The sequence below is a fragment of the Mustela erminea genome, chromosome 1 (assembly GCF_009829155.1).
Source record: "Mustela erminea isolate mMusErm1 chromosome 1, mMusErm1.Pri, whole genome shotgun sequence".
Classification (NCBI taxonomy): Eukaryota; Metazoa; Chordata; class Mammalia; order Carnivora; family Mustelidae; genus Mustela; species Mustela erminea.
Window position 1 is genome coordinate 3,841,536 of NC_045614.1, and position 60,948 is coordinate 3,902,483.

A 60,948-nucleotide genomic window follows, 5' to 3' on the forward strand; every position below is an offset into this window, starting at 1 on the left:
CTCACAAGCTGTGTGACACCAGGTAAATCACTCGACCTCTCTGGGCTCCAGACTCCGGATCTGTAAAATGGGCACAATGATGAGGAACCAGTCTTATAAGATGGGTGGGGAGAGAGAGATGTGAATGAGACAACACAGGATTGGTGCTCAGCGGGGAGTCTGACCACCTCCCTCTCACGGACCAGACCCCACGGACCAGACCCCACCTCCGCTTTGAAATCTTTCTGGTCAGGGATTTTTTTTTTTTTTTAAGATTTTATTTATTTTACTTGACAGAGAGAGATCACAAGTAGGCAGAGAAGCAGGCAGAGACAGAGGGGGAAGCAGGCTCCCTGCTGAGCAGAGAGCCCGATGTTGCGGGGCTCGATCCCAGGACACTGGGATCATGACCCAGGACACTGAGATCATGACCCGAGCCAAAGGCAGCGGCTTAATCCACTGAGCCACCCAGGCGCCCCCTGGTCAGGGATTTTTCTAAAACCCCGGTCCTCTGTCCTCCGCATTGCCCTCCAGATGCAGTCCACACTCTCCTGTGTGGCCTGCAAGCCCCCCACGTCCCCATGATGGTCAAGACCCTGCTGGTTTCTGAAGGACGAGGCTTCTCAATGCTGCGAATGCATCACGAGTCCTTGACCTCCAGACCTTTCAAAGGCGGCCTCCAGTGCCAGGAACAAGCATTCTGTCTCCTCAGTGGCACTTGGCCAGGCTGACCACCTGCTCCTTGGGTTTTCTGGGAGGCCCGATGCCTCCCAGGGCAGCCCGCAGCCCGCAGCAGAGAAGAGACAGAGACCCACGGGGGAGAGGGCCGGGTGGTACCAAGGAGGGCCGGGTGGTACCAAGGCAGTCGTCGGAGGGATGCGTCCCGGAGCGGGAGCGCCTGGGGTGGGGGGGCAGGACATGGGGCAGGTTCTCCCTCTGAGCCTCCGGGAGCAACCAACCCTGCCAACACCTTGATTGTGGACTCCTGGCCTCCAGAGGTGGGAGAGGATACATTTCTGTCCTTTCGTGCCCCGCCTCCGACCCCGCTTGGAAACAAGGATCGGTCCCTGAAACCCTTGTCCCAGGTGGGCGACCAGGTGAGGCCCCAGGGTAAGGTGAGTAAGATGAACCTGGTGCAGGATGGCAGAGAGCAGCGTGCTCGGACAGTGAACAGAGCCCGAGGAGGGCCTGAAGAGAGGGGGTGGGGAGAGGGAGGGGGAGGGGAGGGGGAGGAGGAGGCAGGAGGGGAGGGAGGGGGAGGGGGAGGAGGCAGGAGGGGGAGGAGAGGGAGGGGGAGGGGGAGGAGGGGGAGGAGGCAGGAGGGGAGGGAGGGTTAGGGTGAAGGGAGAGGGAGCGGGGGAGGGGGCAGGGGGAGGGGGGAGGGGCGGAGGGAAGGTGAGCTGAGTGTCTGGAAAGAGGGTCTGACTCAAGGACAGGAGCAGGTGGGCAAGGCCGCAGAGGACTTGGGGAGCCACAGGAAAGAGGAGAAGCAGGACGAGGTCAGTTTTCTCCCCTTCTCCACCCTACATTTGTGCACTATTGCCTCTCTCGCGATGGGAACGAATTCACTTATTACTCCTGAACTAAACAGCAATTAGTGTTTCTGAAAGAGGCCTCTGGTTCCTGTGGCTGCAGGGCAGGGACTGGAGAGGAAGAGGGAGGCCTGGAAGCCATGGAGGTGACAGCGACTCAGGGAAGGGACTGAGAGGGGACCGGAGGGGACAGCAGCCCTGAATGAGTGCGTGAAGGAGAGAGGAGGTGCGTGGGGCAGCGCGGTGGTCCCCCTGCCCGTGCTGTCGCTCTGAGGTGGCCCCCCTGCCCGTGCTGTCCCTCTGAGGTGGCCCCCCTGCCCGTGCTGTCCCTCTGAGGTGGCCCCCTGCCCGTGCTGTCCCTCTGAGGTTTACCCCCGGAAGTCACTGGTGTTTCCAAACAACTGCAAATTTTCCTAAGGGACCATCCTTGGTCCCACTGGAATTTTAAAACATGGGAGTCTTTGTATTTTGCAAGTCTCATCTCTTGGTGGCAAGTGATTTGGGGTTTTTCTTTTATGACTCTCATAGAATTTTGAACGAAGGACAATAGGAGAGTCGATATTTAGGGATTGTTTGGTAACTGAAGGAGTGATGGATGGTGGTAGTGGAGAAAGAGGTTCTCCAATGATGGCAGTTGTCAACAGGGTGTCTTGGTCTCCTCGGGCTACTGTAACAAAGTACCACAAACTGAGTGGCTGAGAAGGTCAGAAATTTCTTTTTTCGAAGTTCTGGAGACCAGAAGTCCAAGACCAAAGTGTTGGCAGTCTGGCCCTCCTTCTGAGGGCTCCTCGGGCTACCAGAAGCTTCTTGGCCCATGTGCAGGTAACCTGGGCGAGCCAGCCCTGGAAGCGGCCCAGGACCCACGACCAGTGGGACAGTCTATCTCACTCCTCCAATGAAATGACTCGGGAGCGTGTCCTCACCACCTCCCAGAGGACCCCAGTGGGACTGAGCTCCTGCTGCCCCCATGACAACGTGCTTGACAGTGCTGCTTCTAAGTTGCCCTCCCTTTCCTGCCTCTGACCAACCCCCACTCCCCTCCCAGCGTCTTCTGAAATCACTGCCAAAATAACTAATCTCGACGCAAATTCTTGTCTCAGGGTCAGCTTCTGGAGGAGCCAAAACTAAGATGCTGCCTGAAAATAGAGGCAATGTATAAGAAAGCAGAACAAAGCGACGGAGAGAGACCCAGGTCCTAAAAACATCATCCGAGCACCTGGATCAAACTGAGCCTGAAGGCCACCCATCTGTAAACTGTTAGATGAACCAATACGTTCCTTTTTTGCTTAAGAGGGGGTTTCTGGGTCCACACAACTAACCTCATGGGGAGGGGTGAGGCTTCCAGAACTTCATAGGAGAAGGAACACTGGGCATGATTGTAAGCATGATTTCCTTTTCCTGCCTCACCCACATTCCCCCACCCCACCCAGGGTATGTGTGGCGGGGAGAGCCTCCTTCAGTGGTGCTGGGGGCTAGGATACACTGAAGATGCCTGGCTCCTCAGGCTGTTGGACATAAAACACATGCCAGATGGGATGTCCTGTGGCCATAACTTCCCGGAGCTCCAAGACACACCATCTCCACCCCTCCTTCCCCGCATGCATGTCGGGCTGGAGTCAGTGTTCAACTTGCCCATACTTGTGGGGCTATGCAGCCACTCCTACCCTGGACTGGCTGCGGTGCAGGAGACCCTGCGGCCCCTGGGGGTGGGGCTGGGGCAGGGGCTGGGACGGGGAGGAGACGGAGGTACCTAAGGCGTCAGTGAGAAGTTGCCAGTGAATGGCCCACCAGCAGCCCCACCTGGGCCCCTCTGTCTCTGTGCCTCTCCTCTGTGTGCATCTCTATGCCTGTTTCTTTCTGCATCTCTGTTTCTCTCCCTCCTCTATCATTCTGCTTCTGGGTGAGCATCTCTTTTTGTCTTTGCCCTTATCCCTCTTCCCTGACCCTGCCTCTGTCTGTCCCTGTCCCTCTGTGTCCGTGTCACTGCTTCCCTATCTCCTTTTGTGTTTCTCTTGGACTTACCCTCTCTTGCCTGTCACGTTTCTTTCCGTGGCCTCCGTGTCTGTCCCTGAGGCCTGTGTCTATCTGTGTTGGCCTCTGTTTCCCTCTCTCTCTCTCTCTCTCTCTCTACCCGCCCCCCTCAGCCCTACACCTGGCCCACAGTAAACACATAGCGGCTTTGGTCGGCTTCAAGACCCAAGATGCCCCTCTGGGCACCCGGACAAGCCTGACATGGTGAGGGACGAGCTGGGCTTGGAGCCCAACACGGCCCTCGCCGAAGGAGCCTGTCCTTCCCCATCGGTAACATGAGGGTCAGCAGAGGCTTTCTGAACTCCATCACCCGGGGACCTCCCGCTGCCCTTTGAGCTTGGGACAGTGCATTCCCCATTTCTCCCAGGAGGAAGCCAGCAGCATCCAGAGAGGGGACAATCCCTCCTGAGTGCCACAGCCAAGAAGGGGCTGAGCCCCTTTCTCCGCCCCGGATTCCCCAGATCTCCTGCCCCAGTGGCCCAGCCGCAGCTGCAAAGGAACAGGTTTACTGTCCGAGGCCGGACTCCTTCATTTGTCTTCCTACCTCTCCTGCTCCGAGGTCCCGGCTCTCGGGCGGCGTAGCTGAGCTCGTGCAGACGAGACTGAAGAGGGCTCGGGGAGAGGGAGCTGTCCGCACGGGACAGTGTGCCAGGCGCTGCACGGACCGCCGTGAAGCCAGACAAAACCCCTGACCTTACAGACGTTCTGGTCTAGCTGAGAAAAGGGAAGGCAGCCAGACAGCGAATTAGCTAAATGAATAAACGGCATCAGACAGAATAATTTCAGGGCGTGAAGTGCAGGAGAGGAACTTGAGCAGGGACGGCATTGGGTGGGACGCACATTGGAACAGAGGCCCGGATGGAGGGAAGGACTTTGCTTCTAGAACATTCTTGGGTTGCCACCAAATCACACTCCCCCAAATCGACCTGGGGTTTTCTGGCTGCATCATTTCATATTGTTTATTTGTCCAGCAACTATGTGCTGGGTGCGTACTGTGTGTGAGGCCCCCGGCAGGACACAGGGGACACAGAAGTGACCAAGACAGACCCAGTCCCTACCCTCCGAGGGCTCCGTCCAATGGAGGAGGAAAGTTCCCAAACAAAGGACAAGCATTTCCCACAGTGATAGGTGCCGTGACAGAAGACCACGACGAGGAGACAAGTCTGAGTATCTGAGAGGCAAGAGGAATCCAAGACGGCAAGGTAGACTCTGTGGGCGACAGTGTGAGGACAGGCAGGGTATTGGCACGGTGCCAAGCAGGGCTCCTGAGATACTTAGTCATTCAAAAAGTAAAACTGTAACTTTTCAGGGGGGAACACGGTGGTCGCTGTGGAATCAAGGTTAACATCGCCAGCGATGGGACGATCAGCTTTACCTGACTTCTCATCTCCTGCCCTGGGGATGCACTGTCACTCCCCGTGTCACTCCCACGTCACCCCCTGTGACTCCCCTGTGTCACACTCCCACGTGACTCCCGCAGGACCTGGTGGAGATGAACAATCCAGGCTCATAGTGAGCCGATAACCAGACAGACCCAAACTGAGGAACGTCCCACAAAATCCCCAGCCAGCGCTCTTCCTAAACGTCAAGGTCATGGACAATGAGAGACTGAGGAACTGCCGTCCCAGAGGGCAGGGCACCGGGAAGACGTGGCAGCAACGCCTATGAGCGGCTCTGGGTGGGATCCTGGGCCAGGAAGAGGACGGTCCGTGGGAAAACTGATCAAACCCAAGCAAGGTCTGTAGGTTTGCTGGCACTGTTGAGCCCACACTGATTTCCTGGTTTGGATTGTCATGCTGGGTTATGTAAAATGTCATCAAGGAGAGGTGTATACAGCATCTCTGGACTTTTGGCCATGGGGATGGGTACAGCTCTTCTGGAAATCTGAAATTATTTCCAAACAAAACATTTAAAATACCCAAACAGCCTTAAGGAAAAGAAGAAGTAGAGGGAGAGGGAGAAGGAGGAAGAAAAAACAACCATTTGGGGTTAACCCTGGAATCTGGGTGCCTAGGGAGGAAGCAGGGGCAAGCATCCAGGCTGGAGGTAGCAGAGGCTCGGACCAGTGCAGTAGCTGGCAGGAGTGGAGCAAAGCCCTCTGCAAGTAGCATCACCAGGGAGTCCTGACCATTTTTTAACAAGACGGGGAAGAGGAGGTGCATCTGGACTCCCCTGAGAGCCCCAGGCGGAGGGAGGAGGGGCTGGGTCCCGGGAGAAGAAGAAGCCACCAGCTCAGGCACAAACACTGAGTCCTGTCTGGACCCTGCAGGACCTGAGGGGTCAGGGAGACATCCAGGCGAACACCCCACTGCCAAGTGAACAATCATGGCAGCAGCCTTGGCCGGCCCAGGAATGGGGGCCTGCAGGGCTCTCTGGCCGCGGGCCCAGCCAGCAACCACTGGGCCGTGATGTAACTTGTCAGACAGACACAGAGCTGCGTCCCCAGGCGCCCAGGCGCGGCTTGCCTAAATGCTAACAAGTTTTGCCTCCAAATGGTGGCGGGGTGTGTGTGTGTGTGTGTATGTGTGTATTTAATTCTGGAATGAATTTAATTCTAATTCCGCCGACTTTGGGGATGGGAAACAGCTGTCTTAATGAGTTAAACAGTGGGTTTAAAATAGCGAGCATCTGTTCGCCGTCTGAGCCAGCACCCGCCGAGGCCACTCCAAGGCTCTGAGCTCACGGTTTGGGGGCCCTGGTGGCGGCTCTGGGGGACGGTGGGGAGCATGGCCCCGGATGTGGGTTCGGATCCAACCTGGCCACCAGGCAGGTCACCCGCACACCAGCACCCCCCCACCCCCAGGATTTCTGCTGCTCTCTCCGCACAGAGGGGGCTCTTTGCCCATCGCACCGAGCAGCCCGCCCGTGCTGGGATCGCAGCTGTCAGGCGGGTCCCACGGGGGTGACAGACCGTGAGCACAGACCTACCCCACCGGGATTCGCACGCTTCCTGGCTGTTTGGTCTGAATCACTCTGTGCCTCAGTGTCCTCGTCTGTAAAGGGAGAGGAGGGTAGTACCTTGTGCAGGGAGTTGGAGAAAAGTTTAGATGCGTTACCGCTCATTAAATGAATGCCTGCCGCAGTGCCTGGTAGACAGTAAGCACTATGTAAAGCGTGATTGGGGTTTTTTTAAAAAGTAAGTATATATATATAAGAGAATTTCAAAAAGCAAAGAGGGCTAGTGAGAGGAGATAAAAGGTGATGGATGCCACAGAGGGGACTGGGTGGGGCTGCCGTGGATGGGGAAGTCAGGGAGGTGAGCCTTCCAGGCAGGGGGAATGGCAGGTGCAAAGGTCCTGAGGCAGGACTGTCCACAAAGACCGAAGAGGCCAGTGTGGCGGGAACAAAAGGAGCAGTTCCAGAATTCAGATCGGTCTTCAATTGCTTTAAAGGGGTTTAAGCTTTATCCCAAAGCACTAAGAAGCCACTGCAGGTTTTGGGTGGGTGGGGAGTGAGAGCTGCTTGGCAGCCACACTTAGGGCTCTTATCTGGGCTTCTGTGCACATTTATTGAGCCTCTACTAGATATCAGGCTGTCAGGACAATACCATGCAGAATTAGACTTGCTCACTGCCACGCTGAGAGAAAGGAAGACGCTGGATATGCCCACACGCTTCCGTCCCAGCTCAACATAGTACAGCTCACGGGTGATGCTGTGGGCACAGACAGCCCTGGGGCTGAGCCCCAGCTCTGCCACTCCCCACCGTATGATCGTTCCTCAGTTTCCCCTTCTTGTCACTGAGTCGTCTCGTGGACGGAACAAGATTCACTCCTAGAACTTCCCATGCACTGGCAACGTGTTTCAAATTCTTACCCCTGATCTCTCAAAAAGCGAACCACAGGGGCTCCTGGGTGACTCAGCGGGTTAAAGCCTCTGCCTTCGGCTCAGGTCATGATCCCAGGGTCCTGGGATCGAGCCCCGCATCGGGCTCTCTGCTCAGCAGGAAGCCTGCTTCCGCCCGCCCCCTGCCTGCCTCTCTGACTACTTGTGATCTCTGTCTGTCAAATAAATAAATATTTTTTTAAAAAGTGAACCTCTCAGCGACCGAATGACCCAACCATTCCACCCCTTGGGATTTACGTAGGAGAAACCAGAGCCCCCCATGCACCCAAAAACTGTAGTTTCGTGTTCAGGGCAGCGGGATCCCTACCAGCCCAAACTGGAGGCCACCCAAGTGTCCATCAGCAGGTGGCTGAATAAATAAGCAGGGATTCCGGCAGGCCATGGACCATTCCTTTGTCATAGAAAGACACACGACAACACGGGCAAACCTCAAAATCGCTATGCTGGACCCAAGAAGCCAGGTGCAGAAGATGCACATTTTGGGACAGCTGGAAAATGCAAGCAGATGGGTGGTTGCCTGGGAAGGGGGAGGAGGGGGGGCTGGGGAGGGGGCAGAGAGCAGGGAGGAGCTACGGGGGCAGCCAAGGGAACTCTGGGGTGATAGAGGCGTCCACTGTCCTGATGGACTGACAGGCGTGGTTGTGGGTGGGGGTGGGGGGAGAGAGAGGAGAGACAACGCGTCCAGTCGCACACCTCCAGTATTTGCAGTTTACCGCATACCAACCGACCTCCATAAAGCCATAAAAACAAAATGAAATAACCAGAGAGCATTCACTTAGCTCGGCGCCCAGGGCACAGGGGGGTTCCGGTTGGGTTGGGGACATCGCAGCCATCATGGGGAATGGACACATGGCGGGGGGGAAGGGGCATCTCCAAAGGAGCTGGCCCAGGGCCAGCAGCTTGCCCCGCAGTCCTCCTCTGCACACACAGCACCCCCCGACCCCCACCGCCCGGGGAAAGAGCCTGGGCCTCGCCAGCCTGCACTTTACCCGGGGCCGCGGAAAGTAATTTCTTAACGCACTGCTCTCTGCCAACAAGACACAAGATTAATTACAGCCACAAACACACTGGGCACCACCTAAATATTTCATAGATCTGTGTGTGTGCTCACACACAGGCACACACACGCAGCCGGTGGGCTGACTCTTGGTGTTTTGTTTTGTTTTGTTTTTATCCTGCCTTTCTTTAAGGGAGGCTGCAGGGGACAAATCAAGGCCTCCCCCACAACTGCCCTTTGCTCTCCTGTGTGTTTTTCAGTCCTGTCCCTGCCACCGGGGTTTTGAGGTGATGGGGAGCCTTTGGCTCAGGGTTCAGTGAAGGGATCCTTTCCCCTGGCTGTCTCCTTGCGGGACAGCAGCCGTGCTGGGAGGCTGGAAGAGCGGGCGGGGGAGGTCTTGGTCATGACCTTGCTCTTGGGGAAAACTGGAGGCCCCTGTGTCATTAGGGAACGTGGCCAAGAGCCCAATCCCCCTTCCCAAAGGACCAGGCAATATGCATTTCTTGGTTGACAGAAGGTCAAGGTCCCTGGGGCTCAGAGGGTGGCAAGTCAGGGTGCAGACAGATCAGAGACCAGCGCGAGCGCAGCTCCTTATCCTTGGCTGTGTGACCTCGGGTGAGTGTCTTCCCCTCTCTGGGTCTCGGCCTTGGAATCTGCAAAATGGGGATAATGGCGGTTCCCTACGTCACAGGGCTGCTGTGAGGCCTGAATGAGATCTGAAAACCCTTCTAAAGTTCTCAGTGTGCGTCCAAAGACCCCCAGCTGAGACTCAGTCAGCGTCGCTATTACTGTTTGTTGAGCTCCGGGCCCTATGCTGGGAGCTGGGGGAGGAACAGCAAAGGAGACGGTCTCTGCTTCTATGCCCAGCCCCATGCTGCGAATTTATTTCTTCTTCTTCCATCCATGCACTTTATATATGGAGGTTCACAGGAGCTAGTGCAGAATGTGGACAAAGGAACTCGAAGATGCCTCAACGTTCCCAATGGCCCTTCTTTTTGCTGATAGGGAAAGTGAGGCCCAGTGAGGGGCAGGAAGAGCTCCCAGGCCCCCACCTCCGAGCTCAGCCCTCCAGCCTCAAGAGGGCTCCACATTCTCCCATTCACGGCCCCGCCTGTCTTCAGCACTGCAGCCGCGGGAGCTGCCTGCCTGCAATTTACTAAATGTGACAGTGTCTTGGCCCCAATGGCACAGCCTGAGCCAGTGGCATCTGCAGGCCTGTCACCTCCCACTCCGGGTCTGAGGGATGGACCGAGGGAGTGAGAGTCGGGCATTTACTGTGTGCCGGAGCCCAGCTGGCCAGGAACTTCTAAAGCAGACTTAGGGGACAGCTGGGGACTCTCACTGACCCCAAGGATGGACATATCAGGACCCCACTAGACAGACTGGGAAACTGAGGCTCCAGAACAGAAAGTAAGTCATCCTGGATCACACGGGAACTTGTCTGGGTCCCCCCAGTTGCTGGCCCTGGACTGGGGTCTGGGCCTGCCCTCTTGGGGTTCATGTCCAGCGGGAGGATGGGCAGTGAGCAATAAACATTATACATAATCGTGTGGCATGTTGGTGATAAATACTACAGGGAAGAGAGAGGCAGGAAGAGGGGTACGGGAAGCCAGAGATGGAGGAAAGTGAGCGTTATAAATGGGGCAGGAGGCCTCACTGACATCGGAGCAGACACCTGAGGAAGGTCAAGAAAGGAGTCACGTGGATATCTGGAGGAAGGGCATTGTTGGCAGAGGGTCTGCCTATGCAAAGGTCCTGGGGTAGCACTGGGCATAGTGTGTTCCAAAAACAGCCTGGAGGCTGGTGTGGCTGGAACAGAGTGAGCAAGGAGGGGAGAGGGGGGAGGGGAGGGCAGAGAGGGGACAGGGCAGGTCATGTGGGGTCTTGGGGACCCCAGGGAGGATTTGGGTTTTTCCCCAAAGGAGATGGGAGCCTGGGAGGGCTGTGGACAGAGGACAGGGCCTGACTGGTGCTCACAGGTGCCCTCTGGTGGCCATTTCGTGGGGTGTCAGGGCAGGTGCCCCCATGGGCGACAGAGTCACATTAGTCACTGAAAGTGGAGGAAGGGAAGGATTTAGCACAGGTGGTCTGGGAAGAAATCTAAAGAGGTGAGCTTTGAGTTCTAGGTGAGAGAGAAGCCGCCGTGGAAAAGGGGTAAGAAAGGGCGCTCCAGGCAGAGGGCACAGCCAGGACAAAGGCCCTGAGGCAGGAACAAGCTTGGACCATGTAAGGAGGAGGTTGGAGATGGAGTAAGCCGGTGGGGGGGGATGGGGGGGATGGGGGAGGCAGAGATGGAGAGACCAGCTGGGCCCCCAGGAGCTGGAGGAGGCAGGAAGGACCCTCCCCGAGAGCCTGCGGAGGGAGCACAGCCCTGCTCCCACCTTGATCTGACTCATGGGCTCCAGGACAGAGAGAATAAATCTCTGTTGTCTTAAGCTCCCCCAGTGTGCTGCTACTTCGTTTTGGCAACGCCAGGGAAAAGGAAATTTGCAGTAAGGATTAAGGATTTCGAGACGAAGAAATGAAGAAATGCTTTTCATGGAGCCCATTGAGCCCAGTATGATCTCCTGGGTCCTCACAAGAGGGAGGCAGAGCGCAGGGGTCCTGGAGATGGGCGGCCCCTGCGCGGCTGGCGGTGAGGATGGAGTGGGGGAGGGGGTCTCAGGCCAGGAAAAGGCCAGCTCTGGGTCTCCCTGGTGGCCAGGTGGGGGGTGGGCGGATGGGGAGCCGGCTCTGGCCACACCTGGGTTTTTAGCCTCCAGCCTCCAGGAGTGTAAGACAATACCTAAGTTTGAAATCCGTTGTTACAGCAGCCATGCGGAGCTCATACAGATGTTTTCATGGTTTCTACTTAAAAGGAGCAGAATCTGTGCCGATCTGGGCACAGGGCAGCTGCTCACACCCAGCCAGGCTCTCAGTCCGCTGGGGACCCGCTGATGGACCTCCAGGCCCACTGCCTTTCCTCTCTCCCTTCACCCTAGCAAATTTGCCTGCCCCGGGGCTGCCGCAGCAAGAGCCCCCCGGGGCCTCTTGCGTGTATCACTGTCCTTCAGATCACAAGGACCACCCAGGTCCTCCGTCCCCTTCAAACCATACAGACCCGCGGGAAGCAGAGGCCGCAGGCTGTCAACCCAGGGGGCCACATCCAGCCCCCAGCCGGGTCTCCTCCGATCATCATTTCTGTTTGGGTTTTAAAACTCATGGGGCGCCCGGGTGGCTCAGTGGGTTAAGCCTCTGCCTTTGGCTCAGGTCATGATCTCAGGGTCCTGGGATCGAGCCCCGCATCGGGCTCCCTGCTCAGCGGGAAGCTTGCTTCCCCCTCTCTCTGCCTGCCTCTCTGCCTAATAAATAAATAAAATCTTAGGGAAAAAAAAAAAAAAAAACCTCTTTGGCAACACTGGATCTGGAAGCTCCTGCCAATGAGAATTGGGGTTTGCTTTGAAGAATGGGAGAATCTGGCCATGTGGGACCCACGTTTTCTTGTGGCAACAGTTGGCTGGCCCTGAGGGGTACCGTCTCCTTTAATGGGAGCAGCGAACTCCATCCCCCAGAGGAGCCCACTCAGCCCCCTGAAAGTCATCACCACCACACACTGACCCCAGGAGCCTTCCTCTGGTTTAAAAATACTAGTATTAGGGGGCTCCTGGGTGGCTCAGACCGTTAAGCAGCTGCCTTCAGCTCAGGTCATGATTCCAGGATCGTGGGATCGAGTCCCACATGGGGCTCCCTGCTCAGCGGGGAGCCTGCTTCTCCCTCTGCCTCTGCCTACCGCTCCCCCTGCTTGTGCTCTCTCCGTCTCCCTATCTCTCTCTCGGACAAATAAATAAAATCTAAAAAATATTAATACTGGTTTGGTGGCTCTTCAGTAAGTTAAACATAAACTTACCCTACCCTATGACCCCGCAACTCCACTGCTGGGTGTCTACCCAGAGGAACTGAAACTAGGTCTCCGAGCAAAACCTTGCACACGGATGTTCATGGCAGCCTTATTTAGAGTAGCCAAAAGATGGAAATGACCGTAATGGTCATCTGCTGATGAGTGTGTACAGAAGACACGGTCCGTGACACACTGGAATATTATTCAGCCCTGAACAGGAGCAAGGCGTCGACACGCGCTGCCCCGGGGACGGATCCCGATCCCACGATGCTCAGGGAGGGAACCAGACATAGAAGCCCACACCGGGTGTGAGTCCACGTGTGTGACACGCCCAGAACAGGCTCCTCCACGGACAGGAAGGGGGCTCATGGGGGCCGGGGATGGGGAGGGAATGGGAGGTGATGGCTAACGGGTATAGGGTTTGCCTTGAGGTGATGGAATGTTCTAGAACTAGATAGAGGTAGTAGTTGCCCAACATTGTCAAGGTACTAATTGTCACTAATGATACATTTATGTTTGTGTCTTTCACCACAATAAAAAATAATTTTAAAATGTAAAAAAAATTAATATTTGGGGATACTCAGTGTTCTTTGGGGGTGATGGAAATGTTAAAACTAGAGTTAAGTAGGGTGACCCAGGGAAGGTACTGGACTGCACTGGCTAATTTCATGTTATGGTTAATCTCACCTGGATTTTTTAAAAAGTAATCATAAAATAAAACAAAATAAAATCCTGCTGTAACAACCCCTTTGCCTTGGGTGACTCCCACTGACAGTCTGGTACAAATGCTTCCAGAACTTTCTCCTCCATGTCATTGTTTTGCAGCTTCCTCTTGCCCCAGCCACGTACCCCAGACAGCAGCTCACATCGGCTCGCATAGCCAACCCCGTCCTTTATCACGCATCACGCCTGTGTAGGGTTTCCCTCATACCCATCGCAGGGGCCGCCCCCCTCCCCGTGGTGGGCTTCTGGTCGCTCCAAGTTATTTGTACCTCAACACTGAAGCAGAGCTGATTGGACATGTCTTTCTGTCGCTGTGGAAGGGGAGGTAGAGGCCAAGGTTGTTTTATTTTGAGTCTCACAGGGTGCTGCTGACATCTCCCACTGTCCCCCACATATGTGAGGGCACTGGATCCATGCCCCCCTCCCCTCCTCCCCTGTTCAAAATCCTCCCAGGGCTCCCTAGTACCCCTGGAACAAGACTCAAAATCCTCCCTACAGCCCAAAAGGTCCCACGCAATCTGCCCCATTTCGCCTCCTCCCTCTCTCCCTGGCTCACTCTGCTACAGCCACGCGGGCTTCCTCACTGTTTTTTCCTTCATTCTGGGCATGGTGCTGCCCCAGGGCATTTGCACAAGCTTGAACTCTGCCTGGATTTCTCTTCCTGCCCGCCCCCCTCTCCAAGCAAATGCTTCCTCTTGCAAATCACAGCTCCAATGCCATTTTCTCATTCCAAACGTATGGAGGGGAGAGAGACAGGTGAGGGTGTCTGAGAGGGAATGTGAGACTGTCCAAGGGGAGAAGCCAGGCAGAGACGGGATAGGAGGGGGTGGGGAGCTGAGCCAGGGCCAGGCTGTAGGGAGAGAGGGAACGGGAGGATGAAAAGGCTGCTGGGGCTGGTGGGGACAGCTGGCCCCTGTCCTGTGGAGCCCCCCATCCCCTACCAACGTGCTAGCTCTCACACATCAACACTCGCCAGAGATGCGGGAAATATTTTCTCTCCGACTGACACTTTTGGCAAAATACAATTGCTCCAGCTTTTTTCTGTGCAAAAAACATGTCCATCAAAACCGTCTCCGCAGTGCCTGCAGGAAACGGAGGCCGCTGGATTTGGTCCGGGGATTGCAAGAAGTGCTCTGGGGAGAGGGAGAGGCAGCTGCCTTGTCTCTGTCTGCAGTTGGGGGGCGATATATAAGCTGTAAGAATAATAATAAAAGAGTGGCGGCTTGCTGAGCACTTGGCTAGGGCCAGATGTTCCCCTATCTGCCCTCTCCGTGTGCCTGAACAACTGCACAGTGGTGATGATCCCCGTTTTTCAGATGAGGACACTGAGCCCAGAGAGGGGAAGACACATCCCCAAGGTCACAGAGCAGAACCAATATTTGAACCCAGACCCTACTCGACGTCCCCTAGGGTGCCCGAAGAGAGTTCCTTCCCAGACGAGAAAAGGGAGGAAAGGCAAGAGAGGCTGAGGGAATCAGCACATGTGGGGTTCCAAGCAGCTTCCATTCAATGGCTGTGGCCAGCAGCCCTCAGTTAAACCAGTCTGTTTAAGAGCCTATAAGAAAGTACATCACTGAGAGTGCCCCTAGGCACAATGGTAATGAGGACAGGGTGTTCTTGGAGTCCCCTAGCTGGCCCGTCATGCTTTCTTCGACTGCCTGCATCATCCCGTCATAGCCCAGTCTAAATCAGGGGTTAAGCGTGTCACAAGCAGCTGTGCAACCTTAAGCAAGTTACTTAACCTCTCTGTGCCACAGTTTCCCTATGGTTAAAATAGAAAAAAAAAAATAGAAAAAAGATCCATCTCTACCTCCCCATGAAAACGGTTAATGTTCCAAAAACACTTGGGACATGGCCTGTCTCACAGTAGGAGCTTGAAATGGGGACTCTAATTAGGTAAGTGATCCCTGATCAAGGATTGGGCCACCCAGACGCCATCTTCCTCTCTTCCCACCCATCCAACCCCGGGAAAGGTGTGACCTCCAGGAAGGCAATGGGAAGATGGCTCTGGTCCTGGAGTCCCAGCTGCTGCCTGTTCTCATGGCAAGGGATTGACTTTTCTAGAACGTTGCCCCTCCTCCTAGTTTCCATCCGGAGCCAGCACCGCCGCATAAATCCCGCTTTACGGCTGTTATTGACGGGGAGCGGGGAGAGCAGCCCTAGCAAGGCCCAATTAATTTTCCCGTCTGGCATCTGTGCGCCGGGTGAATTTCTGAGCTCCTGGAGGGAGGGGGCAGAGTGAGCTGGGGACAGGCCAGGCTGAGGACAAGGTCGTGGGCAAGCAGGAGCATTCTAGACCCCCATCCTAGGAGCACTGCTCGGGGAGTCCCAGATTCCAAGCCCCAGGCTCTCGTCTGGAGTGTAGAACAGGAGATGCCTCTAAATTCTGAGGGTGTGCGATTTTCAATTAGGATAAAAGCAAGAGTTTCACTGCAGGGACATTTGAGCAAAAACATAAAGGAAGTGAAAGACGAAGGAACAGCTTGCCAGCAGCGGGAACAGCCAGTGCAAAGGTCCTGGGGCAGGACCTTGCTGGGATGTGGTTGGAACAGCAAGGAAGCCTGTGTGGCTGGAGCAGAGTGAGTGACGGGGAGGGAGGGAGGCGGGGAGGACTGAGAGGAGACAGGGGCGGGTCATGCATAATCTTCTGGACCCCCTTGGAGGATTTGGGCTTTCCCTCACCAAGGGGAGGTGGGAGGGCTGCGAGCCCGGTAGATGGAGACCTGACTCGGGGGCTCACGGGCGCCCTCTGGCGGCTGTGAGGAGAACACTCGGGAGATCCACAATGAAAAAAAAAACCCTGTTCTTAAATTCTCCAGGCTGGGGGCCCCAAGTTGTGAGCCCGAGGCCTCCTCTCTCTGGAAAAGGAAAATGTGCACATGTGTGGAGGTGTGAAAGCACTCTTGGTGGACTTTCTGCAATAACAGAAGTGGGGTCTCTCTGCTCTGTCTGCTCTGGAAGCCATCCGGCTTCAGAGCCACTAACGTGGGTCTTGTGCACCCATGAACTGCATTTCAAATTTATTTCATTTTTAAATTAATTTTTAAAATTGTGATAAAGCACACAAAAAATTCACCATTTTAACCGTATCTAAGTGCCCAGCTCAGAAACATGAAACACTCTCTCACTGTCATTCAGCCTCCCCACCCTCCGTCTCCAGAACTTTCCATCTCTCCACACAGAGACCCTGTCCCCATGAAGCACGGACTCCCCACTCCCTGCCCCAGCCCCGGCTCCCACCCTCTCCTCTCTGTCTCTGTGGACAGGACTCCTCTGGGGACCTCCTGGGAGTGGGGTCCTGTGGGATGTGTCTTTCTGGGTCTGACTCCTCTCGCTGAGCCCAGTGTCCCTGGGCTCCCTCCATGTTGTGACAGGTGTCAGGGTCCCTTCCTAAGGCTGGATCATACTCCCATGTTGGATGGACCACATCACATTTAACCATTCACCTATTGATGGACACCTGGGCAATGTCCACTATTTGGCTGTTGGGAACAATGCTGCGATTGACACATGTGTACAAACATCTGTCTGAGTCCCTGCTTTCATTCAAATTTTATTTAATTTTAATCAATTTCAATTGAAATAGCCTCATGCAGCTACTGGCTACCGTATTGGACAGTGTGTCTCTAGAAGGATTGAAAGAGAATTGAGAAAATAAATGTTTTCTTTCTTCTGTGTAATGTGATACCCCATCTGGGCCAACAAATGACATCTTATAAGCATCTCACATTTACTAGCATCCCACTTGATAATCTATCACCCAGAGTGGACACAGCCCAATGGCTCTCGGGACAGTGGAGGAGCCCATGTCCAGATGAGACCCCCTCAGCCCATGGCTTTGATGATGATGACTCTCGTGTCCTTGGACACTTCTCTCCCTAGGCCCAGCACAGCCACACCCTACCCCATGCCCATGGGCCTCATTAGGGGGCCCAGGGGGGTTGAGTGGGGGAATCTGGCACTCCTTGTATGTCACCTGAACTGTAGAAGAGCCCTGAAGGAAGTGGTTAGGGGGAGATGTATCTGTTAGCTATTGCTGCGTAACAAACTACCTGAAACATGGCAACTTCAAATGACACATTTATCATCTCAGCTTCTGTGGGTGGTGAATCCAGGCATGACTTAGCTGGCTCCCGTGCTGCAGGGTCTCTCACTAGGATGCAATTCTGGTTGCAAGACAACTGACTCCACTAGGAAGGGTTCCGCTTCAAAGCTCCCTCAGGCTGTTGGGAGGATCCGTCTCCTTATGGCTAAAAGCTGAAGCCCCTGGATTCCTACAGACTGTCAGCTGGATGTGGTTCTTGGCTTCTGGAAGCCACCCAGTTCCTTGCCACATGTCCTCTTTATGGACTGTTACCAACATGATCACTTGCCAGTGGCAGGTCTTCTAGCAAGATAAGAGTCCTTTTTTTTTTTTTTTAAGATTTTATTTATTTATTTATTTGACAGACAGAGATCACAAGTAGGCAAAGAGGCAGGCGGGTAGGGCGGAGGGAGCAGGCTCCCCGCCAAGCAGAGAGCCCGATGCGGGGCCCGATCCCAGGACCCTGGGATCATGACCTGAGCCGAAGGCAGAGGCTTTAACCCACTGAGCCACCCAGGTGCCCCAAGATAAGAGTCTTATATGTGACATCCTCTCACCCTTGCTGTAGTCTACTGGTTAGAAGGAGGTCACACATCCGAGCCACATACAAGGGAAAAAGGACACACAAAGGTGTGGACACCAGGAGGCAGGAATCATAAGAGCCATCTTAGGGTCTGTCTGCCACAGGAAGCAAAGGGACAGAATGTCTGCAAAGGCTCTGGGCCCTGAGGGGTTTCAGGGATGGAAGGAAGGAAGAAAAAGAGAAGGCGGGAGGAGCTGAAGGTAAGAGTGATTGGGCACTGGGAGAAAGACATTAAATCCCAACACATATTTGTTATTCCCTATTTTCCCAGCCTTCTCTGGCCAGAGAAGACACAGACCTGGTGTGACACCTGCTGTGACACCTACTGTGATGGGTGCACAGAATCTCCTGGGGAGAAGGTGTGATTCACCCCGGGGAGGGTCAGGAAGGGTTCCCTAAAGGAGGAAGCCCCTCCACTGACCCCTAAGGGTGGGATGGAGGCAACAGTGAGATGGGGTAGCGGGGTCTGGGTGGAGAAACCAGCAGGGACTGAAGTCCCGGAAACATTAAGGAGAGAGATGTACATGCCTGGCAGAGTTGTGTCGTCGTGCAAAGGGGCAAAGGCCTGAGTCATCACTTTGCCTCTGAGGGAGGTAACGCCATACCCATTATACAGATGGGGAGACTGAGGCTCAGGGAAGTGGAGTCACTTTCTCTGGGTCACATGGCTGAGAAGAGGAGCAGCCTGGCTTGTGAAATGGATCCCTGAGGTTCTTCTCTGCTCTCACACCCTGACTCTGACACCGCCTCCATGATCTCAGGATTAACCACAGCAGCAACAATAATACCGGTAGTGATACCTGTTGAGCACTTTCTGTGTGCTAAGCATGACTGTCAATGCTATATCTACACCAGGGTCGGCCCAAGGTCAAATACAGCCCTGCACCTGTATTTTACATTTTTAAATGGCTGGAGGGGGAAAAAAAATCAAAGAATAATATTTTGGGATGCACAAAAATGATATGAAATTCACATTTCTGGGCCCATGAATCAAGTTTCATTGGTACACAGCCATGCCCATTTGTTTACCATATCATTTATGACTGCTTTTGCACAAGAGCAGAGTGGACTCAGGCCTGCAAAGCCTAAAATTTTGACTTCCTGGTCCTTTACAGAAGTTTGATGGGCCCTGCTGTTCATGAATTAACTCTTCGAAACAGCTCTATAAGTTAGACGCTATTGCTTTCTTTGGTTTATACAGACAGGGAAACCGAGGCGTGCAGGGTTGGGTGGTTCGGCTGAGGTCTCAGTGGATAAGTGGCGAAGCATGGATTTGAACCCGAGTCTCCCCACCACACCTGGTCACCCTCCCTGGCCCTGCCCTCGGCACTTAGGGAGTGTCTGGTTCCAGCTCTTAGTCCCCGCAACCTGGGGAGGAAGCGGGTGGTCAGTGAGTGCCCAAGATAAGCTTCCTCTGGGCCATCTGAGAAGACAGCCAATTAAGAGCAAATCAATTAAGCAAACTCCTTGCTGCTTGCTGCCCTGTTTTTCTGACCTCAGTAAAGGGGCTCACATGCTGGGCCTGGCTGACTTGGGTTCAAGCAAATGTATTTGTGGGCAGATCCGAAAAGGGGCTGTGGGGTCAGGAATCCATCCAAAAAACTCAGACACGGGCCCGTGGGAGCCTTGATGTTGGATTGTATAATCTGACCCCCCCATAGGGAAGGGGGTGCTGAATGAATAAACACTGGGAGAGGGGAACCCGTTCATCTGCACAAGACGAACTGCTTGCTAGGACTGGCAGTGCAAGGGGAGCGGTGGGAAAAGAAGGCTATAATTTGCTCATTTTACCTGTCAGTCAAGTAATGAAGTTTGCTGTTTCTTTGTCGCATGCCATTCGAGAGATCTGACACCTGAAAAGGGAATGTTGCAAAGCAGGCTGTTCTTGCTCTGCACAAACTGGGGCTACAGTGAAGGTAGCTCTCCTGCAGACATCTCATGAGGCATCTACATGGAGCCTGAGAACAGAACAATGCAGAGAAAGCAGAGCAGGGGGACAGAGAGAAACAAGCTCCTGGATCCAGCCATACCTGAAGCACATACTCCGGGAATTTTCACTTACAACCTGGGTTTTTATTGCTGTGATTTCTGCGTGGTAACCAATAATGCTCTCACCAAATAGTTTTTGCTCGTCACCTTCTGGGGTGTGGAAGATTACCTTATTATCCAACGAATTTCATTCAACCTCTTTCCAAGCTCCACAGGGAAGAATATACTTCCCTGCCCTACAGAGGTCAGGCCCAACCATGTGACATGATTTGGCCAAGGCAAGAGGAGCCAAAGTGACAGTGTGACAGTTCAGAACCTGAGCTCTAAGAAGGACTGCTTGTTTCTGCAGACCCTCTTGTGTTCCTTTAGCCATGAGACAAATATGTCTTGAGGAGTCACCAATCCAAGGAAGATCAGAAACACATGGACCAGATCTGGACACAGTCCACGGATTAGACCTGAGGCCAGCTGCCCTGAGGATGTGAGATTCCACAACAAAACTGATGTTTGTTGTGGAATGCCAAAGAGACTTGGTGGGTCTTTGTCACGCAGCGCTAGCTGGCTGTTGCATGATTGGTGGGTCTTTGTCACACAGCGCTAGGTGGCTGTTGCATGAGCCCCGGATGGGATTGCACTCCTGGCTTCTGTGACCCGGTGAACTGGGCAGGGCGGTATGCCTCGTTCTGGCATCCAGGATGGAAGGTGACCTGTGTCACTTCAGAACCTTTTTTACTAGTGGGACACCCTCCAGAGCTCTCTTCCACAAAGACTAACACAGAGCCTAACAATTTTCCAGTGGCTGCTCTGTCAGTCAGGGTCCTGGAGTCAGATGACGTGGAACAGGTCCCCAGCCTGATAAAAAAAAAAAAAAAAAAAAACCACAGGAACTCTACGACGTGAGTGAGAAATAAGCCTTGGATGTTACAAGGCTCCGAGATGCGGGGACTGGCCGTTACTGCAGCGAAACCAAGACTTTCCGTATATAGTGAGGATAGACATTTGTGATAGCTCAGGCACAAAGAGGTGGTACAGATTTCCTGTCAAAAAGCAGACTTCCCACCCCAAGAGGTGACATTTTTCAAGCCTTTCCTATGGCTTAACATGTTCCTTTTTTTTCTCCCCCAAGTTTATTTACTGATTTAAGAAATCTCCATATGGGGGGGAGCCTGGGTGGCTCAGTGCGTTAAAGCCTCTGCCTTCGGCTCAGGTCATGATCGCAGGGTCCTGGGATCAAGCCCCACATCGGACTCCCTGGTCCATGGGAAGCCTGCTTCTCCTTCTCCCACTCCCCCACTTCTGTTTCCTCTCTAGTTGTGTCTATCTCTCTGTCAAATAAATACAATCTTAAAAAATAAAGAAAAAGAAGTCTCTGCATGGAATGTGGACTTGAACTCACGACCCCGAGATCACGAGTCACACACACTCTCCTCCAACGGAGCCAGTCAGGTGCCCCTGAGTGAATTCATCTCACCCCCATACCCATGCGAGGGGGGACGATTTATGTTGTCTCCATTTTATGGACCAGAACCCTAGCCTCGGGAGGGGTGGTCACTTGCTCAAGGTCACCTGGTCAGGAAGCAGTGGGGCCGCAGTCGACCTCTGGACGTGTCTGACTCAAGAGCCCGCCTCTTCCCAGAGTCCGGGGTCCGGCAGGCTTCGAAGCCCCAGGCATCGGCAGCCAGGTGGCTTCTCCTCTCCACCAGGCCAACTTGGGACCACAGCGGAAGGCCATGCGTCCACAGGCCCTCCTGTTGTGCGCACCTCTGAACTCTCGCTGTCCGGGTCTCTTCTCGGGGCGTTGTCACCACATGATACTGATGAGTTGCCCAGGGACTCGGGTGTCCCCACGCCCCGCTCTGCCGGTGCCTGGTGGCTGCAGGGTTTCTGGACTTGCAACTGAGTCTTGAAAACATCGTCTTGTCCATAGCTTTGCGCACCTCCAGAACACACCCACATGCTCGCTTATCACAACATTCCGTGGACTCTGGGATGCAAGCAAACAGAAAACCCGCCTTTATTTTATATCCTGCTAGGGAGGAAAACAACCCCGCCCCGTTAAATCAGGGCCCAGGCAAAGACGACTCATTCTGATTACAGAGACGCTAGAACAGGAAAATTGCTTGTCTTCCATTCAGTGACACACGCTGTGTTCATTGTCTCGTGACTGTCTTTTCTGCTAGACCTGGGGGTTGGGGGTGGCGTTGCTTGTCGTGGTCCCTGCGGAGTTTGCAGGGTCAAAAACAGGACCCGGCACACAGTAGGTGCTCAATAAACACTGGTTGAATGAATCAATGAAGGGTCTGGCCTGATGTCAAGAAGTTTCAAGCACAGTCTCGTGTTATCATCCCCTTGCAGACCCCGTCGGTCTCTGCATTTTCTGAGGGGAAACTGAGGCTTCTAAAGGGAGAGTGACTTGTCCAAGGCCCCACCATCATGCCTGAGGCCGGCCTCCAGCCTGCTGGTGCTAAGTTCGCCCCAACACCCTTCGCCAGCCACGCTTCCCCAGAACCTGTCTTGTGAAAACCAAATCACGCCTGCCTGAATGAAAGTCGACATCGAAATTACTGCCGAGCCCTTGACTCTGGGTAATTAAGAGCATTTTGGGACGCCTTGCTTGATTAAAAGCAGATCACCCGTTCAGAATGAAAATTCAGAAGGCAAATTGCTTTTGTTGCCTTCACGATGCTATTTTAAACCCACGCGGCTCTCGAGCTAATAAAGGCCCATCACTTGGGCTGTCGGCCTGCCCGGGACCCATTTGCATGGACCCCGATGGCTGCTTACCGCTGTCCCCGACGCGGCCCCCAGACCTGGAGGGACCCCTATCGGGCCATCAGACCTCAAGGTCGCCCCCAATATGCTCCCATCTGAGGGACACCCCGAGGCTTGCCTGGCCCCCACTGGTCCCCACTACCCCACCAGCATCCCCTGGGCCCCAGCCTCTGCCTCCTCCCTGGCCTCCTGCCTCCAGCCCCGAGCCTCCCATCCAAGTTCTCCAACGGGCTCCTAAAATCTGATCATGCTGCCCACGGCCGTCGTCACCCAATGCACCCCCTCTTCCTCTTCCAGCTCAGAAGCTCCCTCCTGACCTCTAGCCTCCGGGGCCTCCTCTGGGCTGCCTGTGTGTCCCGCGTTATCGCTCTCAGGACTCACGTCACCACTGCCCAGGCACGTGTCCCTCTGCCCTGCCCAGATCAGGAGCACTGGGAGGACAGGGCTGGGTCTGTCCTGGTCACTGCTGGTGTCCCCAGTGCCTAGAACAGATCGCGGCAATGAAGAGGTAAAAAAAAATAAAAGAATGAATGAAGGAGTGTGTGGGAGTGGGCGGAGCCAGGGACCCTGGGGATCTCAAACAGCTTGCCTCTCTGCCCTGAGCCTAGAGCTCTCAACTCCTACCACTTCGGCCCCTCCCTTCCCCAGACTGTGACACGGAGCCCCTCTGCACGGGAGCCAGCCCCTGGATCCCCCCGCGCCAGGACCAGGGGTGTGGGCTCCCTTCTCTAGGAGGCTGGGGGCTGGGAGCTGGGAGGAGGAGGCTGGATTCCGCAGAGGTGGGGTAGGAGCCGCAGTGTGGGCTGCTGGGCAGGGCACCCATTGTAGCTGGGGTCATGGTTACAACTTGACAATTCTGCCATTTGGGGTATAAACCGGAAGGACCACGGACAGCGTCTACAAGTGTTTAAACCACAAGCACAAGGGTGGCCTGGCCAAGTCTATTCTAAGAATTAATAACAATGTAAAGCAGTGGTTCTCACGGGGGTGGGGGGGTTGATTCTTTTGTAGTTGTCCTAGCTGGGGTGATGGTGCTCCTGGCATCAAGGGGGCAGGAGGCCAGAGATGCTGCTCTGTAACCCCAGGGCGATGTGTCTCACCCCCCAGGAGAGATGTCAACAGGGTGGGGTGGGGCGCTGGGACCCTGATGTCTGCAGACACTCACTCTGCATCAGGCTTTTCTGGGGGCTTTTCTATTTGAACTTCCTGTGAGGTGAGCACCCACACCAGCCCGTTTTCCAGATGCAGAAAACCAAAGCCCAGAACTGCCAAGTCATGTCCTCAAAGTCACGCCATCCATGAGAAGGTCAGCCAACGCAAGGACAGGGAATGGGGCCTCTGTCTTATTCCTGGCTGGGGCCCCGAGTCCCCATGGGGCCCCGAGTCCCCACGCCCCGTACAGAGCAGGTGCGGAAGGAAATGCAGAATGACAGCGGAGCTGGGACTGCGACCCAAGCCGGGTGACGCTCCGGCTACCAGCTTGTTCAGACTTCCAGCCTCCCGCTCAGCCCAGCGACCCTTTTGTTGTGCCCCTCGTGTCCCTACAACCCCCGGGGCAGCTGAGCCCCATGGGCTAGAAGGCTCTGGCTTCCAGGAGGCCGGGGCTGAAGCTTAACTTCCCTATTGTAGCCTCTGAAAAGGAAGCAGGTGTTGGCGGCTTTGCCAGGAGGCCCCAGTCTCTGCTTTTGTGCCCGAAGCTAGCAGAACCCTAGGCTCACACGGGCCTCCTTTCAATCCACGGATTCCACGGTCCACCTCGGCTGCCACATTCTTGCCTGAAAATCCCCCATTCTGCTCTCGGCCAGCCCAGAATGCGGGCGCCTTTGTCTGTCTTTTCTTGGCCTTGTCTGCATTAATCGCTTCCTCTCGGAGCTGTGGGAGGAGGGGAGGGGGTGGCGAGAATAAATAAATATGGAGGGTAAAATAAAAGAGATTCTCCGAGCTTTGGACAGAGGGTTTGTGGAAGGGGATTTTCGCCTGGCACTTTGAGATACGGACAAAGGCGGGCGAGGGGTGCCGCGCAGGCAGGGGGGCGGGGGGTTCCGGGCGCCGCATTGGGGCGGGCGCTCTTGGCCCTGAAGCTGCATTGAGATATTCACAAAAACAAATTCATCGGGCCTGTCTTCCCGAAGATCTGGCTGCCGGGCGTTCATTAACCCATGCCAGGGACCTGGCCATCAGTGCCCCCCAGGCCTGGAGAAGGAAGGAAGGCTGGAGGCTGGGTGTCAGCCCGAAGTTGGAGCCGAGGTTCGAGAAGCAGAGACCACCTGGGGGCCGGTGTCCTCTTTTTTTCTGTGACTTGCTGTGTGACCTTGAGGAATCTAGCTGCTGTCTCTGTGCCTTGCCAACAATCAACCCTTTCTGCTCCCACCTTGAAGGGAGTGACCAGACAGTGGGAGGTACTTGCCCAAAGTCACGCAGCCATCCAGAGGGAAGCTCTAAGTTCAGGGCTCCTTACCAGAGACCACGGAGCCTGGTCGGGGCGTCCACACAGAGGACAAAAGCCACCATTCCGACATCATCCCAAGGCTCCTTCCCAGATGGCTTCCGGAGCCTCCCCTCCCCCTCTGGACCTTTTCTGTAATAATAATGCATCTAGTGTGTGTTGATTAATTCAGTTACTCAGGCCAGAAGATTGACTGAGATCCTACTGTGTGCCAGGCTGGGGGCTGGACAATGGGGACAGTGACCAAGCGGAAGGGCCCAGCCTTCCCAGGACTCACAGATGGTCATAACGCCCAGCCAGCTCCTGCCCCAGGGTGACCAAGGCCCTACTGGGGACACAGAGGCGCTCTCAGACACATCCGTGGTAACCCGGGTCATCAGGGACCACGGAGGAGATGTGTGCGTGGTCTTCTAGGTCTTCGGGGGGTGAACGAGAAAAAGCCAAGTGGAGACGGAGGACGAAGTTCCCTCCAGCACGGCTGCACCTGGCGGAGGGAACAGGTGTTTGGGACACAGAGCGGAGAGCACAGCAGACCGGGGAGGTGAAGATGGTAAGATTCCAGACCCAAAACCCACATTCGCTGCATTGCGGAATGGGAGGCTGCGTGCTGCGGGGGCGGTGCCTGTCTTTGGGGCTCTCCACGCCCAGGGGGAGGAGCGGCCGTGCCCATTCCCATTTCTCAGACGGGAAAACAGAGGCTGCTCGGTGGGGACCATGGCTGGGCCAAGGTCACAGGACACGTGGGGGTAGTGTGGGAATGGGAGCAGACAATGTGACTCCAGGACCGGGGGCGGGGTGGTTCCCGGCACCCACCACCCTTCCACGTAAACCCCTTTCGCTCTGGGGTGCGTTACAGTACATGAAGCCTACTCCAAGGATATTTCAAGGAGGAGGGATCTTTGCTCAACCATTTAACACCAAATATTCAACAGTGATCAGAACACACACAGGACCCCCATACCCATAGGCAGGACAATGGACATTAAACCGGGGGGTGGGGGGGAATATCAGCAAGGCTGGTGGGATGGAGCAAACGGGTCATGGGGGGCCTCTCTGAAGGGGGAACCTATGATCAAACAGCCGTATAGAGAAATGGGGGAAAGGCGTCCCAGGAAGTGGGGATAGTAAGTGCAAAGGCCCTGAGGCAGGTCATTGCCTAGTGTCTTTGAGGCCCAAATAGGAGACAGGAGAGATTGGTCACGGGGAGCCTCAGGAGGGTTCCCGGCATGAAGGACCTTCCAGCAGTAGATGCCGGCTGATGTTTCACGATCAGCTTGCCCCCTCTTTGAACCCCAGTTCTGCCACCCACGTGCTGTGTGACCTTGGGCAAGTCACCTCCCCTCTCTGGGCCTCATTTCCCCTTCCGTAAAATGGGGATAACGGCAGTGCCAATATCACAACCTGTGTGAGGCTGAAACGAATGAATTCATGACGAGCTCTGGCTTTGAACCCTAAGAGGGCAGATGCCAAAGGCTCATTCACTTCCAGGCAAAACTCGCCCCTAAAGATCCCGCACCCCCTCCTCCCCCGGCCCCCTGGCTTTTATTCTCAATGACATACATGGTCCCCTGTTCCTCTGCGGGGAATCTCGTGTTGTCAGGGAATGTACCGCCACAGCCTGAGCTAGACAGAGCCACCCCACCCCAGGACCGCTCGCAAGGGGCGGGTGCGGGAGGGGTGCAGGGGAGGGGCACAGAAGCCTCCACGAGGGCGGCTGAATTAATCACGACTCTGTTCGCGGGAGGCGCCCCGGTCGTTGCAAACCATTTACTAACACGCACAGAATTGTTCAATCCCCCGAGGCAAAGGAAGGAGGCGGTTTGCGTTAGGATGTCGTTTCTTCTGTGTAGGAAAGAGTGCGGAGTAAAAGCTTGCTGGTGTGGGGCCCTGGTTCTGGGTTCAAGTCGGAGAAAAATGTTCCCAAGTCCCTGAGCTTTGCTCTCTCTGAGCTTCGCTGCTCTTCTGTTCCGTCCACCGGCTCTGGTCGCTCGAAATCCTCCCGCCGGGGCTGCCCAGTGTCCTGTCGGGACACACACACCCTGGTCCCATGGAACTAAGCCCTGCGAGGGGCCAGGGAGAGGAGGAAGGCAGGGATTTGACCCCGTGCCATCGCTCCCATGGGTATTTCTTCCTTCAGTGTGTATTTATTGAGCGCCTGTTGTGTGCCTGAGCCCCTGCAAAGCACAAAAGGATACGGAAGAGACCGAAACAGATTTTTTTTTTCAACGCTTGCCCTTGTGTAAGGACATGCACAGGCTGAAAAACAGGGAGAAGGGGGTCATGGGGGAGGTGGGTGCCCAGGGCAAGGGGGCCGGACCCAGTGAGGGAAGGCATCACAGAAGGCTTCCTGGAGGAGGTGGCTCTGAGCAAAGACCTAAAGGATGTGTTGGGAAGAGCCAAGAGAGGGGATTTTAGGAGGTGCAGCAAAGGGCTGGAGGAGAGACTATCACTCCGTTGGGCAATCGGAGGGTGTATGAGGGATGCTGGGGGAACCAGGGAGGAGGCAAAAGTGGGACCCCAGTTGAGGCAGAGCCATGGGGTAGACTGATGGGAGACAGGCTTTGGAAAGAGGGCAGGCAGAACCTAGGGACAAACAGGCGTGGCCAGCATCCAGGTCTCTGACTCCGGGACGGGGCACGTGTGGCCACCTTGGAGATGGGAACCCAAGCAGAGGGGCAGGTCGTGGGGGAGACATGGAGGCCAGACTGGGTCCTGAGGATGGAGGCACAGGGGTTGGGGGGCTGGGGATGTGCAGGGCAGAAGCCCGGGGGGCAGCTGGGCTTGCAGGTAGGGGGCTGGGCTAGTCTGAACCTGGCATCAGTGGAGCGCTGCTCCGCCTAGAACAAAGTTCCCCCAAAGTCTCACCCCGCTTACACACTATTCTTCCTCCAGATCTCTGCCTGGAAGACACCTCTGCCAGGAAGCCCCCCTGGGTGCCCACCGTGCCTGTGCCTCCCCCATTACAGCAAGGAGCACGATCAGCCATCACCGCCTTCTCCAGGGGAGCCTGTAAGGGTGGGACCCCAATGTCTCCATCCTGCTGAGTCCCGGCACCCAGCCAGCACCCCGGGCCCATCTGGTGCAGGAACAGCGCATCTGGCTTTCTCACCATGAGACGCCCAGCACAAAGCAGCGCTCCCGGCCCTCCGTGGAGCCCTTCGGGTCACCGCCTGCCCGGCATCCAGTTCCCGCGATCTTCCACTGACAGTATGAATTGAGCACCGACTGTCCACGCGGTACTATTCTCGGCACTGTGGGCTGGGTGGTGGCCGAGGGAGTCTCACTGCTGGCCTTCGTACGGTCCAGTGGGAGAGACAGAGAAAGGATGCATTAGCAAATAAACAGACAAGCCATGTCAGACCATCACTAAGTTGAGAGCCAAAATAAACGGAATGATGATGTCGAGAAATACGGGAATGCTAGTTAAGTCAGGGGAATCAGGGAGGGCCTCCTGAAGGAGGTGATATTTGAGCTAAGACAGTCGAACGCAGAGATGGAGCCAGGTACGTGAATGTCTGGGCAGTGGGCACAGCATATGCAAAGGTCCTGGGGCAACAGCACGTATGTTGGAAGAAGACAGAGGAGGCCCATGTGGCTGAAGCAGAGTCAGCGAGGAGGGAAGGAGGAGGGACAGACAGGGAGGTAATACGGAGAGCAGGGCGTAAGGGCCTGTGAGCTCCGGGGAGGACATGGGCTTTTCCCCCCAAGGGAGATGGAGGTCCTGGTGGCTCCCTATAAACATCTGTCCCTCCTGGATCTGTGTGACTGTCACGTCCACAACCTCGTATGGAATGAACCTTGAAAGTGGACCTTTGAGGTTTCTGGGTAGACAAGGTGAACCTCACCTCCCGCGTGGCCCTGGCCAGACCCCAGCGTCCCCTTCTTGACTAAGCCTCTGCCCGACCCTAGACCACAGCCTGGCTACCCCGTCCCGCACAGGACAGCCTGGCTGAGCCCACACACTGTCCCACGTGCCTCCTGCCCCACACCTGGAGTGTCCTTGCCGGAAGCTGCTGCAACCCCTGCTGTCTCCCACCTGCCAGGGCTGGGGTGGGCACTGGGAGAGAAGCCACGTATCCTCAGTGCCCCCACCTAGTTTCTGGACACCCGGAAGGAGAAAGGGCATGACCACATCCGTCCTGCCAGGGGCTGAGTGTGCAGAGAACCATGGTGACTGTCACAAGGTCTGGCCTCCGGCTGGAGGCCATCAGGAAATTCCTTTATTCATTCAACAAACTCTGGCCCGGTATCCGCTTTGAACCAGGCTGAGTCCCCACTCCCGCTGAGCCCTGATTCAGGTTCTGATGCCCCCGCACCAGGGGCGACAGTTTCCACATCCCTCCCTGCGGGACACTGGACCCCTCCCAGGCCCAGCGCGTCTAAATCGTAAACCTGAACCTAAGTCCCACTGCGGAGCCAGGTCCAAAAGAGCAGGGGCTCTGGCCCCCACCCCTTGCCCCCTCAGAGCTCCCAGGACTGGAGGTTTCCAGGGGCCCAGGGCAGCGAGTGAGCCAGCGAGCAGGTTAGGGCGAAGGCCCCAGCCCAGGATGAGCCTCCAGCTCTAGTCTCCGAGGCCCTGCTGGGAGCTCCATCTCCTGCCCAGCAGGGGCCGCATTAGCCGCTCAAAACCCATTCTGGGAAATTAGAGCAGAGGCCTCTGTGACAATCAAGGGTCATTCTCCGGTTCCGGTTCCCAGGCTCTCCCGCAGGGATGACAGCCCAGCAGCCAGTCTAGGGGGAACGTGGGGGAATTGGGGGGTCCCAGCCGGCCGGCTCCTGGCCTGAGGCCTTCTCCAAGCCAGTCTGAGAAGGAACAGTGAAATCACTGAAGGTTTTAAGGGGGTTAGTGCTCTGCTCCAGTACCTTCGGTAGCTCCCAGCTGCTGAAGACTTTAGTCCAAACAAACCTGACAAAAACTGACAAAACCTGACCAAAAAAAAAAAAAAAAAAAACAGCGAAGGGGAGAAGCTTCTTTTGCCGGCTTTCCAGCTCTCTTCCCACAGAGTTTGGGGGTTCCCCCAGCTTCAGCAACCCACGAGGCAAAGCGGGACCAGGTTTGCATTTATTTCAGAGGCAGAGTGCACTTCGAGAGCGGTTTGATCCAGCAGTCCAGCAGGTCATCAAGAGTCAAAGTCCACTCTCTTTTCTGAGGTCGAAACCCAGCCTCTTCCCTAAACTCGCCAAGTTTTTCCACTCCCTGGGTTTTTGCCCACACCTGGAAGCATGGGGGTTGGATGGGGGCTTCCTAACCACCCCTCTGCCTAATTTCTTGGCTCAAATGTCAAGTCCAAAGATGGCATTACCATGGGGTCCCTGGAATGAGAGGTCAGGAAGTTGCCTGCTACCCATGCCCAGTCTGGTCTGTCCCTTCTCCAGGCCTCAGTGTCCCAGCCTGGAAAATTAGAGAAAGGCCGTAGAGCTGAGACTTGACTTTGACTTCCAATCTCATTCCAGACCCTACAAACTTAGCCCCCATCCTTCCACACCTCTGGGTCTCCTGACCAAGATTTCTGCATTCAAATCTTCAACCCAGGCAGCCAGGATAGGGCTAGAAGGGGTGGGAGATTTTCTCTCACGAATGCACCTCCAGTTTTTGTCATGGAGTCCGTGGACTTGGCTCACCTCCTGGGGAGTTCCCCCTTCCCCTGCAGCTTCTCCCATGTGCCCCTCATTCTCTCGCAGATGTGAAGACTCGGGTTCACAAAGCAGAAGGGATCTTCCTAAGCTCACCAGCTAGCCAGAGCTGCAGTGTCTTTGGTCAGTCGGGACCAGCTGGTGGCACAATGACAAGGGACCCTATAGAGTCAGCCCCCCGGTACCCGCGACCTTTGGAGTCTCCCCTGTGTTGAATCAAGGCTGATTCGTGTGGTCTGTGGAACACAGTGGAAGCATCACTGAGTCATAAAGGACACTTCAGCTTCTTCATGGCTGTCTTGCATCAACCCTTCTGGGGGAAGCTGGCCACCATGTCAAGGGGAAGGTCAAGGAGAGTTATAGGGATGCACGTGGCAAGCAACTGAGGCATCCCTCCCACAGCTGTGCGAGGAAGCCCGCTTCCAAGCAGCTCCTCCAGCCCCGCTCAAGCCTTCAGATGAGTTCGCCCCAGCCGACAGCTTGACTGAGACCTTGTAAGAGATCCCAAGTCACGACGACCCGGCTAGATGACCGCCGAATTCCCGACCCACAAAATCCTGAGCAGCAATAAATGATGATTTTAAGCCGCTACATTTTCAGGTAATCTACACAACCATAGTCACTCTGGCAAATCCCCAAATCTCAGTGGCTTTAAAACAGCCAGAGGCACCTGGGTGTGGGGTGCCTGGGTGACTCAGTCGGTTGAGCATCCGGCTTTTGGTTTCGGCTCATGTCATGATCTCATGGGTTGTGAGATCAAGCTCCCTGTCAGGCTCCACACTCAGGGGGAAGTCTGCTTGAAGATGCTCTCCCTCTGCCCCTCCCCCCCACTCATGCATGCACTTTCCCCCCCCCCTAAAAAATAAAATAAGGGCCGCATTCTCTCTGAAGACATAGGGAAGGAGCTGTTCCTCCCTCCCTGCTTCTGGTAGTTTCTTGGCTCGTGAGAGCAGAGCTCCAAACATCACATAGCGTTTTCCTTGTGTGCATGTCTCTGTGTCCAAATTTCCCCTTTTTTTATAAGGACATCAGTTACAGTGCATTATGGGCCCACCGTACTCTGGTATGACCTCATCTTAATTAATTACATCTGCAATGACCTTGTTCCCAAATAAAGGTGCCTTCTGTGGCATTGGGGCTTAGAACTTCAACATACGAATTTGAGAAGACACAATCCAACCCAGAATAGCTGGGAAGTGCAATTGTCCCCCATTCCTGGCAGGAGGAGAACTGGAATCCAGCAAACAGCCTTCATAACCACAACACACCCATTTATTGAGTGCCTATTATGTGCTGAACTCTTTACGAGGCACCCCACACATGCTTGCTCATCCAGCTCCCAAGACAACCCTGCCAAATAAGGATTCTCATCCCATTTTCTTGGTTGAGGAAACTGGGGGCTCAGAGCTAGCGAAACATTGCACAGCAAGACAGAGGCAGTGCCAGAGAAAAATCTAGTCCACCAGCCTGCCATCTTCTTCCCACAGAGTCTGTGGGTTCCCTAGATTTCCTCCAACCTCAGTTGGAGGCAGAGCAGGGCCAGGTTTGCATTTAACTCTGGAGTAGGGTGGACTTCAGGGAGAGTTTGATCCAGTATTCCAACAGGTCAGCAAAAATCCAGATTTCCTCTCTTTATTCCCTCTGCCACATTAATCCTAAATCTGGTCCCCTCTGACTGGAGGGAGGCTATTGATAGCCATGAAGAGAGAGAGAGAGAGAAGATTCATGAACTGGGTGCGCTTGAATCTATGGTCCTCCCACTGGGTGGTCAGTTTGCAAAGAGGGATATTTGATTGCTTGGCTATATTCCCAAATGCCCACAACAGTGCCTGGCACATAGCAGGTGCTTGGTCATATCGATGAATGAATAAATAAGGCAGGAGCATCCTCAGATAAGTCATACTTCTCTCCTGGGATGAAGGGATGGGTCAGCTTCTCCTACAGCACATGGTCAAGCAAACTTGCAGGTATGTTAGATGGCATGCAGGAGCCTAGGAGAGTCCGTGGCTCTCACCCCCTGCACGGTTTCTCTGTCCCCTTCCCAGAGGCTCAGGACCTGCCTGGTGGCCCTCCCCACACAGCTCTCCCTGGCGTCCGGTAACGGTGCCCCCTCGCATGCTCCAGTCTAAGAGTGGCAAGGACGCGCCGCTGTCGCTAGCCAGGGTGCTGAACCATCCCCGTAGGCATTTCTCTTCATCTCAACCACCCTTCTAGAAATAGCACCTTTATTCAACTCACCACAAAGTACTCGAATTCAAGTGGGCCAGCTATGTCCTACTGGGACCATCCAGCTCTCCATCTCCATCCTTGCTGCCCCCAGGCTCTCACCAGACTCCGCCCTCCTTCCCCAAATTACAAAAGAGCCTAGGGAATGCAAGCAGAAATGGAGGGGGATGTCTACACTGGCAGTTCTGCTCTACTTGCTGGGAATTTACTCAGCCAGGCTCCGAGCTCTATGCTTTCCCCCGTGTGCTGTCATTTCAAGCGTCAAAGTGCTCTTACAATCCCCCGTCTTACAGATGAGGAAATGGAAACTCAGGTCAGAGTAGCTTGCCTGTAGAGGTAGGAAGTCCTAAAGCCAGGTGTTAACGGTTGAATTGTGTCCCCTCCAAAAAGATCTGCTGAAACCCTAATACCCAATACCTGTGAACATGACCTTATTTAGAAATAGAGTCTTTGCAAATAAAATTGAGTTAAGATGAGGTCATTAGGGCGGGCCCAAGTCCAATGTGACTGGTGTCCTTACAAGAACAGGGAAGCTCAGACCCAGCCCCACACCCAGAGAGGACAGTGCCACGTGAAGACACACACACATACACACACACACACACACACACACACACACACACGGAGATGGCTGTGGAAGGATGGGGCCGGGAGGGGAGGTCTGTCACCACACACCAAGGATGCCTGGGGCCACCAGAAGCTGGAAGAGGAGGGAAGGAGCCTCTGGAGACTTTGGAGAGAGCAGGGCTCTGCCAACACCCTGATTTCAGACTCCTACCTTCCAGGACTGTGAGAGAATGCGTTTCTGTTGTTCAAACTCCCAATCTACAGGATACTTTGTTGCAAATCTCACAGGAATAAACTAGAACAGCAGGGTTCCATCAGACGCCAGGATTTGTGCCTGTTACATAGGATTCCCCTAACCCTGTCCCTCCCTAAAGCTCCCCAAGGCCCAGAAAATAAAATTCATTTACTCCTTATCTAGGGAGGCTTCAGATCAAATCACCTTTCTTCCCCTCTGGCCTCGGTCCCCACCCACCAGGGGCTCCTAGAGCGAGGTTGCAGTGCCACGTCGAGCCAGGAGAGGTCGCTCACATGGCCAGCTCCTGTCCCCGCCATAAACCTGCAGCCTGACCTTGAAACCGCTTGTGTGTGTGTATGTGTGTGTGTGTGTGTGTGTGTGTGTGTGTGTGCGCGCGCGCGCGCGCAGTACCCCCTAAGTCCTCAGTCCTCTTTCATTTGCCCATCTGACATCCAGTCTCGGGAAATCCTGTCCCCTCTGCTTCAGACCCACCCAGAATCGGGCAGCTCCTCTCTCCTCTGCCTCCATCCTGGTCTGAAACCCCATCAGCGCCCGCCTGGGACAGCACACTGCCCTCTGCCCCGCGGCTCCCCAGCCTGCGCTTCCCAGAGCCGCCACCAGGGGGCTCCTGCTCCAATGTCACCTCCTCGGGGCAGCCTCCTGGGATGGTTCATTTTATGGGTCAACCTGGTGGGGCCTCAGGGTGCCCAGATGTTTGGTTAAGCGTTATTGCCGGGTGCATCTATGATGGTGTTTCCAGAAGAGATTAGCACTGGGATCGGTAGAGTCATTTCACTCTCTCCCGCCTTCTCTCCCTCTCTCACCCCTTTCCTCCCTCTGTCCCCGCCCCTCCCTAACTGGTGGAGCTGGGACATCCGTCTTCTCCCGCTCTCTGACTGCGACTTCCGGGATCATTGGCTTTCCTGGCTTCCAGCCTGCAGGCCACAGACTGTAGGACCCCTCAGCTTCCATAATCTTGTGAGCCAATTCCTTACAACAAATCTCTTTCTAGATATCTGTCCGTCCTAATGGTTTCATTTCCCTGGAGACCCAGACTGAGGAGCCACCCAGGGCTTCCCTGTCCAGTCCCCTCGTCCCCAGGCATTTTCCATTCTATCTCCTTCACTGAGTTCTGAAATCACCTTCTTCTTTCCCTTAGTTACACTCCGACTCCCTCTCCCCTGCCCAGAATTGAAACCACACGGGGACAGGCATTTCCTCCATTTCAGTGCCAGACCCCTAATACCCAGAAGGGTGCTTGGTATACAGTAGGTGCTCAATTTAGAGAAGCTGGGTTGAATCACTGACTCTGGGATCTGAGGACCCAGAGGCCACAGGATGGTGGAAGGAATTAACAGCCCCACCCGTGGAAGATGCAGAACTCGAACCCGGAACTCTCCAATCTCACCGCAGCCCTGGTCCCTCCCAGCTTTGGAAAAACCAGGACACAGGGCTCAGAAAGTGCAGATGGGCAACAAGGAGGCGTACCCCAAATTCCCTTCCATGAATTGCCCTAAAGCAGGCTTCCTCTCTCTGGGGCTGCACTCTTTGGGGGGTCCTGTGGGCACTGTGGGGGCTGGGCAGCACCCCCGGCCCCACCAACCAATGCCAGCCGCTCCTCTGTGTGACAACCACTGATGTCCCAGAACAGGCCCTCACCTCCCTGCCTCTCATGCTGCCGCTGCTGTCTATACCCGCTGTCGCCCAGGGCCCCGGGGATGGGAAGACAGGGGGACACCGTGCATCCGGGCTGGGCTCCACTGGCAGGCGGGAGGCCCGGCCCGGTCGGCCCCGTAGCAGCCAGACCCAAGGAAATTGGATTAACTCGGAGGAGCGCCCAAGATGATCCGTCATGCCATCTGAAGGACAGCGTATTGATTTCCACGTTGCGAAAAAATTAAATGATATCCCTTTTTGTTATTTAAAACGCTGCTTAAGCAATTCTGTAATGGAACAGCGCGGCCCGGGTCCAGGAGCTCCCGGGCTGGCGGTCCGCGGCTCGGGCCGGGCCGAGGCCGGGGAGTGCGGCCGCGGCGTTGTCTTCCTCCAGGTAATTGATGACCCGGGAGAGAACAGCTCCATTTTGCCGGCGACGTGCGCAGCTCTGATTTATTAAAGACATAACAATTATGAAAATAGCTGATTTATAATCAACTCGCCCAGGGCCCTAATTGATTTCTGGGGCAAAATTTAGAACGGGAGGAGCTGACACCTTGAGAAAGGGGACCACCAGCCTTGGGGATGGGCTGCAGTGGGGTGGCTAGTGGGGTCCGGCCTCCGGGGGTGGGGGTGGGTGGGCAGGAGGACGGGCCTGGGAGGCGGTAGCCTGAGTCTGACCACATCTGTTGTCACCTCATGAGACACTGGGCTTGGGGTCCGCTTCGCCTGAGACAGGCAAAGACCATTCACCTGAGGTGAATTTCCAAACCACCAAGGCAGCCCCGGCTCCCACGGCGGCCCCAGTGCCATATGGTCCGAAATCTCTCTGCAGTGCTCAGTGTTTGCCCACCTCCTACTTGCACCCACGGTACCTGAGCGCGCCTGGCCCCTGGTATGGAAATCAGTCCGGCCCCATGGTGCCCAGAAGCCTCTATTGCCTCAGCGCCCCCGTAGCAAGGGTTGCCAAATTTGGCCAATAAACATAGAGGGTCAGTTAAATCTGAGTTTCAGATGAACAACAAGTGATTTTTAGCATAAGCAGAGCCCATCCATATTGGGACACACTTAGACGTAAGAATTATTCATGACTTAGCTGGGCATTTTGCCTTTTATCTGACAATCCTACCATGATATTCAGGACCTCAACAGCTCCCACAGGAGGGCCCATTCTCCTGCTGAAGAAGGGGAAGCAAGAGAATGTTCCATGTCTGCCCAAGGTCACATGGTAGTTGACTTCAGATTCACACCCATCCCTGGGGTCTGAGGCTTGCCAAGCCTTCAAGATCCATCCTGCTTCCAGAGGAAAGGGACAGGCGAGGCTGTTTGCAGGGACCAGGTCTGGTGACAAACGGACATGAGTCCACATTGCCCAGGCACAGCCTTATGATTGCTGTGCGCCTTTGAAAAAAGAGCCTCGCCTCTCTGTGCTTAGTCTCTGGAACTGTGAAATGGGCACGATTGTGGTCTCTCCATCACAAAGGGTTGGGGAGGGTAAAATGGTGTGGGGGTGCCCACACCGGAGGAGCCCTCCATCCTTGGGAGGGAGTCCCTGGGGTCTCCTGGAGCGCTAACAAAAGATGGAGAAAGACAAAGACAGAAAGAGACAGAGAGTTAGGGACAAAAAGAGAGATGGCAAGAGAGGGAGTCAGGGACAGAAAGACAGAGTCACGGCAGGGAGAGCAATAGAGAGGACTGTACCCCATTTGGAGATGGGGTGGCCCCGGACGGTGGGAATTAAGTGTAAAATCAGAACGTTCTCTGTAAGGCAGAGAGCAAATGAGAAGCTCCTGGGACGCAGAGATCCAGAGCCCAGTGCCCAGCGGCCGCCCGCACCCAGTAGTCCCCGTGATGGCCTGCTGAGCCGTTTTAAGTATCGTTAAAGATAAAATAATTTTTCCCCCTCTGAGCCGTGTGATTGACGAGGTAATGGGCCCCGCCGACAGGGAGAAGGTCAGGCTGGAATGTAATCAGCTTTTTCCAGAGCGATGCATAAACATGATGGCACGGAGGCTGAGAAGGGAGGAGGGACTGTGATTGTCCCCAAACACTCTGAGCTTTCAGCTGTGGGGCATGATGAGACCACGGTGACCGTGGGGACCGGGGTGGGGGGGCCTCCCGGAGGAGGTGTGGCTGCAGCTGGGATTGGAAGGAGAAGGCATCACGGCCAGGGGACACTGCAGAGACACAGGTGTGGAGGTAGGAATTGTGTCTTCAAGCATCCTATGCTCTCACCTCTTCTTACTGGGTGAACACGGAGCTCACTGCATTATTCCCAGTCTCAAACCCCTTGTGACTTTCAGGCCACCCACCCCAGGCTTCCAATCCTGGCTCTCCCTTCTGTGAGCTGTGCGATCTAGGACCTGTCAGCTCCTCCTTTCCAGCCTCAGTCTGCTGATCTGTAAATCAGGATGGGTATAGCCCTTCCCCACCCGCAGACAGGGCCAGAGAACTCAAAGAAAGGAGCCCTCAGAGCCGTGCTTTTGGCTGCAAGTAACAGGAAAATCCAAGTCACTCCGCTTCAAAGTGAAAAAAACATTTTTCATTTTATACAACAAATCACTAAGGTCTTTGCTCAAAAAATGCCTCTTCCAAGAACCGAGCTGATCAATGCTTCTGCTCGTTTGCTCTCTCTTTCACCCCTTCTCTTTTTTTCTCCCTCGCTCCTAATACATCCCAACTCTGCGTTTGCTCGTATCCACTCCAAGTGTCAGTTCCCCCAGGACGGATTTTTGTCTGTTGTGTTCACGTGCTCTCAGTGGCATACAACAGGTGCTCATTAGATGCTTGTTAAATAGATGGACGGCATGGGGTGCCTGAGTGGCTCAGTCGGGTAAGCATCCGACTCTAGGTTTCAGCTCAGGTCATGATCTCAAGGCTGTGAGACTGAGCCCCACGTCAGGCTCGGTGCCGAGCCTGGAGCCTGCTTCAGATTCTGTCTATTCCTCTCCCTCTGCCCCTCCCCGCTTCTCTCTCAAAATAAATGAACCAAATAAATAAAGATAAATGGGTGGCTTATTTATTCATCCAGGGATGGTATATTCAAGTATATTATATTCAACTATTCAAGAACACAGCCCTCTGTCTTCCTCAGTCTGTCTGCTATGTTGCGCCTCGTAGTCTAAAATGATCGCCGAACCTGACCATCACACCCTCGTTCCAGCCTCAGGAAGGAAGAAGAATGGAAGGGCAAAGCGCTTCTCCAGAGGACCCTCTCTTTTAAGGAACCCTCCCAGGAGCCGCCCCTCCCCAAATCTCATTGACCAGAACTCAACCATATGGCCACACCCAGCTAGGGAGCTGCAAAGGAGTCTGGGAAATGTAGTCTTTGGCAGAGCGCCATCCTTCCGCCTGCTCAGTCCTGCAGGGGCGCACAGGGGAGGGAAACGTGGGTGATGGTCGAAGGACATTCCCGTCACATCTCCCATCCCGTCACATCCCGGACCCTCACATCTAACAATGCCTGTTTTCGCTTTCTATGGCTGTTGCCGCAGATCACAACTTAGGAAGCTCTTAGCAAAATAACAGCAGGAAAATGTATTACCCTCCACTTCTGGAGGTCAGAGGCGAGACACAGCTCTCGGAGGGCTAACACCGAGGCATCCACCGGGCTGGTTCCTTTTGGATGCCCCCGGGGAGCACCGTCTCCTGCCTACTGCAGCTTCGAGAGGCACCCACATTCCTTGCCTCCCAGCGCCTCCCTTCATTTTCACAGCCAGCAAAGGCTGGTGGAGTCCGCACCCCGCTATCTCTCTGCTTCTCCCTCTCCAGCCCCTCCCCTCCACATCTCAGGACCCCGGGGACTACACTGAGCCCACCGGGACGCTCCAGCATGCCCTCTCTCTCTGAAAGTTAGCCGGCTAGTAACCTGCGTGCCACCTGCTTGATTGCGGCTGCCCATGTAATCGAACGCACTCTGGGCATTACAGCCTTCACCTTCTTGGGCCACCACGAAGGGAGAAATTCCACTGTACCCATTGCCCAGTTCAGAACACCGAGGCCCACAGACATGGAGCAACTTGCCTGTGATCTCATAAATGACAAAAGCTGGAGTTCGAACCCACGCCTACGTGATCACAAAGCCTGTGCCTCTTTATTCCCAGGTGTATGACCGCGCCTGTGATTCGCATCCTGACTAGCACTGTGGCTATAGTAATATGACTATTATCACTCGACGACCACTTACTACGTCAGCACCAGCCTCCAGGATTCCCGCTTGAGCTGACCCTCTGGAGAAGTGTGTTACAAAGGAGAGCATGGAGCAGGGAGGTCGAAGGGGACTCCAAGGTCACCCAGAGGGAGGCAGAGACTGAACTTGAACCCAGGTCCATCTGGCGACAGGCCACAGGCCTCCCTGCCACCAAGAAGAAAACCACAGCCTAAGAGGCTGCAGAGGACCCTGCTCGGGTTACCCTGGCAGCCCCAGGGCCCCCCTAGACCCTCTTCCTGACAGAGGCTGGGGCAGCAGCAGTCATAGGAAGCCGGCCAAGTGCTGAGTCTGCAACGCGACATATCTTCACCAAAGCCACGGGCCATGTGGCCACGTGGCCTCAGGGCTCTGCAGATGATCAATCTTGCCCCGTCCCTCTCACTGCCTGCCCACCCTCCCGCCTCCGCCCCGGCGCCCTTCATCCCTCCCTTTCCCAATCTCTGCCCGGCTTCCCACATCCTGGAGGAGGCATCATGCCAGAGCCGCCCAGGCAAGGAAGGTCAACCCATCCCATCCATCACAGAAACACTCAGCAGCGGGTTCGCCAGTCAGAGGGTAGGGGTAGGAGCACAAATTGTGGGGGTTCACGGGCCGAGTCCTCATCTCAGCTCCTCCTGCTATGGCCGGGCCAAGAATTCATGTTGCTCCGCCTCTGTTTCCTCGTCTGCAAAATGGGTTTGAGAAGAATCTGCATTGTAGGGTTGATGGGACGGTTATGTGAACTACAACAAGCACTTCAGATATCTACAGGAGATAAATCCTGTATTTGGCCATAAGAGGTTTCAGGGTAGCCTCGGAAGGCTTCCTGGAAGAGGCAACATTTGATCTGAGCCTTAAAATAGCGGGAGAATTTGGAGAAACTGAGGGGAGGGGGAATGGCTTCAGCAAAAGGCGTGGAGGCTGGAAGTTACACCAGGTTGTTAGAGCACCAAGATGAGAGGGGGAATAAGGCACCCAAAGACTTCCAACGCCAGGTGGCAAGAGTCGGGGGTCTGCTGTAGGTAATGAGGAGCCATGAAAAAGTCTAGGGTGCCTGGGGCTGGGCAGTGACCCAGTGAGGCACCTGGGGTCGAGGATTAAGAGAAGCATATCGGTGCTCAGAAGCACAGTGAGATTCACTGACTTTCTGGGGCCACAGAACGGGCAAGTTCCTGGGCTGGGATTTGAACCCAGGCAGTCTGGCACCGAGGCAGGAGGGCTCCTACTGGTGGTGCCAGCTCCAGCCCTGAAGCTGCCCACTTAGCCTCTCGTCCCTAATGTCTCCCAGGTGTTAGAAGCCAAACCCCACCCCCATCACCCCAGCAGTCCCTGAACCTTCCAGCCCCCAGGACCAGCTGAGACAGCTGTCCAGGGAGAGGGGTTTTCTTGATTCCACAGAAAGAGATCACTCGCTTGGTGCACGTGATGGGCTGAACTGTGTCCCTGTGCCCAAATTCATATGTGCAAGCCCAAACCCCCAGGACCTCAGAATGTGACTGTATTTGGAAACAGGGTCTTTAAAGAGCTAATTGAGTTAAATGAGGTCATGAGGGTGGGCCCTGATCCAATAGGACTGGTGTCCTTATGAGAAGAGATTAGGACAGAGATGCACGCAGAGGGAAGATCGCGTGAGGACACAGAGAGGACAGCCATAGACAAACCAAAGAGAGAGGCCTCGGGAAAAAAAAAAAAAAATCCTGCCAAGGCCTTGGCTCAAACTTCTAGCCTCCAGAATTGTGAGAAAATAAATGTCTGGTGTGGAAATTCCCCAGTCTATAGTACTTTGTGATGGCAGCCCCAGCAGACTCATATGGTGCCTGGGAGAAGAGCTCGCCCAGCTCCAGAGCCTCAGCACTTGGGACATTTGGTCTGCAAACACACAAACAAGCCAAAAAATGAATCCGTTCAGATTCTTCTTAAGCAAGAAGACAGCTAGTGAAACAAAATAACAGCTGCAGGCACAGTTCGATCCAGGTGCTCAAATCATGCCAGATCATCTGTTTTCCTCTCTATTAGCTCTGTTCTCAGGGAAGTTGTTTCCTTCATGGTGATCAGATAGGTGCTAAGAAGACCAGGCTTCCATCAGCTCAGCAAATTCTGAGGAAAACAAGTGTCTTCCCCCCACATCACGGAACTTCCCCCATAAACCCAGCAAGTGTTCAGGAGCTCACGCCGATTGGGCCAACTTGGGTCATGGTGGGTGGCTCTGAGCCAATCACTGAAGCCAGAGGTTCAGCAGTCTCTGATTGGCCAGCCCTGGGTGTCTTTATTGGGCTCCCCCAAAAGGAACTCAGAGACAAGGATTTGGGAGGTTGAGCCGGCTGGGGGATAGGATATTGGTTGATCCCAGGAAACATCAAGGAGGAGAGGAAAGTGAGATCTGGAAGGGAAATGGCCAAAACAGGGGTGATGCGGAGCAGGTGGTGTGGAGGGGAGGCATCTCCAGGATACTACAGAGAACATGCCTTGGAATTATCCCAACAGTAGGTCAGGCAGCTGCCATATTTACCCACTGACTCCCCATCTGTAAAGGTTGAGTGTGGCAAGAATTCTTTAGCCTTCGGGCCTGGCCTGCCCTGGGCTGAGTGAGCTCCAGCCTCCAGGAAGATACCTGCCAAGAGCAGGTTGCTGGTTTCCAGCTTGCAAGGTGAGCTCAAAATGACAGGGATGTGGCTGCTACACTGGGTCATATCTTCCCTACCTGGTGTCCAGGCTGAAGCCAACCGTGCCTGAACCTTGTGAACTGAAAGCAAGACAAGGGAAATCCCCCTAGGAAAACTCTAAGGCACTCCAGAACTCTAGGAAAACTAGTCCCCCTAGGAAAACTCTAAGGCACTATTCCAGAAAAAGGAAGGATGCAAGACAGGCTAAAGCAAAGAGCATCTAGATACAGTAAGAGCTCCTTCTTTCTTCCCATGAATCTCATGTGTTCCCACTGGCTACCTCTTGACATTTCCCTCCAGTTGCCCAAGACCCCCGAGACCCTTCCCGGTCCACAGCGGGGTCATCCTTGCAACATCAGACAGAGAGAGAGGGCCAGAAGGTGGGATGGACAGGCCATTCCTGCTCTCACCTCTGTGGTGATGTTGGACAATGGTTTTGTGTAATCCTGCTTCCTTGACCCTGCTGGTCCTAAGGCAGGTCCTTGCACACCCCAGTGGGGCTTCAAGGTAACACTCATTCAGTTGGCATTCATGCAGGAGTTCAGGTCCCAATCACCAGGCTAGACAACATGCCAGGAAAAGAGAGTGAGGTAGGACTTCTATCCCCAGCGAGCCCTGCATTAGAATCCTGCCCCTCCCTCTTTCCTTAGGACTAAGCCCCCACTGGGACACCACCAAATGCCCTTCCCTGCCCTCTGATCTCCACCCAAGCCACCTCAACCCAGAGAGAACCTCAGATGGGAAGGAGCTCTGCACATCCAGGAGTTCGGGGAGAGGTGTATTAGCTAGCTATCGCTGCATAACAAATGGGCCCAAACTTAGCAATTAGACAACACACATCTACTATCTCACAGTTTCTGCAGATCGAGAGCCAGGATGCGGCTTAGCTGTTCCTCTGCTCCACGATTTCCCAAGAGGCTGCAACCAAAGTGTCAGCTGAGGCCACAGTCATCTCCAGGTTCAAAAGGAACTGAGTCTGCTCCCAAGTTCAAGAGGCCTCGTGCACTTCTGTTTACTCTCTCGGAGCCCAGCCCCCGTGCAAGCAACTGCAGGCTAGTCTGCCGGAAGAACATCCTTGATCTTCGCAGAGGTTGATCATGGCACAAGACCCAGTTGTCCCAGCCAGCCACAGCTGACACTCCAAACAAGAGAGCCCAGCCAAGATCCGCAGAACTGTGCACCCAGCCCCAGGGTGAGTGCAGAGGCAGGACCGAGGCTGGTTGAGATAAGCAGAATCACCCAGCTCATTTGCGAACAAAAGAACACCCTCTGTGCTTTCAGCTGTTGGATTGGGGGCTGGCTTGACAGATCCAATCTGTTACGGTGTGTCCGCCACAATGACGAAGACGATAGGCTCCCATTGAAATATGAATGAAACGAGGAGGAATCAGTCAGTCGGCTCTCCCCAAATAAAGAAGTTCTGCTTCACGGAGTTTTGCTGTCTCCACTCTACAAAGGAAAGGTGGCTGGCAGCTTGTCCTGATTAAAAACTGTTAAGTTCCACCTCGCCAGGCATCCCATTAACCTCCTCTTCCGGCCACGTTCCCGGGAGAGCTTGGGAACCAGGGGATGCTCGCAAAGCCTCGCAGGCTGGACCGGGGAATGGCGAGGGCTCTCAGAACAGTGGCCCTCCCTGCCATCCTATTTCCAGCTCTTGGCTATGGAGGCTTGTTTGCTAAGGATATATTCACTTTTACTTTCCCAAACCTGAGGCCCCCTTAAGGCAAAGGGGCCAGAAACACCTGCTGGAGAATAGCAGGATGGAATTCAGGAAGCCTCGGGTCAAGGCTCGGTCCAGACTCGCCAGTGAGCTTGGGCTTGTCGCTGTCCAGGAACGCTTGGTAAAGAGAGGATGCCTCCTGCCCAGTCCTCAGGCCCATCCCTGATCTCCCTGCCCCCCAAACCTCCTAGACCTCCTTCAAGGTCTAGCTCTGATGTGGACTTGCCCCAGCACATCTGGTCTCTTTGGTGGGTCCTGCCGTCCTAGTAGCTCAGTATGTTTACTCTCCCCCCAGAAAGCAAGCACTCCCAGCCCCACAGCACAGTGATCATGAGAGTAAACTCTGGAGTGTTGAAAGCTTAGAAAACCTGGAAGGAATGAGGGGATGATTAGATCTTGAAAGATGACCCACCCATACCTGCGGGGAACCTCAGCGTCACCAAGATTCACTGTTACGGCAACAAAGCCAGAGTCATGGATACAGTTTCTGTTTGGGATGATTAAAAAAAAAAAGTTCTGCGGACGGATGTGGCGATGATTGCCCACAGCGGGAGGTACCCAGTGCCATTGTGCCGCACACGTTCCAGTGGCGAATTTCATGTTATATATATCTGACCACAATTGCAAAGGGTTGGATGGGGGCGTGGCAGAAGGAAAGGTTTTGCCTCTCACAGGGTGACCCCACTTTATGCTTCCCACCTTGCAGCCCCTGGCTCAAGGGGAGCTTGGAAGCAGTGTCAGGAACCAGTTTAGAGAAATGGAGATCCAGATGGGAGGGGAGGGGCCCAGAACTTCGCCCAGCAAGGAGGGCGCCTGACCAGGACTCGAGGGACTCTGACACAGCCCGAAGGAATAAGAAAGTCCCCCAGATCCTCTCCAGGGAGCAGTTGATTTTGTTCAAGCTCCTGGCAGGGGAGGCAGAATGAGAAGGAAGTGTCTTCTCTCCTTGTGGGAGCCTTGGGAACGTCTCCCTGGGGAGAGGTGCCGGCTGCTGAGGACGTTCCCCCCTGTTAAGTCTCCGATCACGAGATTCGGTGATTTCATTATTGTCGGCAAAGCTCCCGGGAGGGTTGGCGCACAGATAATCGCCCGTGATACAGGGCACTGGAGTCATCAAGGATCCCTGAGGCTGGTCGGAGTTGGGGGCCAGGAGGGTCTGCAGAGATGGCCCTATGTGGAGAGAGGGGCCCAGGAGCCAGAGCAAGGGGAGGGGGAGTAAGGCCAAGGTCACACAGCCAAAGCCAAAAGAGGGGCGAGATACTCTCCGGCAGCTTCCAAGGGGAAACCAGAGTCAGGTCCCTTCCTCCTGCCCACAGCCCTCAAGGCCTCTCACCTCCCTGGGGTAGAAGCCCAAATTCTCCCCATGGTCCCCAGGACGCTGAGCTGTCCTGCCCAGTCCCTTCTCTGTCCCCCCGCACCGGGTCTCTCCATCCCAGGCCCTGGTACTTAACAAGTACTCAGAAAAAAGGAACGGCCTCCATGCAGAATAAATGGGCACCTTGAGCATATTTGGAATCTGAAAGGAACATCTAGTGCACAGCCTCTGCTTGGATTCCTCTCCGGATGAGGAGCTCACTACCTTTCAATAGGCTCCCATTCCATCTCAGAGCTGTTCTGGCCATTAGCGGCACCCTTAACAGAGACTGGGCTGAATTTTGTGTTCCGAAGAGTGTGTGTGTGTGTGTGTGTGTGTGTGCGCGCACACGCATGTGTGTGTGTGTTGAAGCATGGGGGAATGAAATGAGGTCATGAGGGAAATAATTCTGGAATCTTTGTAGAGTGGCCGCGGTTTCGAACAAGTTGGAAGGCCTGAGGCCATCAGGATGAGGAGACCCCAGACTGACTTCCCTCCTCTTCCTCTTCCTCCCTGTATCTCTCACTTTGTCTCTCTCGGTCTCTCTCTCCTTTTGTCTCTCTGTTTCTGTCTCTCTCCTTTTTTCTTCCTGTCTCTATGTTTCTGTCTCGGTCGCGGTGCTGTTCAAAGTCAAACAGATACCAAAGCAGCCTCCCAGCCCCAAAAGAAAATTTCCGGCCGCCCCAGCAGCAGAATAATTGAATCCGCGGGCGGCCCAGGATTGAATCAAGTGAGAGGGTAAAGGCGGGTGGACTGGGGGGCGGCTGCGTTCAGGCTAAAAGCCGCCTCGCACCGGGAGGATGCGCTTAGCTCTGGGCAGTGGGGGCACAGCCTGGGGGGGAGGGGCAGAGGGTTGTGAAATATCCAGGGCGGGTCTGGCGCCCCCCCCAGCCCCACATGAGGCAGTCGGAGCCCTGCAGAAGGAGCCAGAGGCCTCCTGCAGCCGGGTCTCTGCCCTTCCTACACACAATCCGCTGAATCCTCAGAACCAGGTGGCAGGGTCAGGGATGGGGGCTTCGCCGGGGGTCCACTGCCAGGGGCAGCCCAGCTCAGCAACTCGCTCCGTTGTTTCCTGTCGACCATGCACCCAGTCCCTCACCCCCGCCCACGCAGCCACCCTTCCACCCCCCACCTACCTACCCCTCCCCCACCCATCTGTCCCCCCACGGAGCTACCCACCCAACCTGCCACCCCCCTACCCCACCGCTGCCCTCCCCTCCCCCCACCTCCCTCCCACCCATCCTGGCCAAACATTCGACAAACACTTATGAAGCTCCTGCTGGGTGCCCATTTCTACACCAGGAGATACTGGGAGATACTGGGAGAGAGCCGAGGGCTCTGCTCAGCTGGGGAAGCATCTAGTTGGCAAGATGACTGCTAAGCAAACAATTAAAAAAACAGCTCATGGAAATCATGCCGGTTCTGCAAGACACGTCCGTCAGCTCTCAGACATCTAATATGGGGAGGGGGAGCCTTAGGTCCAAGGACATGGCTGGGCTCCAAAGGGGAACGGTGTCACAGGCATAGGGAACAGCATATGCAAAGAGGCAGATGCCCAGTGGCTGGAGGGCAGGGCATGTGGAGTAGGGCTTGGACGTGACATGAGAACCTGGACAAGGAGTGGATGCGATGCGGGGGTAAGTTGCTGCCCCCAGACTGGGGGCTGCTGGAGAGTCTCCAGGGGGATGGGCAGGAATCGCAGGAGGAAGTGAGAAGGAGGCAAAGGAGATGAGTAGACTACAGGGGCAGAAGGGGAACTGGGGTGGGTGGGGTCTCGAAGCCAAGGGGAAGGAGACCTGGGCATGGCCAGCCCTCCCTTCCCCTCACCCAGACCACCCAGACTGAGAAGTTAGGGTCCTGCCCGCCAGCCTGGGCTCTACCCAGTGGCCTCTCTGTCCCCTCCTCCTGTTGGGCAGCTGCTGGAGCCCTGAGGACTACGGAGGGAGACCCCTCAGCTGTTGATCTGGCAGCCTCCATGTTCTTTCTGTGAAATGAGGACATTTCAGATGCCCCAGAGGCGGAGGGGAAGCACCAAGGCCAAGATGACCACAGAGAGAAGTTATCATGTCCTTGGCATGATGACTGGCCTGGCCTTCTGGCCTCCACATCACTCATTCACTCATTCATTCATTCAACAAATTATTATTGAGTGGTCAGGGACTGTTCTGGGTCCTGGCAATATTGTTGTAAATAAAACAATCACAGCTCCTCTATCCTCAAGGAGCTGATACTTAAGTAGCAAGAGAACAGAGAGTAACACACAAATACCTACTCTAATTTCGGGAAGCAGTACGAATTATAAAGCAGGGAAAAGGGATATAACGGTTCGGTAAAGATGCCCATAGCTGGGGTCATCAGGGAAGGCTGCCTCGAGGAGGTGACATGTGAGCTGAGACAGTGGAAGGAAGCATCAATCCGGCCAAGATGTCGAGAAAATCACTCCAGGTCGGGGGAACAGCAAATGCAAAGGCCCTGGGGCAGAACCAAGTTTGGCATTTTAAGAATCGGCAGTTTCATGTGGCTGGAACAGAGCGAAAGTGGAGGAACGGGGTCCATGCTCCCTGGTCACCCATCCCTGGCACTCCTAGTCCCCTTCGCTCTTGCTTCTCCACTGCAGTTCAAATCATGTGCCATGCTATACCTTTTCCTTATTGCATTTATTTTCTTGCTCTTCAACTATAAGCCTTGTAAAGATGGAAATTTCCTTTTTTCTGGCTGGCCTGTCTGTTCCCAACTTTGCCACCAGAGCCTAGAACAGTGCCTGGCACACAGTACGCACTCGTGAGTAATTTTGAATTAGTGAATGAATGAACAAATGGACGGATGAATGAACAGGCATCATTGCCATCAGAAGGGCCAGGTAGGAAGGCAATCAGAGGCTCCGGCCACTTCAAGAGGCCCCTCTAAGAGGTCAGAGCTGAGAGATGTGGGGGTCAGGGCCTCCCTTGATTACTGCGATTCTAATTAACTCCTGGGCCGAGAGGGCTGCCCCGCTCGGAGGAATTAGAGATAAGTTTGCAGCCAAGTGTTTGAGCAGCAGCTCTAAGGGGGCGGGCAGCGGCTCCCCGCTCTCCCCCACCAGCCAGCTGGCCTGGGAGGCGGGCGCTGAAAGAGGTCATTTGCATAGGCAGGTAATTGGTTTTGCAAATAAATCTGGTTCTTGAAATTTGTAGATTAGCAATAATACGTCTCCAGATGAGAGAAAAAGGTCACGGATGAATAAAACAACAATTAAACTTTCGGGAGATTATTAAACTAAACAGAAATCTGGCACGGGGCGGCCGAGGGAATATGAAGCGAGGTGGCTAAGGCGAAGAGGGTCTGGGGTGGGGGAGCCCGTGGCTGTCCTCACCTTGTGCCTCGTGGGAGCACCTTCTGAATACCAGGCTTTCTGTGCAACAGGCCCAGGATCCCATTTCTCAGGAGAAAACTGAGGCCGGGGGAGGGAGATATCCAAGGCCACGCCAATCCAGGATTCGAACCCAGGAATATTAGCTTTGCACTGTCCTGGGTGGCAGGGAGCCCCATCTAACAGCGGGGCTGTTAGAAGTCCACAGCTGTCTCCGCTTGGCTGTGTTTCCAGGACCATTCCTTCCCCCACAAGGTGCTTCATCATCCCATGCCTCGAAAAGCTGCGGCTAGGAGCACTCTGGGTGTGATTTGAGATTTTACAAACGTTTTCATACTTCTGTGACAACTAAAAGGGACCCGGCGGCCGATGGACCAGGCCCTGGGCCTGGCATGATGGGGGTGCCTCTTTGGTCATCCCAGGCTCTTGGCTGCAAGCACAGAAATGTGCTCCAGGAGATGTAAGCAGAACCGAAATTGATAAGGAATTTTCGGGGTAGAAGGCAAAGGTGGAGAAAAAGGGTCAGTTGACAGAGAGGAAGGGGTCCCAGGCAGGTGACACAACCCTCTTTTGCCACCCACCAGCGTGTGACCTTGGCTAAGTCACCCTTCCCCTAGGACCTGTTTCCATGTCACTAAAAGGGAAGATGATTTTGCCAACTTTATTCACTCAGAATATTTCCCGAGCTCCGACTGAATGCCAGGCACCGTTCTAGGCACTGGCAATGCAACAGTGAACAAAACAGGCAGAAACCCCTGCCCTGGGTCAAACTCAGAACCTCGTGGGCAAGACAGACAATAAGCAAGTAAATCTATAGGGCTTTCAAGAGTGCAAAGTGCTAGGAAGAGCACGAGGGTGGGGAAGGACTCAGGAAGGGGCAAGAAGCAGGGAGGGAGAGCAAGTTGCAATTTTAAATGCAACATTCAGGGAAGGCCTCTGAGGAGGTGACATGTGAGCAGAGATCTGAAGGAAGGGAAGGAGGAAGTCATGGAAAGATGTGGAGGAAGAGCATCCCTCCAGAGGGAACGGTCTGTGCAAAGGCCCTGGGGTAGGACTGAGTCTGGCATGCTGGAGGAACAGCACGAGGAGGCTCATGTGGCTGGAGCAGAGTGAGCAAGGGGGAGAGAGGGAGGAAGGGAGGGCAGAGAGGGAACGGGACTGGGTCATGTAGGTCTACTCGTCCAGAGATCAAGGAGAAGGGGCATCGCCCTGCTAGGATCACTGAAACAGTGACCAATGTCCACTTTTCCTTCCCAGCCCATTCAGAGGCTGTGGCTGGCCCTTGATCTTCATTCTCTGCTTCCCCCTTTAGAAACAGAACCCACCCAACTGAAGCCCAACCTCCCTTGAAGCTCCGGGTGACCATCTGGCTATATAGGGGACGACAGAATGTGAGCTCAAACCATGCATGTAACACCAGGTGGTAACCTCAGAACATGAGGACAGGCCCTCCTCCACCCCTTCTCCCATTCCTCCTTGCCCCTCATCTGGGAGTTGGCTGTGATGGCAGGAGCTGGAGCAGCCAGTATGGGCCACAGTTCAAAGTTCGACTGAGGAGGTGGAGCACAAGGTTAAAAAAAAAAAAAAAAAAACTCTGGTTCCTGATGACTGTGGACCCACCACTGTGAAGCCTGGGGTGATGCCCGAACTGTGAGGACAGGCGCGATGAGCTTCTCTTGCACATAAGCCATGATCTCACAGTGTCACAGACATGGTCATAGACTCATGGCAACAAAGAGCTCAAATAATAAATAGTCAAAAGTTCTGAGGGCATCTGGCTGGCTCAGTCGCTTAAGCATCTGCTTTCAGCTCAGGTCATGATCCCTGGGTCCTAGAATCGAGCCCCATGTTGGGCTCCCTGCTCAGCGGGGGACCTGCTTCTCCCTCTGTCCCTCCCCCCCTGCTCATGCTCCTTTGCATGCCCCAGCACGTGCTCTCTCTCTCTCTCTCACGGAAAACGAATAATCTTAAAAAAAAAAAAAAAATAGGGGCGCCTGGGTGGCTCAGTGGGTTAAGGCCTCTGCCTTCGGCTCAGGTCATGATCCCAGGTCCTGGGATTGAGCCCCATGTCGGGCTCTCTGCTTGGCGGGAAGCCTGCTTCCTCCTCTCTCTCTCTCTCTGCCTGCCTCTCTGCCTACTTGTGATCTCTGTCAAATAAATAAATAAATTTAAAAAAAAAATAGTTTGAGCAGCACCACTGGCCACATTGCCAACCCCAGACTTGCCCTCCCCCCAGCTCACAGGCCCCCTGCTGCAGACCGGCCGCCACCCATCTCCACCCCCTGATTTCCCAGAGACTCTGCTACAGCCCAGCCGGACGCCCGCCAAATGTGCCACCATGTGGCCAGCCAGGAAAGTGTCCCCCTCGACTCTCGGGAAAGTCTTGCCCATCTGTAGCTGCCCACTGGTTCCCCAAGAGACTTAGTTTTATTCTAAGATATTTCATGAGCGCCCGCCTCTCCTACAGTCTCTCTACCTGCATCTCTCCCTCTGTCCCCCTCCCAAATGCTGGCAACTCTCCTAGACCTGAGCTCCAAGTCCTTTCAACCTCCAAGTCCTATGTCTGTGATGATTCTGTAAGGCAGAAGGCGCACCAGAGACAGCCAGCGGCCCCGAAGGATCACACAGCCAGGCCATCCTCTGCAGAGGGCTTCCCTTCCTGGGAGGCCCACCACGATTCCCCCGGGAAATGCCTGCATCGGGGCTGGGTCATTTCACCCCCTCCTTCATGGCCCAGACTCTGAACAATGGCTTCGTGCCATGTCCTTCTGCCAACACAGGACCAAAGCAGGCTCTCTCCTCCCTCTAAGAGCTCGAGGGTTAGTGTCTCCTGTCGGAGTTGCGGTGAGGCGCCCCCCAGCTAGGCTGGGCCCTGGGCTGGCAGCGGGAACCCACGCGGAGGCAGGAGCGGGAGCCAAGACGCAGAGGTGGGGGCGTGAGTGTGAGCCCCGCAGAGGCCGCCAGAGCTGGGGGTGTGGAGTCAGGGGGTAACGGGAGCTGAGGGCAATGGGGATCCAAGGACGTAGATTTAAGGCGGTGGGGGGTGGGGCAGTGAGATCAGATTTGGCTTGCGGGCCGATCGCCGGGAGGGGGGCGGGGTTGGGGGCCCGGCCTCGAGGCCAGGGCGGGCGGGAGCTGGCCCGCGACAGGGCCGTGCGTCCCCGCCCGCATCCCCCCGCGGCCTCGCGGCGCCCGGGCGCGAGCGGGAAGGCGGGCGGGGAGGGGGTACCTGGCAGCCGAAAGCCCAGCGGCTAATGAGCCCGGTGCGGCGCGCGCTATTTTTAGCAGCAGCTCCTCGGGACGCCTAATCGCTCCGGCCGGCTCCCGCCAGGCTGCCATGGAAACGCTCAGCGCCGCCGCGAGCGCGGTCCCGGTCCCGGCCCGCGCTGACACCTCCGGGCGGGGCCCCGAGCGCCCTCCGCGCCGCCTCTCCTGCTCCCGCGCCGCCCCGGCCCCGCTCCGGGCCGTTGACCTCCAGCCCGCCCCCACCCTGCTTGGAGCCTCGGCTTCTCGTCTTTGAAACGAGCTCACCTGCTAGGACTGCGGGGGACCCGGGAGCTGGGAGCTCAGGGCAGAGTCCAGCGCTTGGCCCTGGTGATTCCAGGCACTTATTGAGCGCCTACTGTATGCCGGGCATGGTCCTAAGCGTTCCACGCATTAATTTTACTCATTGACTCCAGAGGCATATTTGGAGGGGTTGGTTAAACGGTCTGCCTAAAGTCACGCAGCTTGCAGGTGGTAGAGCTCGGACTTGAACCCAGGCCAGCTGGCAACCGGACTTAGCACTAAGCCACCCCCCACCCCGCCCCGCAGGCATAGATATTTCAAGTGGAACCTGGAGGGTTTGTCTTCATCCGCCAAGGAAGACCTCGCAAATGGTGGCTTCTGAGGCAGGTGGGGACCTGGGTTTTAGCCCCACCTTGATTTATGGGAATTAGGAGGTGAGAGGCTTCACTCCCACATGGGACAAATGGGGGACATCGAGGCCTGTCCAAGGAGCATTGACTTGCGGGATGCTGATGCCAGAAAGCTCTGGTGGAAGGCATGGGTCTGTGGCACACGGACCCCCACCGGCATCTCCTACCCATAGTTCTTTGAGGCGGTGTTGCTCAGGCAAGGTGAGGATGCCAAGCTGGGAGCCAGGATGGAGGGGTCCAAGCTGGAGAGGTCCAGGCCCCACCTGGGCCAAGAGTTGGGGAGTGAAGGCAGGGGGTCAGACGGGCCAAGAGCATACCCCCACCAAGGTCCTCCCCCCCACCCCGTTTCCCCATCTATAAAGTGGGGGTATCAATGACCACAGACCCACCTCCCCGGGGGGGGGGGGGGCTGTGGGGACCATCAGAACATTCCTACAAGTCCGACCAATGCAGGGATCTACCCACCTGCCCTTAAGGTTGGCTGTTTTGTTCTGCGTGGACTCTTTCTTGCATTGGTTTGAATTTTTGCAAACATGACTTAAAATAGTAGTTCCCTTGCTGACTGGGCTTGTTGGCACCTGCTTAAGTTCAGTCTTACCCTAATCCTGGCCTGGTGACCATCAGGAGAGCTGCTCTGAACCGGACCTGAACCCTAGGACGCACTCAAGGAGAGCGGCAGTCAAGTCAGGGTGGCTAACATCTTCTGAGAGCGGCAAACAGCTCCGAACGCTGCGGAGTGATTTTAAGTGTTGGATCGTTCTCTCTCGGCACCTGCCCTGTGCGTTGGGACCACAAGCCTTGGTGGGCCCAACCTGGAAGATAGTAATAACCTGTTCTTCCGAGCAAGGGAGGGAGGGGAGCCTCCTGAGGCGGGCGTACAGTGGGCCCCTTTCCCACCATCCCGCCCGCCCTGAGCTAGGGTTTCTGCCATTAGCTTTGCCTCCAAAGATGCTCTTTGAGAAGAGTTGCTCCGGGGCTGGCTCCCTGGCCTCTGACTGGGGGCGAAGAGGGGGACACAAAGCCCCAAACTGCCCCCCGGACGCCCCACTGATCCCCCAATCACCCCGGCAGCAGGAAGGGCGGGGGGGGGGCGGGGGGAGGCCAAGGTTACCGTGCCCCTCCCCCAGCCTGGCTATAATTAGCCCCGAGATGAATTAAACATGAGGCCGGCCGTCGAAGGGTGGCAGGCGCATATCTGACACTAATTGTTCCCAGGCAGCAGGCACAGGGCGGGGCTGACGTGCGGGGCCGGGGAGGAGGGGGAACGGCACCGGGCTAGGCCGGGCGTCTGCGTGGCCCCGGTAGGGGCACGCGTGTGCCCACGTGAGCGTGTGTGTGTGCGTGTGTCCCGAGGGCTCTCCAGGCATGGGAGCAGCCTTGGCCCTTGAGCTCAGCAGACCCAGCGGAAGGGGTGCAGCGTCACCCCGGCTCAGCAAAGACGTCTCCGCACGGCCCCTTCCTGGGAACCCACCACCGCTCGGGCTGCCGGCTGACACCCCCGAGTTTCCACCGTTAGGACGGCTCTTAGTCACTTACCCCTTCCGGAGCACGCGGAGCGCCCCGGGACAGAGCGCCGGGGGCGGGAGCTGAGAGGGGCGGGGCGGGGGCGGGGCGAGACCGAGGGGCGGGGCCGAGAGAGGGAGGACTGAGGCTTGCCACCTGCACAGCGGAGACCGGCGGGCCCTCACTCTGGGCTCACCTTGCCCCGGCCTGCGCCAGTTGCTCACTCCCTCGATGCCAGGAAATGGCGAAATCTCCCCCACCAGCCGGCAGACAGGCACAGGCGGGAGACGGAGGTGGAGACGCGGAAGGGACGGGGAGGGGGCGGGGCCGAGGCCCCCCGTGGACACGCCCCCCCAGCCCTGCCCTAACCCCACCCTTCCACCTTCCTTCCAGATCCCCCTACCAGATCCGACAGCGGGACTATCCCCAGCCCCACCCCCAGAACCAGCCGAGTGACCTCAGCGAGGCGGGCTTGCCTCTCCGTGCCTCAGTGTTCCCACCTACACAATGGGGAGCGGCCGTGGATCCAGGAGGCCACGGTTCATGACACAGTGTCAGGGATCAGCCTCCAGGCCCGGTGCCCAGGCCCCCGTGTGTGACTCAGACGTGTCACTGGTTCGCTCCCATCCTGTTTCCGCCCCTGTGAAATGGAAAAATGATAGTGTTTGGAGGATAGGAGAAGGGAGGGCAGGGGCCCCTCCGACCCGGCCCCCCGGCCTCGTCTGCAGCCAGTGTGAGTGTGAGGACAACGCCACCCTCCCTGAGAAAAATCGGTATAGAATCAGCCTTTGCCGATATTATGATTTCCTCACTCCTGGCTCCTCTAGGTCCCCACAGACTCCAAGAGCCCATGAGCGCTCCCCCCCCCACCCCCCACCCCACCCCCCGCCATTGCTGAAATCCTACCTGCTCTGGGCCAAGCTGGCCCGGAGACCCAGCCCTGGAGGGGACCCCAAGCTGGGGGAGCCAGAACCAGCCGGAGAGGCCCAGCCCAAGTGGTCAGGCTGGGCAGAGGAAGACGGGGTGCCTCGCGGAAGAGTGGGTAAAGTCTCAGTGTGGGGTTCACAAAGAAAGCCTCCTGCAGACATGGGCCCTGAGTTTTGAAGACCAAGGGGGCTTCACACATGGGGAGGAAAGCCATTCCTGGTGGAGCAAATAGCCAAGGCAAATGCTTGGAGGCAGAAAGAAAAAAAAAATCACAATTTCTGGTCTCATCTAGAACCTGAAGTGGCTCACCTGGATAGAGCAGCCTGGCAGGGCTTTGCAGGACAACCTCTCGAGTCAGAACCCACCCTGATGCGGACAGCAGGGCTCAAGAACACAGATCCTAGAGTCAGACAAGCACTCGCAAAGTGGGGGTAATAACAGCTTTCACCCCCAGAGCTATTGTGTGGAAGAGATAAGTGAAGAGAAGTGTATAAACACTCAGCACATACTCAAGTACTCACAAGGTGGCTGTTGTTACTACGGTACAGTACCACACAGATCATTTTTTAACAGTTATATATTCATTTATATTCATTTCAATGAATATATTCATATATATATTTATATATTTATATATTCATTTCAATGTCTATCCTCCCAAATTAATATATACCATTTACGTCACTCAAAAAAACATATATATATATCTGCAATTTCATGGTAGGATATAATGGTGCATTTTTAAAATAAATATATTTTGTTGGGAAAGAATGGGGAGGAGTTTTAGAGAAAAAGTGATGAAGTGAATGAGGGAAGCCTTGAGTCGGGAACTGCTCGGCTAATAGATTTCTCAGCCTGCTCCTGGGCCCGTAATTAATCCTGAGGGGCTCATTACGTTCGGGCTTCCGCTGCAGCCACTCAGCCGCCTCCCTCCCGGTCTTCCCTCTCCCCCAGGGAGGCCCAGCCTGGCCTGCCCCTGCCAGGGCCTCCCTCCTGCAGTGCTGCTGGGCCCCCAGATCCCAGGGCTTAATCATGGAGAATTAAGGTCTAATCAGAAGCTTTTACTGCTGGGAGGGGAGGTTGAGCAGAGGCACGGCCTCCCAGGTACCGCAGTGGCAGGAATAGGTGAGGCGGGTGAGGCCGGGTGGAGCCAGCGCAGGGTCAGCGCCTGGCAAAATTTCACACTTTGATACTTTGTTCATTGTATCTGTTTCTGCATTTATTGTATTTTTTTTTAATTTCTGTATTTGAGAGAGAGATTGACCGTACATGGCGGGGGGGTGAGAGGGGCAGAGGGAGAGAGAGAAGCTGACGTCCTGCTTAGCCAGGAGCTGGGAGCCTGTGGTGGACTTGCTCCCAGGACCCCGATATCATGACCTGAGCCCAAGGCAGACCCTTCACCGACTGAGCTCCTCCAGGCAACCCTGCATTTATTGCATTTTTTAAATGTGGTGTTAAAATAGTATTTACCCAGGGCCCCTCAGTGGCACAGTCGGTTAGGCTTCTGACTCTTGGTTGAGGCTCAAGTAATGATCCCAGGGTCATGGGATCGAGCCCTGGGGCGGGCTCTATATGCTCGGTCTGCTTGAGATTCTCTCTCTCCCTCTCTCTCTGCCCCTCCCATTTATGCACTCTCTCTCTCTCTCTCTCTAAGACAAATAAATACACCTTTAAAAAAAAAAAAAACGTAGTATTCCGTTACATGACTGAGTATGGCGGTACCCGCTAAGTGTGTATAGAGGCCGGTGCCTCTCTTGGCCCACCTTTATCCCACTCAAGACAGCTGCGGGAAGCGGGAGCTAATTCGAACTTCACCACTGTCAGAAGATGGTCTACCCCTGGACTGATTGCATAGAGGGGAAACTGAGGCCCAGAAGCGCAAGTCACTGGCCTCAGGTCACCCGGTTAAGAGAAGTTAGAGGCAGGATTTGAACCGTTGACAGCCTTCCAGGGCCCCACCTCCCTTGAGGTTAAAGTCCAAATCCTCCCCATGGCCCCCAAGGCTCCCGCAGGACCTGCCCCCAAGGGCAACCAGATCAAAGGGGGTTCTGTGGGCAGGGGAGGAATGGGACAGCCGGTGCTCACGGCCTCCCTCTAGTGACTGCTGCGGGAAGAGAGACCGCACGGGTGGAAGATGAGGGATCCGGAGCAGAGGGGACCCCGCTAGTCTATAGGGGTCATATAACCTTGTGTCTGATTCTGTACTGTCCAACATGCGAGCCTCTGACATTTAAAGCAGGACTAGTTCACAGTGAGATGTTCTGCAAGTATGAAACACACATCAGTTTCTAAAGACTTGGAATGATGGGGCGCCTGGGTGGCTGGGTCAGTTGAGCATCTGACTCTTGATTTCGGCTCAGGTCATGATCTCTGGGGTCTTGAGATCAAGCCCCACACAGGGCTCTGAGCTCAGTGGGAGTCTGCTTGAGATTCTCTCCTGCCTCTGACCCTTTCCCCTACCCTCACCTCCCCAAATAAAAATTTTTTTTTAAGATTTCATTTATTGGGGCACCTGGGTGGCTCAGTGGGTCAAGCCCCTGCCTTCGGCTCAGGTCATGATCTCAGGGTCCTGGGATCAAGCCCCACATCAGGCTCTCTGCTCAGCAGGGAGTCGGCTTCCCCCTCTCTCTGCCTGCCTCTCTGCCTACTTGTGAACTCTGTCAAATAAATAAAGAAAATTTTTTAAAAAATAAGATTTCATTTATCTATTTGACAGAAAGAGAGAAAGAGAGAGTGAGCACAAGCAGGGGGAGCAGCAGCAGGAGAGGGAGAAGCAAACTCCCCGCTGAGCAGGGAGCCTTATGCGGGGCTCGATATCAGGACCCCGGGATCATGACCTGAGCGGAAGGCAGACACTTAGCCGACTGAGCCACACAGGCGCCCCAGTAAATAAATCCTTAATAAAAACCCCAAAACTTGGTATGAATAAAAAAGTTAAGATAGCTCCTTCACAGGTTTTTATATTGATTGCCTGTTAAAATGATATTTTGGCTGTATTGAGTTAAATAAAACACATTAAAATTAAATTCACCTGTTTCTTTTTACCTTTTTTCTCGTGGCTACTAGAAAGTTTTAAATTACATATAGCTTCCATGATCTTTCGACCAGACAACACTGGGTATTTAAATTATGACTCATGGGGACGCCTGGGTGGCTCAGTTGGTTAAGCAGCTGCCTTCGGCTCAGGTCATGATCCCAGCGTCCTGGGATCGAGTCCCACATCGGGATCCTTGCTCCGCAGGGAGCCTGCTTCTCCCTCTGCCTCTGCCTTCCACTCTGTCTGCCTGTGCTCGCTCTCGCTCGCTCTCTCTCTCTGACAAATAAATAAAAATAAAATCTTTAAAAAAAAAAAATTAAAAAAAAAAAAAATAAATTATGACTCATGGCCCACCAGGGGACGCTGTGCCCTTGCAGTGGGGTCTGGCCCTCAGGAATCTAAAGAAGGAAGTAGTAAGTCAAGACAGTTGCTCCTTTGTGGTTGTTGTCTTGGATCAGGTCTTACAACACGGACCTATGTTTTCTATCTGCCACGGCTCACTGGCTAAGGGAGACAGAGCCACCTGTGGGTAAGCAGTTGGCTCCCACACTGACCCCATTTTATTCTGCCAGGGTCAGAGAGGAAGAATTAGGACTCCAGAGACAACTCACAGATTCTGCAATATTTATTACATAATGACTGCGTGCCACCCTCTGTTAATCCAAGGTGATTCCTGCCACAGATTCATCCAACAGACAAGGATTCCACCACCCCCCCTCTTTTTGCAAAGGAGAAAAACAAAGACTCAGAGAAGAAAAGTGAGTTCCCCCAAAAAAGCCCAGCAGAAGCAGGCTTTGCACCCAGGTCCATCTGGCTCCACTGCCTTCTGGGCCTCCCCCCTACCCCAACCCCATCCTCCAGCCAGCTGCCTCTCAACCTCTTAGAAACTCCTGAGAGATGTTGAGCAGACATGGGGGCGAGGACACTCTATCTGTCCAGATCAGACCAGCTCGGCGGGGCAGTCAATAATTCATTCTGAATTATCCCCATTTATCACAATGGCAGGAGCCAGGGTGCATGGAATCCTAATCCCAAGCTTCTGTGCCCCTTGGTCGCCTGGCGTTGGACACAGTGGTGACAGCAACTGGGGCAGGAGTCCCACACTGAGCCTGGGGACGGGGGGTGTTCCTGGCTCGCCACCCCCCGACACTGGGTTGTTAAATGTTGTGTGATCCAGCAGTGACCAGAGGAGACCCATCCCAGCCTTTCCAGTGCCCACAGGTTGGTGGGAAAAATACACACTGAGTAAGTAATAATATAAATAATTAATGCTACCAAGGAAAAGAACAGACTGGTGCAAGAATGCAAAACTGGGGGGACATGACTTGTTTAGGGCCTCCTCAAGGAAGTGACATTGAATGTGCAAATCAGAAGATGGAAGGTGAGGATGGGAGAGGGTGCTGCATACAGAGAAACCGCACATGCAAAGGCCCTGTGGCCAGGAAGTTTCTCCCACGTGGGACCCAGCAAGAGGATGCGAGGGTCTGAAGCTCAGAGCACTGGTGGAAGGTCAGTGCCCAGTCGGGAGCCCTCAGAGCCAGGCCTGGAGCCCTCTCGTGGAGGCCAGCAGCCTTCAGTGGGTGCCAGGGGCCATCAGGGGAAGAGATAGGCAAGTTTCCCTGATGTTTCACCTGCTTCCACCCCAGGTGAGTCATGTGGCGGGCTGGGCAGCTGGCCCTGTGATCCTGTGATTTTCTGTTTCGTTTCTTCTTGTAGCTCTGTCCCCCTTGGAAGATTCTTTCAAACCCATTTGAGTGCAGGGGTGAGTCAGGATTTCTCTCCCAACAAATAGCCTATACCATGCGAGCAGCACCTGGCGCAGCCACCGGACACCCCCGTCTCCTTGAACAGGTGGGAGAACTGAGGCCCACAGAAGGGGTCTCCGGGACCCCAGGAGCACCCTGCCACCCTGCAGCATCATGGCTCTTCCGCTGAACTTCCAGCCGCATGACGGTCCTCAGGTGGGTGTCTTGGCCTTTGTGTGAATTACAGCAAGTGTCTCCTTCCTGGGGCCCTCTCACCCCTCAGCTGGGTGCTTTGGCGCAGTGACCAACCTGTCCCAGCATCTGTGGCAGCCAGAGCAGGGTCTGTCTTGCTATCTCCAGCAGCCAGCCCAGGGCCAGGCACACAGAGGACACTCCATAAATGCTCAGGGAACAAGTGAGCAGAGACAGAGAACGCCATGACCTGGCTTGGAGTCACAGAGGGAGAGAGTAAAGCAGAGAAGGACGGAATCAGGGAGTCTGGGTGCTGGCAGCTTCTGGCTAAGCCACCGATGCCTCCTCTGGGAAACACCCAGGAACCGCCCCCCCACCCCCAGGGTTCTGGGAGCCCAAACCAAGTGGGCAGCCTGGAGGGGAGGCGGGAGGCGGGAGGCGGGAGGCAGCCCCTCCCCAGGATGCCTTGGGCCCCAGGAAGAGACAGCGGCCTCCAAGTTTCACTCGAAACTCCTGGCAGCCCAGACTTGCTCCAGGGGTGGAGCCCGGAGCCCGGAGCCCCAGTCGCCTCAGGGGCGGGGGAGGAAGATGGGGGGGGGGGGAGGAAGGTGGTGGGGGCGGGGGCAGGCTTCCTCTATTTCACAGCCTAAGAGGGAGGAGCGGGTTGGGGTCAGCCAGAGTAGGAGTCAAGGGAAAAAAAGTTCCTGCGGAGGGCAGAGCCCACATGTGGAAAGAGGCGCTCACCCAGGCAGAAGGAAGACCAAAGACCAAGTTAGGGAGCTTGAACTTGATTCTGTTTTGAAACACTTAATCTGGGGCGTCTGGGTGGCTTGGTCGGCTTGGTGGTTAAGCATCTGCCTTCGGCTCAGGTCATGATCCCCAGGCAGCAGGAAGCCTGCTTCTCCCTCTCCCACTCCCCCTGCTTGTGTTCCCTCTCTCACTGTGTCTCTCTCTCTCTCTGTCAAATAAATAAATAAATAATCTGAAAAAAAAAATAAAAAGAAAGAAAGAAATACTTCATCTTTTATTCATACGCACTTGAAGACAGCCCTTCTATACCTGGCCCCAACCCTGTTCTGTGACCCTGGGCCCCAGGCTCCACTCCTCAGGCTGGGAGGGCCAACACACAGCCCAGTTGCCTGCGTGGGGTCTGAGCCAGCAGGAATGGAGGCTGCAGG

The 60,948-nt window shown here is 55.1% G+C and overlaps 1 long non-coding RNA gene across 2 annotated transcripts; it reads right to left on the reverse strand.

The window, feature by feature from the left end:
- Positions 1–21,043: 21,043 nt before the first annotated feature.
- LOC116570345 lies at positions 21,044–44,162 on the reverse strand. Of its 2 annotated transcripts, none has more exons than XR_004277406.1 (4): positions 42,437–44,162; positions 27,966–28,142; positions 22,728–22,892; positions 21,044–21,622 (listed from the first exon to the last, which is right to left on the reverse strand). It is a non-coding gene; the product is annotated as an uncharacterized LOC116570345 (long non-coding RNA). The 2 variants fall into 2 exon arrangements; XR_004277402.1 differs by having other exon boundaries at positions 27,966–28,147.
- Positions 44,163–60,948: the final 16,786 nt, after the last annotated feature.